Source organism: Mustela nigripes, chromosome 3, assembly GCF_022355385.1.
Source record: "Mustela nigripes isolate SB6536 chromosome 3, MUSNIG.SB6536, whole genome shotgun sequence".
In the NCBI taxonomy this organism is placed as follows: domain Eukaryota; kingdom Metazoa; phylum Chordata; class Mammalia; order Carnivora; family Mustelidae; genus Mustela; species Mustela nigripes.
The window spans coordinates 187,505,308-187,577,396 of record NC_081559.1 but is presented as its reverse complement, the minus strand read 5'-3'; the positions used below and the strand labels follow the sequence as shown (position 1 = coordinate 187,577,396).

The following is a 72,089-nucleotide window of genomic DNA, read 5'->3' as shown; positions in this document are numbered from 1 at the left end:
ATACCATATGAGTCAGACTCTCTGAAAGAGAAATTGTCCCTACATAGTTTCAGTATAACATTGTAATATATTCTCCAATTTACTCTCTATAGCTTTTTATGAAAGTCTGAAGAATGAAGTCTAAAGAATCTAAAATACCATCAATTGTAATTTGCAACATTAATTATGAATGTCCAACAAAGGAAAAACTAGATGATACTACAAGGTTTTTGTATCTCTTGAAATTTTCCTTTCGTATTTATTGGAACATTGTTTTATGCTTATAATACATATATTTTTATCTAATATCATCTATGTGTATACATGAAAAGGATAAAAGTGAAGTACATTGGTTAAGTTTCTCCTAAAATTTCTTCACTCTATCTGATTTTTCAAAATCACATTTGTACCAAGACATTGAAATCTTCTTCTTTGTCCCCCACTTTGGCAGAACATTATCTTCTGTGACTATGTTGGAATTGCAACATGTTATCAAAGATATTTCATTGTTGCTTCTGGAATTTCCTTCTAAACTATTTATGTTCCTTCTGCAAGGATGCACATTTTGATGCACATTCAGAGGCTGTAAAATCAAAGTCATAACTGTTGCCCTGCTGTTTTTAAGGTGAGATCCATTCTAATTTTAAAGAGATGTGTACCTTAGAGTTGATGTACAGGAGGAAAAGTCCACATGACCCTTTGGTGAGGAGACCTGGCTTATCTATAACCTTCCATAGTCACATCATGACCAGGATGTGTGACTTCATGCTTTAGAGATCCTAGTAACATCAGTTAAGATTTACTGAGTGCTGAGAATCTTCCAGACATTGTACTGACTGCTTTCATACTTCATATCCTTATCTTTACAAAACCTCCTACAGACTAAGTATTGATTGTCATTATTTTATAACACCAGAGTCAAGGTCCCAAAACTGGTAAATCAAGCAGATTGAAAATCTGCTAATCTAGCGTCATCATCTGAACTCTTAATCAAGAAGGTCTTTTGCCTCTTCAGGTGACTTAAATTTTGCCTATCTGTGAGATGCTTCTTATCTCCGACATATGGGAAGTAATAGATGCTTTCTGAACAATAAGATGGAACTTCAGAATGTATGACCATCAAAGCAATTGAAAATATCAGAGATTGCATGTAGGCAGGAAAAACATTTCTTGATACTTTTCGGCAAGTTGCTTACAATATTACTTTACTATTAAACATCCCTTTGACTAATAGTCTTAACATTGTATGTGTGTGTTCATGATATACACATTATTCACCAAATATTTTTGAGTGCCCCCTGTGAGTTGGGCCTTTGGACTTAGAACAGTGAAGTCTTGACCTCATGAAAATTATAATTTTATGGGTGGGTGAAAAAAGGGGGTACAGATAAAAGCAAACACATACTGTGACCACCAGGTGATAGACATTATGGAGAAAAACTAAGATACAGTGCAAAGAGTGACCATGGGAAGTAAAAGTGCTCTATTAGATTGGGCACTCCAGAAGGAGTTCTCTGATACATGACATAAATCAGACACCTAAAGAACCAAAGATCAAATCCTGCATTATTTAGGCCAGGAGATAGGTCACTGTCTACTCTCTCAAGGAAGTCTCTAGCAGAGAGTGCAGCCCACCAGGACTGAAGAGCAGGTGATTATGATGGTAGTAAACACATATTGACCACACACCCCAAACGAAACACTCTAAATATTTTATGTACATCTCCTTTAAAAATCAAAAGCCCTGTGTTGTATTTACTATTGTTTCTACTTTAAAAATGGAGGCATGAACATTGGCACAGGTCAAGTAGCTTGTTCACGGTCACCGTGGAACTGACCCATGTTATCCCCCAGGTCTACTCTCTAAGCCGTTGTAAATCCCCCATCCTATAATACATTGGTGGTGAATGATAATTCATAAAGATGAAGTATAAAAGGCACAGTTAGCAAGTTAAAATGTCATAATCTAGATGAGGAAACATTTTTGGTAAAAGAACTATGTTTTATCTTCTAAAGAACTCCCTTCTAAAACCCTCATCTCTGAGAACACAGATGTCTTAGCTCCTCTTGCCTTCTCTCCTCCTGGCATTCCCCTTTCTTCTCTTCTGGAGCATTTCTTACTCTATTTTCTGTGGTACCAGCCAAGTTATTCTTGTTTTCATTTTCCAACCCATTTTCATGGCAGACTAAGCAACTGCTTTCCTCTCTGCATATTTCCTTCTCCATGCTCAGAGTGAAGACAGACTTCATTGGAGTTGGTGTTGGCAATGGGTGTCTCTTATATTTCTTAATAGAATCAATGCTGAGTACAGAGCATTGACCCTTTTGGTGTATAAGCTAAAGCACTGTGCTAAACATAGAATTTTCAAATTGCAGCAGGTAAATGGTGAATATGGGTATAGGTTCTCCTAGGATGCTCTTCCCCTAAAAACAATGCTAACACTGAGCAAGTGGGATATCATACATGGTCTCCTTGATAGTGCCAGAAGTAGGGGGTCTGTTAGCAGACAATAGAGCTAGGATGAGCATGAGGTCAAAATGAGGACTCTAGCCTACTAGATGGAATAGACATAGGGGTGGAGGGCTTGGTCCTTGAGGTTTTGGAGTATTGGGCTGTTATTAAGGAGAAGCTCAGACATGGAAAAATAAGAAAGCTCTCATAAAAGGAACAAGGAATGAAGAAGTTGAACTAAGTTTTGAAAATGTTCCATAGAGATATTCATTCATCTATTTTCATTTATTTGACTCATCATGGATTTATGAGCACCTGCTACAATCCAGTCACACAGTTGTATCCTTTCATGAATATCATCTCTTTTAATAGATAAACCAATCCTGAGAAACAGGAGCTATTTTTTTCTCATCTTGCAGATGTTGAGAGAGGGGCAAAGAAAATTTGTGCAACATGCCCAGGGCCACACAGCTGCAGAGCCAGGATTTCAACAAATATCAATACTATAAAAAGGTGAGACTTTCTGGGAGTGAGGCTTGACACCCAGTTGGGGTGGGAGCCACTTACGTCTCTGGAGCAACATTGTACCACACGTAATCCAAGAATCACCTGTATTAGCTGGGGTCTTGTCAAGAATGTAGATTGGGGCCATGGTCTCAGACCTTCTTGTGGGAGAAGATATAGGCACAAGGGGGCTGAGGGTCTGTATATTTAGCAATCTGGGCTCCGGGGGACCAGGATGAACTTAACATAGAAGGTTGTGGAGAAATGCAGCAAAGGTCAGGCAAAATCAAGTGACTCAAATAAGGACAGCCTTGCAGAGCCAGTTCTACTCTCTCTGTGCACCTGACCTTGAGGACAAGAGAAAGAGGATGAAGTAGACACCTTTCCAGTCACTCACTGTCATAGTATTCCAGACCATTTACCAAAGTAAATGTAGCCTTTATTCTTTGGAGAAATCATCCCTGGTTGACTATTTACTTGTTTATATTATTTTGAACAGTTTTATTGATGTATAATTAATATACAAAAAGCTGTACAAATTTAATATACATAATTCGATGGGAGTGAATATATGCATATATGTCCATGAAAATAAGCATACCTATCACCTCCAAAAGATTCATCTCACATGACAGAAACTTTATACGCATGGGGAAACTCCACTTCTCTTCCCAGCCCCAGTAACCACCAATATACTGTTTCCTCCTATGATTTTGACTACTTTAGATTACCTCATATAAGTGGGATCATGTAATATTTGTCCTTTGACTTGTTTATTTCACTTAGTATGATGTCTTCCAAGTACGTCCATGATGTTTCACATGGGAAGGGTTCCTTCTTTCTTAAGGCAGAGTAATACTTCATTATATGTATGTACAACATTTTCTTTACCCATCACTGGACATTTAGGTTGCTTCCATATCTTGGCTATTGTGAATAATGTTGCCATGAACGTGGGAGTGCAGGTATCTCTTCAAGATACTGATTTCATTTGCTTTGGATAGATAGAAACCTAGCAATGGGATAACATGTTAGATTCTACAGCAGCTCTATATTTCATTTTTTTAAAGATTTTATTTATTTATTTGACAGACAGAGACCACAAGTAGGCAGAGAAGCACACAGAGAGAGACAGAGAGGGAAGCAGGCTCCCCGCCGAGCGGAGAGCCCGATGCGGGGCTGGATCCCAGGACCCCGAGACCATGACCCGGGCCAAAGGCAGAGGCCTCAACCCACTGAGCCACCCAGGCGCCCCTATATTTCATTTTTTGAGGAATCTTTATATTGTTTTCCTGGAGGATGACACCATTTTACACTCCCATCAACAGTGCACAAGGGTTAGAGTTTTTTCACATCTTCACCAGCCTGTGCTATCTTTCACTCTTTTGATAATAACCATCCTAATCTGGACTGGAAATTAATGACAATGAACTTAAGGACTACCACAGAATTGTTTGCCTGTATGCCACCAGGCCTGGCACAGAGGAAGTGTTGAATAAATACTAGTTGAATGGATGGATGAATGAATGAATGAATGACATACAGGCATGTCAGGATTTATTTCTTTCTCCCCAAACCTGATGTTTCTTGGAAAGACCTGAATCTCCAACAGTTGTAATGCACTCATCTTCTTATTCACTTTCCCCTGCAAGAGACAAAGGAACTGGAAATATGGGAAACATAAACTGACTAAATCAGCTCAGACCCTCCCTTCCTCTCCTTGCAAGTAAGCAGTCTGACACCACGTTCTTCTGTTCCTCCTCCAAGGGCAGGCTTTCCCTAACCTGAGGCTGTCTTCCCCCATTCAGAGTCACCTGTGACCTGTGGGAAATTAACTCTGTCCTAGATTTTGGGACTAGGCTCCTTAGGCTCTTAGTCCAAGCTATGGTCCAACTCTGCCTTCACAGTACGAAGAGGAAAGTTTGGTTCTCTATCTCCCAAGATATCTTTTTCACTACCCATTTGTCTAGAACCTGGGTTGGGAAGAGGGGTGCCATTTATCAGGCAGTTTCAGAAACGCCCCAGCATTCTGTGACTCTGAAATAATCTAAAAGAGTCCATGATCTTTAAAGAACCCAAGGAGTTGCAAAAGTAGTTTTTCTGGAAGCAGTGTGTGATAGTAGGGAAATCCCAGGAGTCAAAGTCCTTGTCACCATCCCCAGTGGGGGATGAGTGGCCCAACTGCTGAGTGGCCCAACCACAGCATTTGACCTCTGGGACCCTTAAATTCACTACTATTAAATTTGGGATATTAATTCCTACTGGCACTGTTCTGAAGATCCTATAAATCAAAGAGACCTACATTACTGAAAGCACTTTGTTAAATGAAGAGCAGCATATATGTTCAGGGGAATCATTATTATTATTGAAATAGAACAGTTCTGGAGAGTTTCATAATCATAATCAGCCCAAGTGCAGTGATTAAATTCTCTCTCCCTGAGCAGACACACATAAAATATTATACACATTTCTCTGGTGTTTCTCAAGCTCCATAAACTGATTCATTAAAATAAGAGAATTATTTCTGGTTTTAGATTTTAAAAAGTAGTATTTGTCCTCGATTGTCTATAAGACTACCATTTTCTTAACTATAGAATGAATATATTTTATCTCATAATTATAAGTGAATGTGATTTGCCTCTTATTACATTTTTCAGTATGTGGATTTCTTCCATAAAAAAGCTGCTCATTAACAAATATATCCAATTGTAATTCTTTTTTTTTTTTAGACTTTAATTTTTTATTTTTTATAAACATATATTTTTATCCCCAGGGGTACAGGTCTGTGAATCACCAGGTTTACACACTTCACATACCCTCCCCAATGTCCATAATCCCACCCCCTTCTCCCAAACCCCCTCCCCCCAGCAACCCTCAGTTTGTTTTGTGAGATTAAGAGTCACTTATGGTTTGTCTCCCTCCCAATCCCATCTTGTTTCATTTATTCTTCTCCTACCCACTTAAGCCCCCATGTTGCATCACCACTTCTTCATATCAGGGAGATCATATGATAGTTGTCTTTCTCTGCTTGACTTATTTTACTAAGTATGATACGCTCTAGTTCCATCCATGTTGTCGCAAATGGCAAGATTTCATTTCTTTTGATGGCTGCATAGTATTCCATTGTGTATATATACCACATCTTCTTGATCCATTCATCTGTTGATGGACATCTAGGTTCTTTCCATAGTTTGGCTATTGTGGACATTGCTGCTATAAACATTCGGGTACACGTGCCCCTTTGGATCACTACGTTTGTATCTTTAGGGTAAATACCCAATAGTGCAATTGCTGGGTCATAGGGCAGTTCTATTTTCAACATTTTGAGGAACCTCCGTGCTGTTTTCCAGAGTGGCTGCACCAGCTTGCATTCCCACCAACAGTGGAGGAGGGTTCCCCTTTTTCCGCATCCTTGCCAGCATCTGTCATTTCCTGACTTGTTGATTTTAGCCATTCTGACTGGTGTGAGGTGATATCTCATTGTGGTTTTGATTTGTATTTCCCTGATGCTGAGTGATGTGGAGCACTTTTTCATGTGTCTGTTGGCCATCTGGATGTCGTCTTTGCAGAAATGTCTGTTCATGTCCTCTGCCCATTTCTTGATTGGATTATTCCCACATGCAGAAAAATGAAATTGGACCATTTCCTTACACCACACACAAAAATAGACTCAAAATGGATAAAGGACCTCAATGTGCGAAAGGAATCCATCAAAATCCTTGAGGAGAACACGGGCAACAACCTCTTTGACCTCTGCCACAGCAACATCTTCCTAGGAACAATGCAAAAGGCAAGGGAAGCAAGGGAAAAAATGAACTATTGGGATTTCATCAAGATCAAAAGCTTTTGCATAGCAAAGGAAACAGTTCACAAAATCAAAAGACAACTGACAGAATGGGAGAAGATATTTGCAAACGACATATCAGATAAAGGACTAGTGTCCAGAATCTATAAAGAACTTTTTTTTTTTTTTTAAGATTTTATTTATTTGTCAGAGAGAGAGAAGAGCACACAGCAGGGGGAGCAGCAGGCAGAGGGGAAGCAGGTAAGGAGCCTGATGTCGGGCTTGATCCCAGGACCCCGGGATCATGACCTGAGCGGAAGGTACATAGTTAACCGACTGAGTCACCCAGGCATCCTTTTTTTTTTTTTTTTAAGATTATTTATTTGAGGGAGAAAGGGGTGCCTGTGGTGGGAGGGACAGAGGGAGAGAATCTCAAGCAGACTGCCCATTGAGCATGGGGGACTCAGTCTCAGAACCCAGAAGATCATGACCAGAGGCAAAACCAGGAGTTGGACGCTTAACTGACTGAGCCACCCAGGCGCCCCATTTCAGTGGACTCTTATATTGAATTGCCATAGCCTGGTGCTCAACATGAAGTTCTGTTCTTTATCCGGACTGTCTCATCGAAGACTCCTCGCACAGACTCTTCCAGCATCCTCCCCAGTCCAGAACCCCGCAGCCATCATGAATTTGTCCTCATCAGCAAAGTGCCAGCCCACGTGGCTCCTCTTTGCCTTCGCACATGCTGTTCTCACTCCCTGGATATCAGCCTTGTCACAGCCACTCCTTTATCTTTCTTTTTCTTTTTCTTTTTCTTTTTTTTTATTAATTATTTGACAGACACAGATCATAAGTAGCTGGAGAGGCAGACAGAGAGGGGGAAGCTGAGCAGAGAGCACGATGCGGGGCTTGATCCCAGGACCCCGAGATGATGACCCGAGCTGGAGGCAGAGGCTTTAACCCACTGAGCCACCCAGGTGCCCCCCACCTCCTTTTTCTAAATCCACCCCAGATATTGCTTCTTCCCACTCCTCCAGTTCTGCAATTCCTCATTCCTCCCACTATGCAACCCTGCTTTCCCCCAGAGCCATTTCAAGGCACTTGTTATGTGGGACTCTCAATTTGTGTCTACTAGCCTCTCCCCACTACCAAATCTTGAGCTTTATGAAGACAAGAATCACATCCTTTCTATGTTTATATTCCCAGCATCTAATACACAGCTCAATAATGCTTGAGGAATTGAATCAAATGGAATGTGTTTTCTGAAAAGTATGAGGCATGACTTCATTAAGCAGGTTTAGGGAGGGTTTCCATCAAGCCTGTACCATAAAGGGGAGAATTTTTTTCTTGCTTCCAAATGTGCTAGGGCTATAACCGACCGAATTATTGCTGTGCATGAAAACCTAAGTGCAAGACTTTAAATTCCACTCTGCGGATGTTGTCATATAATTCAAATGACTCCACATTTTGCACCATCTGTTAATAACCTTTCCTTGTTCTTATTGCTGCAAACAAAAGGAAAGAGACAGGTAGCGTGATGCAGAATGTCATAAAGAAGCAAATGCATGTCTTAACCTCCTGTCTTGGCAAGATTGAGTATACCAGATGCATGCTTCTATGCAGATTAAATTCACTGTCTTTTCAATGGCAGTTATGAACCCTTTGGGGTGGGAGCACCAAGCACTGGAGACCCAAAGCACTAATGAATTTTTCATGGAGCAATCTTCCTTGCTGTGAAGGGAAGAGGACATCTAGCTAACTCCGGCTTCTCTGAACTTCTACAGGAAAGAGGATAATGGGGACGCCATTTGAAAGCTTCCCTTTAGCTATGAATCGCTATACTGGATCTCAGCTAAAATTAAGTTCTCTGCTCAAGGACAAACCAAAAAAAAATGGAGGGAAGTGCAGCTGGGCAGCAAGAGATATTTTCACTCTATGTGACTATGTGACTGTAACAAATGTATCCACTTTAAACTCAGCACTGAACTGGGCATTAGGGAGACATCTTATGAGTGACTGAACTCAATCCATTTTGCATGTAGGGAAATTGAGACCAGAGAGAAGTGATAGGATAAGATACTGTCCAATTTAAAGTCTCATGATTCCTTCAGTTCTAGACTATTGCACATAACTTCTGTAGATGTGAATATTATTCTTATATTTTTCCCCAAATGGCAGAAATTCCAACTTCAACTTGAGCTTAAGAAAGATGTGAAAGGTGTTGGCTGAATAAATGTTCTGAAGAGTTCACAGGCATGACTTGATCCAAGCACAGAACTTTGGCAATCTATCCTTCTTGGCCCTGCTTTCTTCCGTGTTACCCTTGTTTTCAGACTCCACATGGTGACAATAAGACTGCCTGCAACACCAGACCTATATACTGCTTGAGTCAAACCCAGTAGGAAAAGTACCCACCTTGCTCAGCAGACTTGCTAGAAGTTTCGCTGCGTCTGATAGACTTTAAATGGTTCCTGTATCCGTCCGTGAAACAACCACTGTGGTCAAGAAAGTAGAATGCTCTGACTGGCTGGAGTCACATGCCCAGCAGTAAAGCTGGATATGAAGTCAGCTCCAAAAGAAGCAAACACATAGACTGCGTATGGGAGAGGAGGTGACTCTTCAGCATAGAGTTGGGGAATGCCTCTCCAAGGAAGTGGATACAGGAAGGAAAACTGCTGTCTGTCACACTGCCAGACAGCATTCCCATATCCATTCTTGTCCCTTGTACTCCACTCACTCCTGAAATTCCTAAAATCCATTACTCCAGATGCAGCCAGAATGATCTCTCAAGCATGAAAATCTGGCTTGAAACTGTCAGGGAGGGATAATGTTTTGTCTATCCTCTTAGGTTTAGCTTTTGAGGGCCTGCAAATTAAACTGACAGAAGACAAAATAGCAAGAGAATGATTTCATGTCATACATGTGGCAGTTCACAGAAAAATGGCACTCAAAGTGGTGGTTAGGATTTGGGATTTATATAATACCTTAAGAAGGAAAGGAGGTAGGAGAAAGGTACTTACAGGAAAACAAAGAACTTCTTCTTCTTCTTCTTCTTCCTCCTCCTCCTCCTCCTGCTCCTCCTTCTTCTTTTTTAATATAAATGAGCCCTGAGGAGAACAGATGGGAGATAGTTTTGAAACACTGTCTATTGAGGTGTGGTGTGGCAACTTTTCTCAGATGCCAAGAGACCACCTTCCCTTGTTGCTCTTTGGGAAAGGAACTCATGACAACTGAGTTCTTTTCAGGAAGCTCTGGTTTTAGGAAGATAAGGTATTTCAGGAACTCAAATGCCTTGTGCTTAAAATAATTTCTATGCCACCGTGGGAGATGGTGGACCCCTTCAAAACCCATCAAGGACTGCCCATTGCCAAAGAGAAAGAGAAAGTTACCAAAGAATTCTAGGCTCCCCATGACCTTGAACATTCAAATACCTGGCCTTGGACCCTTTTCCAACTCTCATCTCATCTCTTGCCACCCATTTTATGCCTTACCAACATTCTCACCAAATCCCACTGATCTAGAGACACTTACAGCATCATATTCCTCAGGAAATCTTTCTCAAACTCCAGCTTGAGTTCATGCCAAAGTACCCTCCTCATCACTTCTTTGCATTGAAATTCCTCTTATATCTGTTGCTCTTTCCATCTAACCTGCTTCCCAAGGACAGAAGGTGTTTCTTTATCTATAGAGTCCCAGAAAATTACAGAGGGCCTGACGCAGTGAGACTGTTTCATCCGTATTTGCTCAATTGATTGTATATTGAACTATTTTTTAAATTTAATTTCATATTAACGGGCAGGCTCCATAGCTCAGTGGTTAGAGCACTGGTCGTGTAAATTTAATTTAATTTTTTTCAGTGTTCCAAGATTCATTGTTTATGCACCACACCCAGTGCTCCATGCAATACATGCCCTCCTTAATACGCACCACCAGGCTCACCTAACCCCCCACACTCCTCCCCTCCAAGCAGAGAAAGTCAATTATCATATGGTTTCACTTACTTGTTGAGTGTAAGGAATAATACAGGGGACATTGGGAGTTGGAGAGGAGAAATGAGTTGGGGGAAAGCGGAGGGGGAGACAAACCTGTGGACTCTTTACTGAGCTATCGATAAAGCTAATATGGTGCACTGGAGAGTGTATGGAGTTTGGAGGCAGGCTTAGAGGAGAATTCTAGCCTTCACCGACTCCCAGTGTCCCCTTAGGAAAGTCATTTAATCTCTGAGACTCAGTTTCCCTACCTATGAAGAGAGAAAATTTACTCTTTACCCTGGAGGTTTATGGTGAGATCACACAAAGCTCTCAGCACTGTTTCAGGCATACAGCAGATGCTCAAGCAATGTTTGGAGATCAGACCTGCTGAGTCCATCCACTGTACCCAGCACCTCCCATCACTCCTCTCAGTGTCTGCTGATTCCGGTTATGATCCTTATCACGTTGCTATCTTGACTGTGCGGAAACATCATCGTCCATTGGCACCAAACAAAGTCCTAAGAAACCTCTTGATATGGTTTAACATCTCAAACACAGAACAAGTGGGAAGCAGAAGGGTGTATTTTTAAATTCTTGGCCATCTTTTCCTTGTTTTCAGAAGATTTCACCAGTAATGGGAACCCAGAAAGTTGTGGTAAACTATAGACGACTATCATAACTCTATACTGAAGTTTCCTGAAATTATATTACATTTCTTGGCTACAAATTCTTATTCTACTTTCTGCCTGCTATTATGTGTTCATTACAATTCTAATATACGAGCACATGTAGCACATGTGAGAACAGTGTTTGACCCACAGCGAGTGTCTAATAAATGTTCGCTATTCTAATTTGTTTAGAATCTTAAGACACATAAACCTAAATTTTGTCTTGGTATAAGAAATTATCCCAGAAACCTTAAGAGATGTGACCTTCGTCCTCAGATAATTATCTTTCCCAACGCCTAACACTTTATCACACAAAGGACACTTCTGTTTCCACTGCCAGGGGTATGAAAGGAGTGGCCAGTGGACTATGCCAAGCCTAATCACTATAAAATAACTCCTCATCGAGCTGAAACTGTTTATAGTGTTTCTGATGCTTAACAGTAAAATAACTTGATGAGGCGGACCTAGGATTGAAGTCTAGTCTACTGTTCCCAAGTCTGATACTGGTTTTACAATTGGTTATAAAAGAAGCAAATGAGAGAAGACTGGAGGGTGGGGAGAAAGGGAGAGAGACAGAGACAGAGACAAACAGAGAGAGAGAGACAGAGAGAGAGAGAGACAGAGAGAAAGAAAAGAGAGAAGGGGAGACAGGGAGAGAGTCAGAGAGAGAGACACAGATAAAGGGGGAGAGATAGAGGGAGACAAGGAAAAGAGACACCGAGAGAGACAGACAGACAGAAAGAGAGGAAGACAGAGGAAGAGAGGCAGAGAGAGAGAGAGAGAGAGAAAAGGAATGAAAATTCTATAACTCTGTCAGAGATCTTAGAATTAAATTTGCCTTCTCTGTCTGGTTCTGATAATATATATATATATTTTTCCCTTTCTGAAAACAGAAGGATATATTCCAAGCTGGGATGTTCGGAGACAGATTCTCTGCCACTTTTCACACACACAGTTCAGGGAAATAAAGGCAAGTTTTACAGACCTGCTTCTCCTTTCCCACCACCCTGCCTTTCCTCAGAGAAAAACTCAAGAACACAGATGCCTTCGTTAAAATAAGCCTGGGAACCTCTCCATGGTTTCGGAAGACCCAACTCTCTCCTAGACACTACTAGCAGCTCCTAGAGAACAGGGGGTCTCGCTTGCCCATGCTTTTATCTTCAGAGCCTCACACATTAATTAGGACATATTACATCAACAATTTTTACATGCATGAGAGTTATGTCAGTAGCCCCAAGTTCCTGGGTTTCCTCTTTCTCCCTCCACCTCTCTCTTCCTCACTGGTTCTGCCTTGTTCCACCCCTTCAGGTACACACCTGAGCTCCCTTCCTTGATTCTCTCCTCAGGGCAGCCGGGGAGGTCAGCATTCACTGAGAGCACCTCACTGAATGCCAGCAGATAATGGAATCCTGCAGAGATGACAAACAGTCCAATGTCTCTGGTTATGGTCCAGATGATCCCTCTCCAAGTCCAGATCCGAGAAGATAGAACCACTGCCCAGTCCCCGCCCACGCCACTACCTTCCCTGAAAGTCAGCCTGCTTTAGCATAAATGGTATTGCTGGGTCTTTTCCCTCCTCCTCCCTCCCTGACATGACCTTAGGTAGCTTGGCCTCCATCAAAAATAAATCCAAAGAAAACTGGCCGCAAATCTCCCTCACCTCCCTCTTCCTGTCTCAACTCTGTAACCTAATAGGAAGGAAAGTCACATTCGAGTCCTTTGGGGAATGTTCCAGTGAGTAAACCATCACCATGCACCAGCTTCTCACGTGCACCCGTACAAAAGAAGTCTGCGTGGCCATCGGGGGCGCCTCCCAGGTCCCCTCTCAAGAGAAACTGCCATGAGCAATGTAATTGGTTGAGAGCATTCTGCCATTCATTGCACCTTCCAATCTACCACCATGGGTTTGGTCTTCCAACCAAAGCCACAAGATATCTGGGTTGCTCCCAGTGTTTAGGCAATAACCCAGCAAGATGGGATTACTACAGTTGCGCCATTTCTGCCCAATAAGGGACTCCTTCAAAGGTCAGTTTGCCAAAAAATCTTGCCTTTGGTTAACCCAAGGCTCTCAGAACCGCCTGCCGCTTGAGCCCACTCCTGCCCAGTACTCCTTATTTCCCTCTCTCCTCCGACAGGTGTCACACCTACATCACATTTGGAAGGGTCCCCTGCCTTCCTCTTTCCTTCCCCTTTTGTCGTTCATGCACATTCCCCTCACTATACCGCTTACATCTCTAATTCAATTTTATTGTACATTTATCGGAGACCTGAACCTGACACCAAGTATGTTCTTCTTCTTCCTTTTCTTATGTAACTGGAATATTTGGTTTCAAACTCTCAGGGTGTCATGCCAACCCAAGATCAAATTCTGTCTTCTGCCCCTTATAAGCTGTGTGACTTTGAGAAATAGACTGAGTCTCTGAACATAAACTAATTCCCCAAATGGAGATGGGAGTAAAAGGGTTATCTTTTTCTCTGGCTCTAAATCAGCAAGCAGCTAGGAGAAAGATAGGGAAATGCGGGAGGATTAGGAAGTCAGGAAAAGCATCTGGAAGAGCAGATAACAAATTCGTATTTGTTCTCACTAAGGTTTATCACCAAGTGAGAGAGGTGCTGAATAAAACGGTGCCAAACGCAAAACATGTGGAAGGAAGCCCCAGAGGCAGGCTGCCTGAGTTCAAGTCCTGATTCTAGCATTTCCGGTTGGATGGTCCTAAGCAAGTTGTCAAACTTTTCTGTACCGTCTTTTCTTATCTGTAAAATGGGGATAATGGTGGAACTTGCCTCCTAGAATTGTCTTGGGGATTAAATGCATCTACAGATGGAAACACCCAGAGCCATGCAGGCACCTTCTCCTTCTCCTACCCACCCCACCTCGCAGGTAAGCAGGTGTCAGTGTTTGTTTCTGCAACTTGAAGGGCTTTTTGCCCTTCCCTAGTTGCTTCTCATTTTACCGTTCCTCACCCGTCCCACTCCTCCCCCAAAATACTGCACACCAGTAACACTGATCTTAGCCATGGGCCTGGATGGAACCCACCTCCTAACCTGAACACCAACACACACACTTTTTTTTTTTTTTAATTTTTTGCCCCGGTTTTTTTTTTTAATTTTAAAAAAAAAAAAAAAAGCAAAACTAAGTGCTAGAAGTCAACTCATTTTCTTGTGATTTTCCCTCTTCTCTGCAAATTAGAATCACGCTATCCTGCTAATGAAGGTAACTGGTTAGCTTGGTTTCAGTCTATTGAAGTTTTTATTAAACACTGCTCTCACATTTGGTTCTAGATAAAATAGGCTCACTTCTGAACATTTAGAGATGGTATTAAAATGTGAGCAGTCCTTAAAAGGTAGGGATGTTTATTTCCACTCCAGGAGTAATGGAGCAGCTATAATGACTGCCCCTGCACTAGTAGAAGAGACAGAGCCGGGGTACAGTCCTGACTGATTAAAGGCTTGGCCTCCTGGTTCCTCCCTGCGGTTCCTCCCAGTCCTGTGTGACTGTGTGTAACTTCCTTGACATCTCTGAACCTTTCAAATAGCTCCTTCCTTAGCAATTATTGAAATTGTAGGGGGAAAATTCATGTTATTGGGGGGCCCAGATGTATAAACTAAAACTAGCACTGCCCTTCTTACTCTCCTATGTATTAACCTCTTCTAGGGGACAGCCTAGATGTTCATGTTTTCTCTCATCAATATCTTCAATCAGAGTCAATCAATGACTTCACAGGAAGTCATCTAAGTGGAAATGAGGGAGAATGATTGCATATGTTATCAAGAATGTCTGTCACTCTGATGTGCTTAAAGCTGCCTCTTAGACATTATGCTTTATTTTCACCTAGAAACTGAAAGAAAAACAAAGTCCTGGACAGCTCTGTTCAGGAGCCTAATGAGGGGAGGGTGTGGGCATTGGGCACAGCTGGGCTCCATCCTTGAACCACGACATTGCAAATGGGCCATGACTGTAGAGAGCCAATTGCCGTTCCCTCTAGATAGGAAGAAACAAGGAGATAACAGGGATCACAGTTTAGAACCGTGCTTCCCTGAACAGTAATGTGTGTCTTGTTAGAATGCTGATTCCTCTTCGGTAGGTCTGGGCAAGACCTGAGAATCTGTTTCTAACAAGCTCCCAGGTGATGCTGACGTGGCTTGTCCGGACCCCACTGTTAACAGCAGAGGTTAAAGAAAATGTTCAAACCCCAGCTTTTTATTCACTCGTTTGGGACTTTGGGCAACTTACTTGAACACTATTCCACAGCTTTCTCAACCATCAAATGAGATAACAGTAACACCAGGGTGGCTCAGTCTGTTAAGCATCTGCCTTTGGCTCAGGTCATGATCCCAGAGTCCTGGGATTGAGCCCCACATTGGGCTCCCTGCTCAGTGGGGAGTCTGCTTCTCCTCCTCCCCCTCCCACTCCCCCTACTCATGCTCTCTCTCTCTCACTCTCTCAAATAAATAAATAAAATCTTAAAAAAATAGTAACACTGAAGTCAAAATATTCATAGAAATAACAGAATTATAATTGTGTCTGACAAATGATAAGACTTCAAATGTTAGCTGTAATTATTAATATCATTATTACTATGGTCAGAATCATGGTCAGTGTGAACCAATATCAGAGACAAAGCATTGGTCATTGGGAGAAAAGTCAAATAGCTTGGGTCTGACCTCAACTTTGGACAACAGCAACAACAAAACACAACTTGAAGTTTGTGAGTTTGTGCTTAAATGACGATATTCATAGATCAAGTTACTTTCTTCAAATGTAACGTTATTTGCCAAGACTGTCAAAACAAAATAGCACAGGCTGGGTGGAGGTAACAGAAGAATTTTATTTTCTCACAGTCCTGGTAGGTATAAGTCCAGGATCAAAGGGATAGCAAATTCAGCTTCTGATGAGAGCCTCCGTATGGTCATTCTTTTGTGCACTTTTAAAGACAGAGAAACATCTCCACTGTTTTTTCTCTTCTTATAAGGACCACACCCTTATGACCTCACTGAGTCTGAATTACCTCCTGAAAGTTCCATACCCAAACACAGTCACATTAGGAGTTAGGGTCTCAAGAGATGAAATGTAGGATGACACAATTCAGTTCATAACAAATGCAAGGAGAATTTATTCTATTTTCTGTGGTTTTATGATCCAATGTACAATATGTTTATAGGCTGACACAGTCAGTTTTTTTTCTCCCTTCCATTATTCACTGACAATGCATGAGGCTTAAATCCATAGTCTAGGTACATTCTGACCATTAGCAGAGGTACACAGGAAATATACGATAAAAATCTTCCCCCAAATCCTCACTTCTCTGCATCAAAAAGGATGAAGGTTTTGAAAATGCTCATTCTAACTCCTCTCCAGTTTTTGTGGGAAAGCAAGTTGGTGTACCTTTTTTAAAAGATTCTATTTATTTATTTATTTGAGAGAGAGAAAGACATGAGCAGGAAAGTGAGGGAGAGAGAATCTGAAGCAGACTCTGGGCTGAGCACAGAGCCTAACTCAGGGTTTGATCTCATGACTTTGAGATCATGACCTGAGTGGAAACTAAGAATGGGACACTTAACCAAATGCACCACCCAGGTGTTCCCAGTGTACCTTTTTTTGAAGGTCAGATGTTAAAGTATATCAAGATTAGAAATGTACAAGCCAGTTTTCCCAGAAATTCCCCTTCCAGGAATTTACTCTATAGACTGTTACACAAATATATAAAACATGAGGTTACGAGGTGATTCAATGCTGTGTTGCTCATTATTTGATTTTATCTTTTAAACCAACACAGTAAAATTGGCTTTTTCTTGAGTTCTGTAAGTTTTGATGCATCTACAGATTCATAGTAACCACCATTGGAGTTAGGATACTACTACCAAAAAGTAAAATGCAATTTTAAAAGTCTGAGTTTTTAAGGAAGAATGTCAATCAAAACAAGAATGTTTAATGTAAATACTTTGATTGCCATTCGTGTTGCCTCACTTTTCATATGCTTGGGAAGCTGTCTACAAATTCCTGGAAGAAATGTCAGAAACTAGGGAAGCAGCCCAAGTGTCTATCAACAGTGAATGCATAAAAAAGATGTCTTATATTATATTATATTATTATATTACGGAATATTATTCAGCCATGAAATCTTGCCATTTGCAGTGACATGCATGGATCTGGAGCATATAATGATAAGTGAAATAAACACATCAGAGAAAGATGAATACCTTACGATTTTACAATGAATGAATACCTTATGATTGTGGAATTTAAGAAACAAAACAAACAAAGGAAAAAAGAGAGAGAGAGAAACTAAGGAACAGACTCCTAACCTAGAGAACAAACGTGGTTACCAGAGGGGAGGTGAGTGGTGGGAGATGGATGAAATTGGTGAAGAGGACTAAGAGTAAACTTATATTTATTTCATTTCTTATATTTATTTTTAAATTATTTTAATTTTTTCAGTGTTCCAAGATTCATTGTTATGCACCGCACCCAGTGCTCCATGTGATACGTGCCCTCCATAATACCTGTCACTGGGCTAACCCATTCCCTTACCCCCATCCCTTTCAAAACCCTCAGTTTGTTTCTCAGAGTCCATAGTCTCTCATGCTTCATCTCCCCCTCCCATTTAGCCTCCATCTGAAAGGATGGATACCCAATTTTATATCAACATGGACGGGAATAGAGGAGATTATGCTGAGTAAATAAGTCAAGCAGAGAAAGTCAATTATCATATGGTTTCACTTACTTGTGGAGCATAAGAGTACACTTATTTTGATAAGTATTGAGTAGTGTTTAGAATTGTCAAATCAACATATTGTACACCTGAGACTAATATAACACTGTATGTTAACTACACTGAAATTAAAATAAAATTAAAAAACAAGAATGGTTGAAAGAGTCATTTTATAAATATATAATACTAGGCACATATAAAATATGAGAGGCACATATACACAATTCCATGTATCTATATGATGTATATACATGTGTGTTGTTATGAAAATACACATAAGAAGTGAAGGGGTGACTCCTGAATTACAAGACTGAAGGGCTGTTTTAAAGCACTTTCTTGTGGAGCATAACAAATAGCATGGAGGACATGGGGAGTTACAGAGGAGAAGGGAGTTGGGGGAAATTGGAAGGGGAGGTGAACCATGAGAGACTATGGACTCTGAAAAACAATCTGAAGGTTTTGAAGGGGCGGGGGGGGGGGGGACGGGGTACCAGGTGGTGGGTATTATAGAGGGCATGGAGCACTGGGTGTGGTGTAAAAATAATAAATACTGTTATGCTGAAAATAAAAAATAAATTTAAAAAAAATAAAGCACTTTCTTCTGATCTATTGTTTGCCTGTTTGCATTTATTATCAGCAAAGTTTAATTAAAGAAAAAAATAAATTGATAAAGTTTAAAGAGTATAGAAGTTTAGAGGCAAATGTGTGGGAGAGTATAATATGTTAGGCAATATTTTTAAATTAAACTTTTAATTTTGAGATTATTATAGATTAACATGCAGGTGTAAAAAATAATAAAGTCTGTGACCTTTTGGGATTGGCTTTCTTTCACTCGGTACAAGCTCCTAGAATTCACTCATATTTTTGCATCTGGAGTCTATTCCTTTTATTGCTGGGCAGTACTCCAGGGGACAGGGTACTGCCATTGGTTGAACCATTCGCCCACTGAAGGACATCTGGGTTGTTTCCGCATTCTTGGCTTTTAAGAACAAAGCTTCTAAAAACATCCATGGATGGGTTTTTCCACGATCATAAATTTTCATTTCTCTGGGATAAATGCCCATGAGTTCAGTTATTGAGCTATACAGTAGCTGCATGTTTAGTCTAATAAGAAACTGCAAAAATGTTCTCTAGAGTGGTTATGCCATTTGACATTCTCACCAGCCATCTGTGTGGGATCCAGTTTCTCCATACCCTCAGCATCTTCGGTGGTGTCACGAAGTCCGACTTTGTTCATTTTAATAGGTGAGTAGTAATATCATGTTGTGCTTTAATTTCCATTTTCCTAATGACTAATAATGGTGAATATCTTATTTGTCCCCCCCATGAACTGCATTTTCATATCATGGGTCCATGTTTTAATTGGACAGTTCGCTTTCTTTTATTGATGAGTTTTGAGAATTTGTCATACATTCTAGTCCCTAGGCGTTTTTTGGTTGTGTGATTTGTAAATACTTTCTCCCAGATTGTGTTTCCTTTCTTATCATGTAGGCTCTTGTTTCATTTTCATAAGAAATATTTTCTCCATCTTTATTTTTGTGGGTCATGCTTTTGATGTTGAGTCTGAAAATTCTTTGTTTAGTCATAAATTTCAAAGTTTCCCCTTATGTTTTTCCATTGTAAAAATTTTATAATTTTGGTTTTACATTTAATTCTGTGGTACATTTTGAGCTCATTTTCCTGTAAGGTGGGAGGTGCCAGTCTACATTAATTTTTTTTTCTTGTTGTATCCATGGAGGCACAATTGTCCCAGCACCTTTTCTTGAAATGGCTGTGTTTCTTTCTTTGAATTGTTTTTGTATCTTTGTCAAAAAATTGTTGTTGGGACACCTGGGTGCCTCAGTCAATTAAGTGTCTAACTCTTGATTTTGGCTTAGGTCATGATCTCAGGTTCCTGGCATAAGCCCCATGTGGAATCCTGGTTCAGGCTCCACACTCAGCATGGAGCCTGATTGAGATTCTTTCTCTCTGCCCCTCAGTCCTTACTCTTATGTTCACCAAATAAATAAAGAAATAAATAAACTCTTAAGAAAATAGTTGTTTATTTCTGGGTACTCTATTCTCTTCTGTAGATCATTGTGTCTATCCCTCTGCCAAAACTACACTGTCTTGATTACTGTAGTGATATAATTGGCCTTGGTAGTGAGTAGAGTGGTTCTTGCCAACTTAATTCTTTGTCGAGGTTGTTTAAAGCTATTCTGAGACCTGAGCCTTTTCACATGATTTTCAGAGTGACTACATCTTTGTTCATAATTACATTCAACCTACAGATAATTTGGGGGAGAATTGATGACTTTACTATGTATAGTTCCCCAATTCACGAACACAATATGTCTCCTTATGTAAGTCTTGATACTCCCAGAAGCATTTTGTAATGGCCAGCATAGAAACAAAACATGTACATGTTTTGTTAAGTTTGTACTAAGTGTTGGATATTCTTTGGAGCATGTGTAAATGATATTGTATTTGCAATTTCAGTTTCTAAGTGTTCGTTGTTAGTACACAGAAATGTGATTGATTTTTGTGTATATCCCCTGTTTTCAATTAAATTAATCAATAAAAACACCTGGCCCAAAAGTATTCTCTCACTTTACAGATACAGACTTCTTAACTTCTCTCAAGCAGGGAAACCTAAATCTTCACCACACGGGCTTGAACTTGAGCTTCCTTTTCTGTTGAGGTGATTTATGCAGGGAAAACAGTGTGGTGTGTGAGAGGGGATGAGCTTTGGAGTTCAAGAGGGTGGATGTGAATTCTAGTTGGCCATTTGCAAGCTCTGGGCCTGGAACACATTACGTTCTCCAAGCCCCATTGCTAAAATAATGATAAAGCAACAGCAGCTGTAAGAGCTATATCAATAAGGTACTTAAAGTAAGTTTGTGTTAAGAGCTTCACACTGGTCTCACTGAAACTTCGTATGAAGTAGGAAGTACATGCCTGTAGTTGCCTGTAGTACTTTCTCTGCAGTTTGAGTATTCCACAAGCTTAGACAGAGAATTATTTTTATATAAGCTTTCTTCTCCTTGTTTTAGCATGAACACTGGGTCTGAAGTGACATGAAGCCTTTCGCCATTTATCTTTATCTTGCCTGCCGTGAATAGTCGTATGCTTTTCCTGTGGACATATTTATGCTTTTAATTACAGGTGCTTTTTCTCACAAACATGTCTACATACCTGTTATGTTATACAGACTATTTCATATGTGTCATATTAGCTTCCAAACATCCAAACATGTTTTGAAATCTGGTACCATTTTTGGCCTGAAGATGGTCAGATAGTGGATAGGTGAGCTACATTATTATCCTCATTTTATGATTCAGAAAATGGAGACACAGAATGATGAGGTCCCCTGTCCCATGACACACACCTTCTGGGTGGTAGAGAAGGCCAGGCAGACTGACCTTTGATCTCTCACCCTTCTTCACCACATTCTGGGTATCCTTGGGTTACATGAACTTCAGGAAAAGATCCTAGGATGGAGTAGCCTTGAAGAAACATTTAACTCTACCTAGAGCTCTTTGGAATCTGCTTTTTGTGTCTTGAGAGGTGTATAATGCAGGCAAAGGCACCCACTTGTCCCTGACAGCAGGGGGTGGGGCAGCTACCTGGATAGGCACTTTCACCCATTTCCAGAGTCCCTTTGTGGCAGGTGGTATCCTGTCCCTTCATTGTTCCCAGCCCAAGATTATCCCTGAAGATGGAGCTGCATGATTCCTGTGACACGGCACTGTTCACCTTGGTTGTGTGTACTCACTGCTACTTTTATTCCACCCCTAGTAGACTAGATATCCTATTACCAGTTATCATCTCCCTCCCAATTATTCATTCTTTATGACAACTAGACATGATATGTTCACCCACAGCCCCCAACCCTGACAGAAGTAATACAAAGCCTTATCACTTAACCAGGATTTAATTGCTTTCGAATGGGTCTGATTATGAAAACACCCTGGGCTCATTATTTCCTGTGGCCAAGATAAATGATATGTCACATTGCCACCAACGAAGCTGGAAGCGGTCAGTGCTCAGCAGATACCAATGTCACACCAGCCACAGCACTGTACATGTTTAGATTCAGTGCTAACGAAACGGGCCAGAGGAGGAGCAGAACCCACTGGGGGCTGAAAGAGAGCTTTAAAATATGTAAGGAAAATATTTGGAAGTCAAGCATTAAGGAGTTGAAAGAAGCCTTAATAATCATTCAACTTTCTGATCTTCTAAATGTGGAAATTGAGACCCAAAGAAGGAAAGAGCCATAGCAAGGGCAAATAGCCAGTTTCTAAAAGAATTGCTTGGGCAGTTATCCAAGCCATGAGCCCCAAAGTCATCCAAGGTTCATCCTTTTTAAGGCATATTGCATATCTTTGCCAATTCCATTTTCTTAAGGATTCAATGGATAGCTCACTGTTTTATCAGATTTCATCTCAATTTCTTCTGATTACATACTCCAAATAAATCAAGATCAATAAGGTATGCTCACCTGGAACATACCTTACAAAGTTCCTCTTATAACCTATTGCTGCTTCCTTCCCTTTAATCCTCTCTACATAACTTTCCCTCCAGCTAGTTAGCTTTTGGGAGAAAAATGCATTTGTGGGGCCCTAAGGAGCCCACTGTGATTGTCTATGTTGTCACATTTGTATGTGTGACTGATTTTACATTTTATCGAGTGGTTTTAAATGAGAAGATGAAAAAAAATTTAGTTCCTCTTTACCGTGATGCCCAGCACATATTTTGTCCTCAACACATACATGTTGACTTTATTAAATCATTAGTTATAAATGTCTGTAGGGTTGAGGTTGTAAAAAACAAACAAAGAAACAAACAAATAAAAAAACCCAAAACCAAAGCAAAGCAAAGCAAAACACCACCACCTCCACCACCACCAACAACAACAACAAAAACCACTCAGTAAAGAAATTCTTTCCAGGGCAAATTGTTCTTTGACCAAAAAGATGACGGGTAGAATTGAGGAGAAGAGGACTGAACAAGAGAGAAGCTTCGTTATTTACTTACTTAAAAATTGACCTCTTGGGTGCCTGGGTGGCTCAGTGGGTTAAGCCACTGCCTTCGGCTCAGGTCATGATCTCAAGGTCCTGGGATCGAATCCCGCATCAGGCTCTCTGCTCAGCAGGGAGACTGCTTCCTCCTCTCTCTCTCTCTGCCTGCCTCTCTGCCTACTTGTGATCTCTCTCTGTCAAAATAAATAAATAAAATCTTAAAAAAAAATAAATTGACCTTTTAGGAATGCTACCAGCAAGACAATAAACATTCCCTGGGGTTACGCTACTATCCCCAATCCTCCCATATCACCCCACTTTCTTGGAGCAGGATTGTACATCTGCTCGTGTTGACACATAACGTGTAGTGCCCACCCTCACCATGGTAGGAGTATTTATCCCTGACACCCTGGTGTTGGGCTTGGCCTTCTGTCCTGCTTTGGACAATGGATATGAGTGGACGGTAGCTTTGTGAGTCCAACCTGAAGGGAGTGTCATTTCCCATTAGACATTTATTGCTTGCGTCCTCCAGGAAAATGGTATCCTTCAAAGAGGGACTGCTCATTCAGCCTAGGCTCCAAAATGAGAAAATAATAAGGAAGAGCAACAGCATCATCCCCTGCAGATGCTGACATGTAATCTGAGTGAGAAATGCAGGCCCCTTGTGATGCACGACTGACATTATGGCCTGGCTAGTACCATGGCAAAGAAGAGCAATTTGTATATGAAATTTAAACGGTTCAATTCATCAACAGTCACACATTATCTGCTTCCCAAGCAAAATCGGTTATCTGAGGAAGACTTTTTTGTATGAAGTACAGTTATTGAAAACCAGACTTTATTTATCCCTAATACTTCTGTATCCCAATTATTTTCTTTTCTTTTTTTTTTATTTTTTTTTAATTTTTTTTTTTTTTATTTGACAGACAGAGATCACAGGCAGGCAGAGAGGCAGCCAGAGAGAGGAAGGAAGCAAGCTCCCTGCTGAGCAGAGAGCCTAATGTGGGGCTCGATCCCAGGACCCTGGGATCATGACCTGAGCCGAAGGCAGAGGCTTTAACCCACTGAGCCACCCAGGCGCCCCTCCCAATTATTTTCTATATTATTTTTCTGTAAGCTATCTACTCTGTCAAATTATAGGCTGTATGACTAAGTGATGACTAACATTTCAGGTACCTTTAATAATATTTAAATTTTTTTTCTTTATGAAAACATATGAGTTTATTATAGGAAAACTACAGATTCATTATAGAAAATTACAGACTCATTATAGAAAAAAATCAGTGGGTATATTAACTTAGAAAGATCTGATATTATATGAACATTCAGGTTTTTGCCCCAAAATATAGTTTCTATGGCACTTACTCAAGTTATATTTCCTCTTTGAAAATTTCCACATATACATATTCTAACTTTTTTTTTGTTAAATACATTTCTTATTTTTTTATTTTCAGCATAACAGTATTCATTATTTTTTCACCACACCCAGTGTTCCATGCAATCTGTGCCCTCTGTAATACCCACCACCTGGTACCCCAACCTCCCACCCCGCGCCCCTTCAAACCCCTCAGATTGTTTTTCAGAGTCCATAGTCTCTCATGGTTCACCTCCCCTTCCAATTTCCCCCAACTCCCTTCTCCTCTCTAACTCTCCATGTCCTCCATGCTATTTGTTATGCTCCACAAATAAGTAAAACCATATGATAGTTGACTCTCTCTGCTTGACTTATTTCACTCAGCATAATCTCTATGTACTTGTTTAAATCAATGTTTTTGTTATGAAAATTTGGTTTTACTCATAAAATTTTTTATCTGGTTGTAGCTATAGTGTAAGAAGGTAACTGGGTCTGTCTTTCTCTCCTTTCTTTTTTTACAAAGCCACTACCTTGTGGTTTTTTATTGATTTTCATATTTTTTGATGGCTGTTGGGTTTTCTCATTTCATTGTCTATAAATAAGCATAATAATTTGTACCATGCTTTCAAATAGGTATAATCCTATATTTACTTCATGTGTGGCATAAAAGTACCAGGGAGGTATTAACTGAAAGTGGGAATACAGTTCTCTTTGTTTTTATCTTGTTTTGATAAGAATATTTCATCAGGATATTGATGTTCTTCAAAGCCACAGCAGTGGATGGGTTAATTTAGGGTTTATATAGAGACGGCAGAGGTCAGAGGGCTGAGTCCCATAGCACCCAAAGTCCTCCAGCAAGATGGAGAAGATGAGGCAAGGATAACAGAAAAGAAACTGTCATCAACTAAGAGGTGAATCCAAAAGTGGGTCCTAGAGGCCAAAGAAAGGAAATGTATCACATAGAAGCTGGGGCCATAGAGCTGTTCTCAGAAGAAGTTGAAGTATTGGAACGTGTTTCTTTCTTTTGTTATTATTTTCTTGAGTGCTTAATATGGTCAAGAAAATAAAAATCACTCATGATATCATTGAAAAACCACATTTTAATTTTTTAAAAAGGTTTTATTTATCTATTTGACAGTGAGAGAGAGAGCATAAGCAGGAGGAGCTGCAGGCAGAGGGAAAGGGAAAAGCAGCCTCCCTGCTGAGCACAGCCTGGATCCCAGGATCTTGAGATCATGACCTGAGCCAAAGGAAGATCCTTAACCAACGGAGAGCCACCCAGAAAAAAACACATTTTAAATGTTAAAGTGTAATTAAAACATACTCATGGGTGAGTCAGGAAACTAGGTTGCAGTTCAAGATTTGGACAAACCAGGTGTGACTTTGCACACAGCATCCCCCTTGAGGGTTCACAGTTTTGATTGTTCTGCATTGAAAGAATAAAGAAGTAGGCGTAGGTAACACTGAACTTCCTCGCTGGTAGCATCATGACTGGTCTCTGATGGTCAATGCTCAATAATGACTGAATAAATGAGTAAATCAATGTACAAATAAGGGTTCTCTCCAATGCCAAGATTTCACCACTGGCTCCCAGCTCCCTTTCCCCTTAAGGAACACGGGCAGAGTGGAGTCGAAATGCTATCCACACTTTGCAAGTCTCCTCTCTTGATTCCTACTGGTTTGACTGTAGAGATGCTTAATTATTTATACTGCCTTTAGGAAGAGCCACTGGGGTATGCTGCTTTGGATGCCATTTCTACTGTTCTTAGTCTCAGAGCTATTTCTTCTTTCCTCCAGCACAATGAAGGTGGTGAAATAAGGAGCTGCACTTTCCTTTTCCCAAGCCCTTGAAGTGCTCAGCTCAGCAGCGGTCAGACTCCCGGAGCATTTAATGAGAACTAGGGAAGACCTAATTTCCTTTGTTATCCTTGGCTTCCCTGACCTCAGCTAATCAGGTAAGGAGCAGTACAAGAGGGCTGGCGGGTTATTTCAATGGCTTCTCTCCATCACCACTCTGTTCCCACACAATCCCAGCATACCAGTGGAGTTGTTGTTTTTGTTTTTGTTGTTGTTAGCTTTTTCTCAAAACAGACTACAGTGAAACATCCTCTTTCTTTGCTGAAAAAAAAAAAAATCTTCCAATGCCAGATATTTGCTTGATAAATGGATGGAAAATCTTCATTTTTTATAATTTCTTCCTTCTTTCTTCTGTTTAATTTTTCAGGTTTTTAATTTACTTTTTGCTTTTAATCAGAATACTAATTTAAAATTATGGGGTATTCTAATCCCCCTGCCCCGAATGGATTAGTAATTGTTTACTGCATGGCCCAAAGCTATGCACTGTGCTTAAACGGTTTAGAAGCACATATTCCCCATGAGGGAGTTGAATGCACTACAGTTTAAAAGGAAACGTTGGGGCGCCTGGGTGTCTCAGTGGGTTGGGTGTCTGACTCCTGATTTCAGCCTGGGTCATGATCTCAGGGTGGTGAGACTGAGTCCCCCTTTGACCTCCACATTGAGTGCAGAGTCTGCCTGAGATTTTCTCTCTCTCTCTCTCTCTCTCTCTCTTCTCCTCCCCCTGCTCATTGACTCTAAATAAATTAATTTAATTTTTTTTTAAATGAAGAAAATGGCAACCTATCTGGTATTCAGGTTCAGAGATTATGTTTTGGTAATAAATTTAATCTACCCAATATACATTGGGAGCCTGCTTTGTCCAAAATACTACATCAGTACTGGTAGTAAATGCTTGGCAATTTCTGGGTTCACAATATGGTAGGAGAGGTTTACGTTTAAAAGGACTCCTACAGGGACGCCTGGGTGGCTCAGTTGGTTAAGCAGCTGCCTTCGGCTCAGGTCATGATCCCAGGGTCCTGGGATCGAGTCCCACATCGGGCTCCTTGCCCTCCGCAGGGATCCTGCTTCTCCCTCTGACTCTGCCTGCCATTCTGTCTGCCTATGCTCGCTCTCGCTCACTCTCTCGCTCTGACAAATAAATAAATAAAATCTTTAAAAAAAAAATAAATAAAAAAAATAAAAGGACTCCTACAACTGAATAACAGAAAGACACACAACCAAATTGAAAAGTAGGCAAAGGACTGAACAGGCATTTCTCCAAAGAAAATATACAAATGGCCAAATCCATAAAAAGATGTTCAACATCATTGGTCATTAAGAGAATGCAAATCAGAACTGCAATGAAATACTACTTCATACTCATAGGATGGCTATTTAGTTAATGTACCTATATTTTTTTATTATTTTTTTAAAACTTTTATTTAAATTCTAGTTAGTTAACATACAGTACAATACTGGTTTGAGGAGTAGCTACTACTAATAAGCCTGGAAATAAAAAAGACAAACATTGGCAGGGATGTAGAGAAATTAGAACCTTTGTGAATTGCTGGTGAGAATGTCAGATGATATAGCTCCTATTGACAATAGCTTGGTAGTTCCTTAAAATGTTAGACATGACTTACTACTTGACTTAACAATTCTACTCTTAGGGTAGCTACCCAAAGGAACTGAACACAAGCACTTCTCCAGATACTTATGTTCCAGTGTTCCTGGCAGCATTATTCACAACATCCAAGAGCTGGAAATAACCCAGGTGTCCATCAGCAAAAGCATGTATAAACCAAATGTGGTGCATACATGCCATCTAATATAATTCAGCCAAAAAATGGAATGGAGTGCTGACCCATCCTACATCGATGAACTTTGAAAACATTATACCAAGTGGAATAAGACACAAAAATCTAAATATTGTGTTATAATACTTGCACAAGGTTTCTAGAACAGGAAAATCTATAGAAACAGAAAGTAGAAGAGAGATTACTAAGACTAGGTAATCTGTGAACATTGCAGAATATCATGGATATGTTTCATGTCACTGACTTTTACAGTTAAATTGGTAAAATTTTACACTACATCCATTTACCACAATAAGAAAAAATAGCCCTACTCCCAACAGAAGACAAAACAGAATGAAGCAAAATGCAAGCCATATAAATAAATGAGGATCACTAATATTGTTCATGGTGGTGTTGGTTTCTTGGTTGGCTGTGTTTGCTCACTCATTCATCCATGGTTATGTGGCATTAGCTGGGCAATTGCTGGGTGTTGGTTGGCTGTCATCTGGGCAGTCAGGGAACTGGGTCCCTGTTTCTCATGTACTTCCATGTAACCATCACCGGAAGCTTAGCTCAGATTTGTTAGGTTTCCAAGGAGGGAAGCAGAGGTTGGCAAGGCCTCCAGGTGTGTAGGCTTAGGGCCTCTACAGTCACTTCCACCATATGCCATTGGTCACAGCAAGTCATGGAGACAGGTGTGGAAACAGACTTGACCTTTTTAGAGCAAAAGTTTCAAAGTTACGTTACAGGAATACAGAGAAAGCTAGACATTTGTGTTGATTTTTTAAATCTATCAGTTTATAAATGCCCCACAATAAGACACTGAATAAATGAATGATCCAAATGTTGAAATAGTAAAAAACGATTGCAACTTTAAAGAATACTTTATAAGATGGAGGAAAACACTATATGTAAAGTTATATAATATATAAAATATCAGTATATAAACACATGTATCTGGTGATATGGACATATATATGAATGTATATGTTTACTTTCCCTATATTTTAAGTTCTAAAGTCATGTATTTCTATGATAATTAGAAAAAATTATCTTCCTCAAATTATAATTTTTTTAAATGTGCTTGGATTTTTTAAAATTCATATATTCTTGAACTTGAACATTGGGAGCCAATTTATAAAGATCAAAAATTCTAATATGGCCTTTGTTTTATCTCTCATATGATTGACCATAAAATAATAGTAATCCAGGATTAATTTAGATCCTACTATACTGGCACTGTTCAAAAAGACAATCACAGATATTTTTAGCATTCTACAATCCACCTTTATCTCAACCTTTATCTTTTAATCTAGATATTCTCTGCTAGAAGCAAGAAGCTTAAATAACTGGGACAGCAAATCAGAACCAAAATACTTTCTTGAATTTGGCCAATAGGAAGAGAAGGAAAAGATTATATTCTACCTTAAAAATTCATTTGTTAGGGCTCGCTCTGGGTTAAAGTTCACTTCCTAAATCACGCTTTACTTCATTAATTTCATGAAGGTTCACCAAGCGGTTTGTACCATCCCTATATTTGAAGAGTGAGCATCCATCCGACAGGGAGATAAGCAAGTGAACAGTTGTATTTTTGTTGTGGTATCCGTTTCTTTGCTGTGACAGAAGGCAATAGATGGTGCTGGATGCAGCCCTCTGACTCAGACATAATTTTGGTTTTGTGAGAAAGGGAGATGCTGGAGGAAGTTTTAAAAAGTTGACCTTGAAGAATTAGAATTGTGCTTTTATTCTTCCACCCAATATTTATAGCCCGCCTACTTCGTGCTAGTGAAAATGTGCCCACACTGGGTTAGGTGCTCTGAGTAGAGCAGTGAAGAAAACAAAGCTCCTTGCCTCATTCTAGACACATTCTAAGTGAGGAAGCAGACAGTAGACCAATAAATACATAATGCATCAGGCAGTAATAAGAGCTATGAAGAGAAATGAGGGAGGGAAAGAGCTAAGAGGAGATCTGGAAGTGTCACAGAAAGAGGCAGAATCTGATATGACTCTGGGATGGATTTCGGCTTGCCTCCCTTCCTCCTTCAGTGCTTTGAAGGCACAGGCTTCCCTCCAGGAATGCCAACCCCATCAGGTATCTGAAGCTAGGATGGTCATTGCCAACCTCATGAGGTATCTGAAGCTGGGATGGTCATAGCAGTCTTCTCTTGAAATCAAAATTGACTAAACTAACCTGTCTTGCACATGCTTGGCAGCTCATCAGAGCCCCAGTTTCCATTTAAATAGCTCCAAGGACCAGGTGGTCACACAGACAAGTGATTTGGTGAAGTTTAAGATAATAGAGGTATTATGGGGCTTGAGGTATGCTGATATTATCCATTTCAAATAAAGCTATTCTAGTACAATTATTCATAAATCTCTCTGGGGAAACAGAAGTTTTTGATCCTTTCTACAAGAAGTTTTTGATTCTAAATTACTTAATTGAGGTATGCATTAAGTAGCCAAGAATTAATGGAATCTTAAGAGAAGCAGATACAAATTACATTCACCAGAACCAGTGGAATCACTCTTTCGTCATGCAGATGAGAATCTGGCAGATTAATAATTTGTGGATACAGAGAGTTAGACTCCCTTCTGATAACTCTGCAGTGAATATGATTTGCTTCAGCTTTCTCGGTTCCTTCCTGATTCTCCTTCAGGGAGACAGTCCTTCCCCTTTGTAGCAGTCCAGCTGGGGTCAACTACCAAGTTTCTTTTCTTTTTTCCCCTAAACCTTAGCCCCCAGATAGCAACCCCTCCTTCTAGCCAAGGAGATGGCATAGAACCCAAGGCTAGGCTAATAATGGCATGGCATTCTTTCTCTGGAGGTGATTCCCCACTTTTTTATTGTGATAAAATATACAAAGCATAATATTTATCACTGTAACATACATTATGTTTGTGAACATACATTATGGTGGTTTTAAGTACATTTATAATGTTGTGTGACTATCATCACCTAAAGCCAAAACCTTTCATCTTCCCAAACTGATCCTTTGTACCCACTGAAGTAATTCCACATTTCCCTTCCCTCCTGGACCTCTATTTAACTTTCAGTCTCTATGAATTAACCTATTTTAGGGAACTCATTTAAGTTCAGTCATACAGTATTTGGCCTTTTGTGTCTGGTTTATTCTACTTAGCATAGTGTTTCCAAAGTTCAACCATCTTATTGCCTATATAAAAATTTCATTCCTTTTTATGGGTGAATAATATTCCATGGTATGTATAAGCCACAATTTACTTATCTATTCCTTTGTTGATACTCATTTGCGTTTTTCCACCTTTGGCTTCTGTGAATAATTTTGCTATGAACATTGGTGTGCAGATATCTGCTTGAGTCTCTTACATTTAACCATAAGATATATGTCTTTTATATATATTATATATATTTATGTATTACACATAAAATATATAATTTATGTATATTTAATATATTATATTTATTTTTGAAATATATATCTCTATTCTTTTACTGCTGGGTCCTAGGATAGTTTTTTGTTGTTGTTGTTTTGGGGGTTTTTTTGGAGGGGTTGGTAGTTCCTTGATTTTTTGTTTAAGGAGCCAGTCCATTCTTCATAGGAACTGCATCATTTTACATTCCTGCCAGCAACACTGAAGGATTTCAATTTATCACACCCTAGTCCTCACCTACTTTCTGGGTTTTTTGCTTTGTTTTGTTTTTGTTTTTGTTTTGCATATTAGCCATCCAAGTAGATGTAATGTAAAGTGGTACCTCATTGGTGTTTTGACTTTCATTTCTCCAATGACCAATGATAGTAAGTATCTTTTCATCTTGGTACTGGCCATTTGTGTATCTTCTCTGGAGAAGTGACTATTCAAGTTACTTCTGCAGTTTTTAGTTGAATTGAATTTGGGGGGGGGGGTTGTGGTTGTTGAGTTTTAAGAGCTCTTTATATATTGTAGATATTAATCTTTTATCAGATATCTATTTTACAGATATTTTCTCCCATTCTGTAGATTGTGTTTTTGCTGTCTTGATGTGTACTTTGATGCATAAAAGTTCTTGATTTTCATGAAATCCAATTTATCTGTTTTTGCTTTTGTTGTCTGTGTGTGTGTGTGTGTGTGTGTGTGTGTGTGTGTTTAAGATGTTATTTATTATTTCCTTCAAGAGACAGTGGGAGGGGCACTTAGGTGGTTCAGTTGTTCAGCGTCTGCCTTCAGCTCAGGTCATGATCCCAGGGTCCTGGGATCAAGCCCCACATCCGGCTCCCTGCTGGGTGTGGGGGGGCCTGCTTCTCCCTCTCTCACTCCCCCTGCTTGTCTTGCCTCTTATGCTGAGTCTCTCTCTGTCAAATAAATAAATAAAATATTTTTAAAAAGAGAGAGAGACAGTGGGAGTGGGAGAGAGAACATGAGTAGTGGGAGGAGCAGAGAGAAAAGGAGAAGCAGCTCTGACTGAGAAGGGAGCATGACACAGGCTGCATTCCAGGACTCTGCAATCATCACCTGAGCCAAAGGCAGGTGCTTAACCATCTGAGCCACACAGGCACCCCTGTTGTCAGTGCTTTAGATGTCATATCTGTAAAATCATTGCCAAATCCAATGTCATGAAAATTTTCTCCAATGATTTTTTTCTAAGAGTTTGATAATTTAACTCTTAAGTTTAGGTCTTCGGTCGATTTTGAGTTTAGTTTTGTAATTGGTGTTAGATAAGGGTTCAGCTTCATGCTTTTGGATGTGAAGGTCTAGTTTTTAAAGCAACATTGTGCTCTTGGCACTCTTTTTGACCATAGATGTGAGAGAGTTTATTTCTAGGCTCTCTTTTCAATTCCATTTGTCTGTATGTCTGTCCTTAAGCCAGTACCATACCACTGTCATTACTATAGCTTTGTATTAAGTTTCAAAGTTGAGAAATGTGAGTACTCCAACTTCATTCTTTTTCAAGACTGTTTTGGATACTCAGAGCCTCTTGCAATTCCATGTGAATTTGAGAATTGGCTTTTCCATATCTGAAAAAAAAAAGTTGTTGCAATTTTGGTAGGAATTGTGTTGAATCTGTAGGTTTGCTTTGGTTGGTTGGTCTGTAGGTTGCTTTAAGCATTGACATCTTAATAATATTAAGTCTTCCTGTCCTTGAACATAGGGTGTCTTTTTCTTTGTTTAGGTCCTCCCTAATTTCTTTAACAACACCCTATAGTTTTCCATGTACAAGACTTTCACATGTTTGGTTATACTTATTCCTAATATTTGATTCTTCTAGATGCTATTATAAATGAAATTGCCTTCTGAATTTCCTTTTTGGCTTGTTCATTGTTGGTGTATAAAAACACAGCTGAGTTCTGTGTATCGATTCTGCCCTTACAACCCTACAACTTTGCTGAATTTATGTATTAGATTTAGTTTGTTTGTTTCTTTCTTTCAGTAGATTTTTACTTTATTTCCTAAGGACAACTTTGCTAGGTAAAGTAGGATTGTTTTTTTTTGTTTGTTTGTTTGTTTTGTTTTTTTTGTATTGTGTTATATTAGTTCTGGTAACTTTCATATGGATTAGGGAGGATGTTCTAGACATAAGATCATGTCATCTGGTAATAGAAATAATTTTACCTTTTCTTGTTCAAGTAGGGAGACTTTTCTCTTTAAGTTTTGAATCTTAATCTGGGAATCTGAAATTAACTGGAACTGAGTTATCATAGAAACAATGCTTTCAAGAAATAGCTTCTGTCCCTCAGGTTCACAAGACTGACTGTAGGTCACACACTTCCAAAGGCTGGATTTTGCACTGTTTTCTATTTAGTTCTGTGACAATTTTTAAAAGAATTTGTTTCTGTTGCTCATAACTCAAGAACCCTCATTGATGTAACACCCTACCTTTACTTCTTTCAAAGAAACAGAATTCTTTAAAGAAAACTGTAAAGAAGAAAGGAAATATAGCCTAAAGTTGGACATAATTATCATCATATCCAAGTCTCTTCTCTAAGATTTTCAGATTTTAGCCTTTATCAGAATTTCCTGCTAAATTATTTGAAATGTACAATCCTGAACTGTATTACCAGAGATTTTAGTGATTAGTTTTTAACCAATACCCCAGGTGAGTCTCAAGTATATGAACCATAGCCTGAATGTTTTACAGTATGATTTCTTTTTTTTAAAGATTTTATTTATTTATTTGACAGAGAGAGATCACAAGTAGGCAGAGAGGCAGGCAGAGAATGAGAGAGAGAGGGAAGCAGGCTCCCTGCTGAGCAGAGTGCCCGATGCGGGACTCCATCTCAGGACCCTGAGATTACGACCTGAGCCGAAGGCAGCAGCTTAACCCATTGAGCCACCCAGGTGCCCTACAGTGATTTCTATAATATTTTTGCCAAATAATGATATAGTTGGTGACTGAACACCTCTAGGGATGCTAAAGTCTCTACTCTACGTGGTGAATCCATCTCATTTGAGAACAGCACTTCCAAAAATTTTTTTTTCACATCTTGACTACCAATATATCCTGTATAAAATTGAATTATTGAGTCATAGAATTTGGTGGTTATAAAATAATAGAGGATTTTTCATTCGACTTCACTTAAAAGCAACAATTTTAAAGAATCAAATGAGCCTTATGAGATGCATATCTTCACAGAAACGCTTTCTTCTGAAAAACACATTTCCTTGCTCTCAATAATTTAATTTCACACAAGCATTTGTATAGGTACCTCCCATGATTTCATATCCATGGCCAAAGAGCAAAGGTGATTTGGGGATTGCTGGGCAGAACCCCAAGTCCCAAAATAGCCATCCTCCTTTCCTGCCAGAGGTTTATTTTCTGGTCTTAACAACTTCTCTGTCTTGAAGAGTGACATAATGCACACCCTTCACGAGGTGCTAAGCTTTACCAGCTAATGACTTAGAAACCAGTGACACCAAGAGAGGGTGTGGAGGGGAAAATGGAAGTGCTATCACTGTGACAACTGTGTCAGATTGTTTGACATTTCTTAATTTCCCCTTATTCCTGATTTTCATTCTGCCATCTGTTTCTCCACAGCAATTGGTATTTAAACTCTTAAAAGAAAAGAACCATGTGCTGGTGGAATAAGATGTTTCATTTAAATAAAAAGATAAATGTCTGATAATTTGCTTGTGAGATCCCCCAAGGTTATTAGCATTAAAGCAATCAAAGCCTTAAACTTGCAGGATAAAATTATTACACTGCAGTAAAATTGTTGGTATCAGCTAATATTTGAAATGGGCTTTCCAGTGGGGATGGTGAGGGTAAATGAGGGGTTGTCTGTGTGCAGCCTAAACCCCCTTGGGTTCACTAACTTGGCAGTGCTAAATAATAACTTTACAATAGAGAATGGTTCAGTGGAATGAAAGTAGATTGGGAAGCAGGCATATTTAGCTTCAAATCCTGACTGCATCTTTTTCTACTCTAGATATGACACTGATTCCATTGATTCCCACTTTCATTATGGGAGGATGGCAAACTTCAACAATCATTGAAGAAGTTGATTTAATTAATTTCATTGGATTAAACATATATTTGTTGAGCACTGTCAAATGGCAGGCACTGGAGCTGGAACAGGGTTTGAGAGATTCTCTTCATTCGTTCAGCTCAAAGTTCAGCAGGAGCTACAAACAAAAGGGCAGCAACAACAGCACCCGGAAGTCGTTACGATAAAATACGTGCATTATAGGTTAGGATAAGAATTTTGATACATATGTTACAGATTAAATAAGAAATCATGTTAGTAAAAAAAAGAAAGAAAGACATCATGTTCGTTTCCTTCTTTCTTTTTATTCTATTGAGCATGGCAATAATATACCAATTTAAGAAAAATTTTCCTTGAGTTCTGACATATTTGTTCTCAGAAGACATTCTCACTAAAAACTTCAAGGGGATGTGTGTGTGTGTGTGTGTGTGTGTGTGTTTACATTAGTCACTATTTTCCTCATCTGTTAAAATCCACAGTTGAATTAACAGTTCTTCCTCTGGAATTCTTATTTGAGATACATAAATTAGCTTCATGACTAGAAAACAAAATCAACCTCAAAAATAAAAATGTCAATAAACTTGTATTACAGAAGAAGGCATGAACTGAAATTCCTCAAGTCTTCCCACCTGATCTTACTCAAGTAATCTCAGCTTCGAAAGGGGAATGACTTACTAAGGCCAATGAATAGTAAGAAGCTAACATGAGTGGAACTCTGGTCTCTTTGATTCCCAGTCCAGTGCCAATAATATCAGTCAAAACTGTGTGGTCAGAAATGTCATCTATCCCCAGAGTGAACCCCTTGAAATAGAAGCATGACTTTCTCTGCAAATGCAAAATAGATGAATAGCTTATCTACAGCCTAATTGCCAGATGAGGCCAATAGATTCTTTCCAACAGGCCATTTGCCTGGTAAGACCATCCCCGCTCCAGAGAAAGCACAGGTGGGAGGCATCATGCAAGCAGGGTACATGGAGATCTTGGAAAACATTACTAAATAAAAAATCCCAAGTTCTACCTCTAGTGATGGTTTAGATAAAATGGAAGCTTAAGAGCTGATTGATCCTGAAAGGATGATATTTTCACATTTCCTAACCATTTACCTAAGACCTTCGGGTGCTCTCTTTTCCAAACCAATGAACTCCCTTACTAGCTTCATACCTATTTGTGGTTCATTTCAGGAAGGAAGAGGAAATCCCAGAGTCCCCACATGTCAAAGTAGATAAATCTTGTTAATGGAGAGGTAAGGTCTTTAGGAATGAAATCTCCTGCAACTGGTTCATGAATACTCAAAAACTTCCCTTCCCTTTACAGAGCTGCTAACTGGGGAAATCAATAGATGCAGACTTGAGTAAGTCTAGATATTTTTGAATCTTATTAAACATATATAAGAAGACTTTGGACATAAACAGGATACAATAATAACCTACATGAAGTCAAGGAAAGTGAGAAAGGACCAAATGTGAAAATGCATTGTGATTTGGAGCTCCAGCTCTGAGAATAAGCAGTTGAAAGGCAAGTAAACAATGTTCTCTTTGGCTCTCCATAAACCACTCACGAAACACAAGGCCCTTAGCAAGGATCACAAAGCACCTTCCTCCAACATTTGTCCATCACTGTTTCATTGTGGATATTCCATACTTCAGCTTTGATGAGCATTATGACAACGTACAACAGGACTTCTTTTTTTTTTTTCTCCTAACTTGATATGATGAGAATCTGTAACCACATAAAAGTTAGAAGAGTAGCACAGGGATTGGTCAACTGTACCCAAGGCTTGCCCATACCTGGATGTGTCATCTGTGACTGCAGTGTTGAGGGGCTGGGACAGAGACCTTATAGCCCACAAAGCAGAAGGTATCTATTATTTACTACAGTCACTCTTCTAAGGAAATATCACTACCTAGAAAGGTAGTCTTTACTTTTTACAAAAAAAAAAAAAAATTGCTGACCTCTGAGCTAGTACAATGAACACTTGTATACCTTCTAACAATTGCCAAGATTTCGAAATGGTTGCTCTCTCTATATACCCATGTACACAAATACAAATTTTTTTTCCTGATCCATATGGAAGTAAGATGCAGAAAATGATCTTTCCAATTTCCCCCAACTCCCTTCTCCTCTCTAACTCCCCATGTCCTCCATGCCATTTGTTATAAAATGAAAAATACAATACATCAAAACCCTGAAGTTCTATTACTATCACTGGGATGAAGATTCAGAAAAGACCAATCTCATTTGTTCCTCATATTCAATAACTCCTAGTGAAAATTCTCCACCTGATTTTAGTATTCTCCCGCATTGTTTCATCGGATTGGTCTGGCTCTGATTCACTATTTTTCTTCCACACGAATTTCTCTATAACTGTTCTCTATCCCGTAGGCTCTGTCCCTGTTTCCCTTACCTATAAACCTATGAGCAGGTCACGTCAACGCTGCAGGCACATCCACTGCTTTTTGCTGACATCTCTCTTGGAAATCTTTAATTTCTAAATCTGCTTCTGCTTTAATTACTGTGTCCCTGAGGATCTGCCAGTATTCTTCCATTCGCGGCCTGCTCAGCGATGCTCAGTTGATTTCTTAATTCCCCCAAATCTCCTGTCAAAAAGCTCTTTCCCATCCAAAGCTATAGAGTGTGACTCTTTCTCAACAAACTCTGTCTACCCAGCTAAACTTAGAATATAATATTAGCTCTGAAAGGCCCTGAGGGATCATTCAATCTATTCCCCAAAGTACACCATTTTACCTTGAGGGAGGGAGGGAAGAAGCAGCTTAAGATCAAACGGTGAATGCTTAGTAATCATAGCTCTAATTCAGGACTCCTAAGTCTTCCTCAGTTTATGTCCTGGAAATGATACTACACAGACCAGTAGTCCAAGTGGCTGTACTCCGTATCCTCCTGAGAGGACGGCTTATGGAAAGCAGTGAAGAAGGTCCGAGGATGTGCAGGGAGACCCCAGTTCTACTGTGGTCTATGGCTCAGCTGGTTCTGCAGCTTTTGACCATATAACATGACTTTGTCCATGGAAGGAAATTAATGATCTCCAGCTCATTTGCTGTGAGAACATGTCTGCCTGAGAAGCCTTATTACCAGAGCGGTGACGTGATTTTCCCCATTACCACCGTCACCAGCTCCGTGATCAATATGATCAGAAGCCAGACAGTCCTAGATTAAACCCCATCTCTCTCACTTACAGCTCTGTGAGTTTAAGCACTTACTTCATCTATTTCTATCTCAACTCCTTATTTACCAAACAGAAATTTCTGTTTTATCAGTAGAGTGGTATGGCTGTGGAAGATACAATCTTAGCCTTTTTTTCTTCAGTCTTTCTCTTTCCATACCTCAGTTTCCTTGTCTCTAAAATGGGGATAATAATGGTAGCTCATCCATAAGGAGGGATTAAATGAGATAATACATGTCAAATGCTTCAATTGGTGTCTGATACCTAGTAAGGAGAGAGCAACCTCTTATTATTGTCTTTCACACTGTTGTTGTTTTTGTTGAGGTACAGGTTTTGCCAACTATAATGTGCTGAAATTATCTGCTTATGAGTCATCTCCACTCCCAGACTGTGGGCTCCTCCAGGGCAGGGACTCTATCTCACCCCCAATATGCTTAGAGTCTAGCATAAGGTCAAGTACACAAAGTTCTTGCTCAACAGGGGCTACCTATTACTGTTACTGCAGAGTTGTCACAGGATTAAAGGACGCTGTATATGAACATGCTTAGCATGCTTAGCACGCAGGTGGGCACATCGTAAGTACTGCCATCAGCAACAAAACTGGCAGAGGTCAAAGTGAAAACATGCCTTTCTGGTAAAACTGCTCTCCAGATGGTGATACCCACTCAGGCAGGTGAAGGAGTTGACCTTTCCCTCCAAATATCTAAAGACTCCCGATATGACTATGTTGAAGAAGAAACCTTGGCACCATTGAAAGGGTTCAAATCCTCTCTCTGCCTTAAAGCACTTGGTAAAAGCAGAACAAGTCATTACCCCCCTCAACCTCTCCCAATGCCCCCAGTGTGTGCTTCCTATCCTGCATAGAGACATGCATGATGAACTCAGCCCACTGCTACTGCAGGTTGAGCAGGAGGGGAGGAGAGGGTGGGCACCAGGTTTATAGCAGTGACGGACAAACAGAATACTGAAGTCCTCAGTCCAGGAATGTTCTTAAAAATCCTGATTGGTATCTTTTGCTAATTTCCATGATATAAGTACTTTCACCATAGCCAACTGCAAGTTGTTAACATGAACCTGATTGGTTCACGTCTTCTTCATAATTTCAGCAGTCAGTCCTCATAAGCTGGTATGAGCCTATTCCAGCACATCAGAAGAGAGTTAGGAATGACTGTATTTAGGAGTTATGTAGGAGTTAGAGCCCAGCCTTCGTGCCCCACCTCCTGGGGCTCCATAATCTTAATGAAAGGGTCCTATCCTTTCTTTAGTTCTCTTTTGAAATTGCTTTTGCACTTTAGGCCTCCAAGACCCATATTCATTCAATAAGCATTTGTTGAGCACTGGCTGCATGTCAGGACTCAACGTAAGTACTATGGAATTGAAATGCTGTCTTCCCTCAAGAAGACACATGTAAACAAATGCTTTATTAGGGTGAGAGATATGTGTAATAGTTCTCAGAGATGAGAGTATCTAATTCTCCTGAGGGAAGCTAGAGAAAAGAAAACAAATTGCAAAGACAGCAGTTATGAAGATACATAACCTTTAGTTATCCTCTCTCAATGCTCTTGCCACACCATTTCTCAGCCCAGAGGATGTCTTGGTAAGTCACTCAATGTCTCTGAATCTCATTTTATCGACCTAAATATGGAAAAAGCAACTTCTGAATTTCTTCTTTATACAGATGGTGCTTGGGTTGAAAGAAAAAAATCAGAGAGAAAGACCTCAGCTGTTAAGAGGCTATCCATATACATTGGATCATGGTAGCAGAGACTGGGGTCAATCAGAAATCACACCTTGCCACATGTGGACATGACAACAGATACATTAGAGCTGGGGTTTGTGGTAACCTCATCCAGCACTTGTTTCATTTGAAGCAGCTTTGCTAGTTTCACCTAATCCCAGGCTTTTCTTATAATACTGAAATCCTGACTTACAAAGGACCAAACATATATAAGAGATTTTTCTTTCCAAAATGGAAATAACTAAATTGTTTTATTTGTTTGTACAAGTGAATCATAGGAGTTGCTTCAAAGAAAAAGATAATTCAGAACAGAAAAACAAAAAGAAAGGTGATTCTGTCATGCAAAGTCAGCATTATTTACATGGATATATATACCTTTGGGAATTCAGGAAAACAGACACACATATATGTGTGCATGCATGCAACAGATTTTACCAAAATGCAACCATGCTTAACATACCTGTGTATGTGTCTATAATTTTTACACTTAATATGCAATGGAGTTATTCCATGCACAAGGTCAAACATCATCGATTATGTAAGTTATTTTTGATACCAGATAGCTAAGAAATGGACTAATAGGTCCATTGATCAAAAAAGAAGATATTAAAAGACATAATTAATTTGGCTTAAATTTAATATGCTGATTGAGATAAAGTGGCATCATGGAAAATACAGGGGCTTTAGAATGTGGGACTCTAAGATTTAGACACAAATACCAACACTTACCCTATCTCAGAGGGGTCTGACCTCTCTGGGTCTTTATTCATCTGAGTGGTGAAGAAAGTATCAACTTCACAGGCCAGTATGTTGTCTCCATTTCCTCCCCTATATGCAGGGTCCACGTGAAAGCCTGGCAGCTCAAGATGCCAAAACCTTAGCTATTCTTCAAACAGCACATGATCAGCAACAACAAGGAGAGCTCCAAATGGTAAGAGGCTGGTTTCCCATGACACAGAATTTAAAAGTATAGAAGAGTTATATTAAAGAGTTACCCTAGAAAGTATCCCAGAGAGCACATCCATTCACACACATCCTTAGCCATGGTGCACAGACTGCCCCTTAGTCCATAGTAGGAAAACACATTTCTATAGGATATTTTCCAGAATCACGTTTATTCATACACCCTGGGCTGTATAACCTTATGCACCTTCCCAGCTGGCTTCTCTCTGTGGCTGGATTGTGGGATTCCTTTGGATGAGACAAGTGTTTTACTTTCCTCCACTGGAATAAGCAGATAACAAACTCAACCTTTCCTTTGGTTGAAAGTTTATCTGAGAGCAAGTTAACTTCATAACCTCCCTCTGAGGTCCCCAAATGTGCCATAGAAATGATGTTTCCCTTTCCAGGTTTTAAGTGACACTTAAAGGTTTGAATTGTTAAAGGTTTGAATATGCCCTGTCATAGGTATTTCTCTAACAACACCCACACTCACCCCACCCACACAGGTCTCAATTGTGCATCCATTCTCTCTGCTCCCACAGTCCCCAGAGCATCCTGTCATCATTACATGTATTTACTACAATTGTCTGCTTCTTGTTGGTTCTTTTCATAGGACAACCCCCCCTCAGTGGCCGAACAGACAAGATTCAGATTTTCTTTATATAACCAGCCCCCAGCACCATGACTTGCTCATAAAAGCTACTTGATGGTGTTTCTTGATCTAAACCAATAAAACAGAGGTGCTTGGTGATCCTTGTATTTATAAATGATGTTCTGGCATCCAAAAGACTTGAAAAGTAATTGAAATATTTACAATAGTCACTCTTTAAAAAGAAATCAAGAAGAGCTTCCATTTCATGAACCATGGTACAATGGCCTAAAATCCGCTCACTATTCCACTCAATCTGATGGCACCAAGACATATCTTGATATGGGCCCAATATGGAAGAAAATTGGAAATACCAAGGTTATTAGTCAGCTCTGTATAAAATAGTGTTGTTTAGCAAACCCTCACAGCACTCAGTGGAATACAATAATTGTTTTCTTGCTCTTATTTTTTGCTTTTGTATCTGTAAATCACCTGGGTTTGGCTGTTCTAAGCCAGACTTATGTAAATGTTGCTCCAATTTCCATGTTGGGACTCCATCTATTCCATGTGCCTCTAATCCTCCTTGGATTTGCAAACCACAGAACAGAGATAAAGCCCAAATACAAATACATAAGTTTACTCCTTTGCTTTTGTCATGCTCACTAAGACCCTATTGGTCAGAGCAAGATACTTGGCTAAGTACAATAGAATAAAGATGTCTATTCCTTCCAAGTAATGAGGAAGGAGTGATCATTTGCTGAAAAATATGTAATCTGCTACTGTTGCCCTTTTATTTCTATGGAAAAAAATGTCTGATACATAGATTTGTACATGATTTGTTTGTTGGGAGTGCTCTCAGTGTTGTAAGTGTGTTTGAATTATTTTCAGTTCCTATGAGAAAGGTGGGATGCAGGATTTGACAGAAAGATGTGATGAAATTCCAGAAAAGTCCTCAGTCCATAAATGAGGAGCTCTTAGGCTGGGATGCCCCCAACTGAAACATGGAGGCTTGGCTTTTGACCCACGAAATTGACCAGCCATTTAAATTACAGCCATCCCTGGGCAGATGATAATATGCTTAGTTGAGGCAGCTTCCTCAGGCTGAGGGACATTCCCAGGGAGGGACATGGCTGTGAGTTATAAGCAGAGAAAATTCCAAGAATTTGCAGGAATGCATGTCTCAGGCCTGATTGGGAATTCTGGGCAGCACAGAACAGAACAGTACCCACTCCTCACTCCTTATACCATTCATATCTCTTTGCTTCCAATAAGTTCACTCACCTGGAAAAAGGTCTTTGAAATTTTTAGTTTTTCTCTCTCCCTGAGGAAACTTACAGAAGAAACTCAGGAGGATGAACCCTAGCGCCCACTGCTACAGCTGACCTAAGAGCAACAGCGGCCATTTTATATTCCCTTCCTCTACTACCCACGCTGGATTCTGTACTAGTACTCTGCTAGTAGCTCAGCTAGTATTTCTTCTGGCCTAAGTAGCTTACCAGCACAATAGTGACCCAGTGCCTCATTCTTGAAGGTCATTCTATCCTTATCAAGCCATGGCTGCTACACTTCCTCATTTACAGTCAAAGTTCAGCCCGGGATAGACGTGGGAATCAGTTTGGTGATAAATGTATTTCTCTCCATCCCCTTGTTTAGCAATACCACTGCCCTATCCCAGTGTTCAGCATCAGTTACTTCAGCCAGGATGGCGACTCTTTACCCAATGGAATCATGCCAGAAGAGTTTATAGTTTCTGAGCAGCAGCTGCTGCAAAATATCTGTTGGGACTCTTACTTGCCCTTGATGGATGCATTCATGCAAGAGGAATGAGAGTCCTTGCTCTTATGGAGCCTAGAGTTGCTGGGGTTAGAGCACAAATTCCCAAAGTACTAACATTGGCCAAAGAGCTGGGCCACTCCTATTTTATCCTTTGATTTATGAATATATGTATATTCTACTTGTGGGGGTCAAAGTACCATGCAATGGTTATTGACTTAGAGTTTGCTTCCTAGAGAATGTCCTCCCTCCTTCCAGGGTAGTGTCATCTCCAGAATAGTGACCCTATCAGAAATGCTATCACTCTCACATCCCAGCAGCTCTTGGGTGTGAAGGTCAGAGAGTGATGCAGAATCTGGGAAAGCCAGGGTGGGGTGTGCCAACTTTTTCTTCTTTGTCTTGAAGGGGGTTCTTTGGTTCTTTGAGCCAATGTGATATTATGCAGTCTCTCACACCAGTGAATCAGATATTGTGTAAGTCCTTGGAAAATGCTCCTGACTAAGACCCTTGAGGGAGAAAAGAAAAACTAATACTCAGAATATGTGTAAGAGTAAGTCAAGATTACTCACCTGCTTATCCAGGTAAAAGGGGTCCAATTTAACAAACTTACTACCAATTATCCAACTGATCACCTTGAGAGATGGTACTGTGTGGTATCTCGGCACTGGTGTCTTACTGGCTAGTTGGACATTGGGAAGCAGCAGAAGCTAAATGAGCCTTGGCAAAAGGCAGCTCTGCTATTGGTCCATGGCATGGCCTCCATTCCTGCCATCATCTCCATTGTGCTGGTTGATGTCAACTAACCAAGTGATCTCTCTACTTGTTCATTTAGTACTTCTCACATGATGAGCACTCTCTCATATGCATCAGCAGATGAGACAAAGATTTTACCCAATTTGTGCCCACTCACACAGGTCCATCCACATGTTGCTTCCTCAGTCCTTATCCCTAATCATTCAACCTTTCCCCATCCAGAAACTTGGTGAACAGCCAAATAATTCACCACTGTTCATGAGTGTGAATATACTTTTGCCTACTTCTTTTTCCACTCAAGTAGTGTTGCTTTCACTGAACTTTTCAGATGCCTGAGATATTATGTATTGCTTCCCACTGCTTTCCTATATCAAACAATGTTTGTAAACATTTTAAAAGTTGCACTGCCACAGCATGGTGGGGGATATCCACACTCCCAACTGTCACCACTTATTGGGTCTTCATTGTTAGTCATCTGATGAGTGATTTAGGTCCCAAATCCCATTTTAGATTCTACTTTCTTAGGCCTCTCCTGGCTCCAACTCTCTTGGTTCTATTTCTATAAGACAGATATTTCTTTAGAGGACAGTCTTCTCTGAAACAACACCTGCAAGAATGAAGTAAGTAGGATGAATTGTGAGACGGTTGAACAGAGACTTCACTTGGATCATCCCTCAGAGCTGTCCCCAGCTGAATCAACATGAGCTGTCTCAGTGGAGGGTGTAAGTATACTTGGTGAGGCAGCTTCCCTAGGCCAGTGGTAATTCCTTGGAAAAGCCTCAATTTTAGCCATCAGCAGGCAAATGTCCCAACAACTGGGGAAATGAGTATTTTGATCCTGCATAGGGAGATCCAGGTAGGGTAAAATGATATCTACTAAAATCTCAAATATTCACACCTCTCTGAACTACAAAATACATGGACCTAACCCAAAGATCTCAAAAGCCTATCCAGTCAAGACATCAGTATTCAAGCCCAGAATTTTATATCTACATTTAGTCCAATTTTAGCTTCTCTTTATACAGTGACTATTGATGAAAATGACAAGTTATTTGCCCTGCTCACACCCAACATCCAGCAGTGGAACATGTCTAGGATAATCACAGTAAACATTTTTGAATGGGAGAAACTAAAGGTATGTGGTGGTATATGGCTTTTAGCAATTCTGACAACTTATTGGGAAAATATCGTTCAATTAGGTTCTCATTGTGCTTTCTCAAAGTGGATCCTCAGTTCATAGTTCTACACTGTTCATGGTTCAACTTTGTGAGAGATTTTCCTCCTTGGCCACTTCTGAAGAAGCTATTGAAGGATATACCCTTTGGTTTCTGAGCAGATTTCTGAGCCTGTTTCCTCCCTATAGAAACTGGAGGAGCAGAGGTATTTTTACATCTTTAACAGTCTCTGCCTCTTTTAGTCCAGTGTGTGCATACATACGTGTGTCTGTGTGTGTGTGTGTTTTCCAATATAACTTTCTAAAACCTTCATGGATTTTCTGTATGTTCCATTGTAGGGAATTCCATGTACTAAAACCTTCTTCCACAATTCTTCCAAAACTCTGAGACCTTTATCTTCTCCCCCAGTGCCTTCTCCTCCTTTCTCTCTTTCCTCCCTCTCTCCAGCTAAAAAGATCTACAGACCACTACATTAATTCCTTGAGAGGACTTGGCAAAAAACATGCAACCACACCTTGATTTGGTATTTGTAGACTGTGACACAGAGTAGGATCATTTGTTCTAATGCTGTGTTTGGAAAAAAAAAAAAAAAACACGAATTTCTAACCATTCAACCCCCTCTTATTTTCCCTTTAAATTATGTGAGCAATCTAGCCTATACTTTGCAGAGATTCTCTTTCCTTAACACTTGATAAAAATGTAGCTATCAAGTCAGTTCACAGAATCAACATTTTTGTCTGAAATTTATTTGCCTACTGCTAATATAAATCAGGTACATTTTCCTGTCTTCCAGTTACCTCAAGTGACAATTTTACCTAATGGTTTTCCCTACGTCACATAAGTTGACATTTTTCCAGCCTCCTTTCCTATTACTCAGTTCCAAGGTCAATTTCTTATTGTTTAGGTTTTTGTTATTTACTGATTTTATTCTCAGTTCACAATACCCACAGTAAAATGCTGCCTCATCAACCAACCCCCAAATTCAGTGACATTCAACAATAAGAATTTATTTCATATTCCCATGTCTGTAGATCAGATTGGTCAATATGGCAGGGTAGGATGAGGATTTGCTTCAAATTACTGATTAGATATGGATCTGCTGTATATATTTCTCTTTCTCCTTGGAACTAATGATTACCTAAGCCATGTCTTTCCATGGCAGGAGGCAGGAATGCAAGATAAGGGCCAGATCACACAAGTGCATGTTCCCATCTCTGCTTATACCATCCCCACTGATATCTGAAGTGTGTTCTTTTTTTTAATTTATTTTTTTTTTATTTTCAGCATAACAGTATTCATTATTTTTGCACCACACCCAGTGCTCCACGCAATCCGTGCCTTCTATAATACCCACCACCTGGTACCCCAACCTCCCACCCACCCTCCATTTCAAACCTCTCAGATTGTTTTTCAGAGTCCATAGTCTCTCATGATCCATCTCCCCTTCCAATTTCCCCCAACTCCCTTCTTCTCTCTATCTCCCCATGTCCTCCATGCTATTTGTTATGCTCCACAAATAAGTGAAACCATATAATAATTGACTCTCTCTGCTTGACTTATTTCACTCAGCATAATCTCTTCCAGTCCCAGCCATGTTGCTACAAAAGTTGGGTCTTCATTCTTTCTGATGGAGGCATAATACTCCATAGTGTATATGGACCACATCTTCCTTATCCATTCGTCCGTTGAAGGGCATCTTGGTTCTTTCCACAGTTTGGCGACCAGGGTCATTGCTGCTATAAACATTGGGGTACAGATGGCCCTTCTTTTCACTCCATCTGTATCTTTGGGGTAAATATCCAGGAGTCCAATTGCAGGGTCATAGGGAAGTTCTATTTTTAATTTCTTGAGGAATTTCCACACTGTTCTCCAAAGAGGCTGCACCAACTTGCATTCCCACCAACAGCGTAAGAGGGTTCCCCTTTCTCCAGAGAAGTGTGTTCTATTACCAAACCTACTATAACTGAGGCAAGGAAATACATTTCTCCCTTGAATATGAGGGAATGGAAGTGAATATTTCCTGAGCAATAATCTAATATGCCACAACTGTCAGATAACACTAATGACTACTATGTTCATTTATGTACTTGTTATTGAGTTGATATTAAGTGCCAGATACTGTACTAAATGATGAGGCTACAGAAATAAAATAATAATTCTAATTTGTTTATATGGAAGGTTAAGTAACATATATTATTATTATAATAATATAACTTATATATTATTATATATTATATAATATATATTAAGTTTAAGTTATATATATAAAACTTAAATATATATATAATATATAAATATGACATATATATATATTCAAAATCTAAGAAAATGATGGAAAATTTTGAGATGCTAGCAAGAGTTTGGTCATGCTTATGTTCCAAGCTAGGAAATAATTTTGATAGATTGGGGCATCAATAAAATAGCTTTGAGTACCCATGGTAGTTACCTTTTTCCCTAGAGGCTAGCAATGGAAATGATTAACAAATGCTCAGTGGATTTCAGGAGATGCATTCTCTCCATCCGGGCACTGATGCACTATTTATTGCTCTTTCAAGCCATGTAGACCTTTAATATATTTACCAGTTATATAACCTAATTTCGTTTAGATATTCAAGCACAATTCAGTCAGTCTGATTATGTCATCCTCTCCATGGTCTTCATCTTCACCATCAATTAGCATTTCATTTTATCTTTATGACAGCTCTCTGAAATGGGAATCATTATTCACCCCATTTTATAGGTGAGAAAATCAAGGCTTTAGGAAGTTATATCTCTCCACGATATATAGGTAATGAGTAGAGGAAAAGATAGGATTCACAGCAGTTCTGTATGACTTCAATGCTATTCATTAAGTGTGAAAGGAAAGACTCAAACTATGAGATCAAACATTTGAGAATAATCTCTAACATTGCCTAAAGTTGGGACCAATAGATCAACCTAATAAGGCCATCAGAGAAGTAGAAATGGTTTGGTTAATCCAGTAAGAGAGTCTGTGATTTCTCATCAGGTCTTTGAGGGAAAACTTGGGAGAACAGAGAATGGAACATTTCAACAGGACTTTGAAAAATGTATAGACTCCATAAACAAAGTTGGAATGGAAGAATCTTCCAATAAGAGGGTGGTAATGCAGGTTGGTGCAGCCTCTTTGGAGAACAGTGTGGAAATTCCTCAAGAAATTGAAAATAGAGCTTCCCTATAACCCTGCCATTGCACTACTGGGTATTTACCCCAAAGATACAGATGGAGTGAAAAGAAGGGCCATCTGTACCCCAATGTTTATAGCAGCAATGGCCCCGGTCGCCAAACTGTGGAAAGAACCAAGATGCCCTTCAACGGACGAATGGATAAGGAAGATGTGGTCCATATACACTATGGAGTATTGTGCCTCCATCAGAAAGAATGAAGACCCAACTTTTGTAGCAACATGGCTGGGACTGGAAGAGATTATGCTGAGTGAAATAAGTCAAGCAGAGAGAGTCAATTATTATATGGTTTCACTTATTTGTGGAGCATAACAAATAGCATGGAGGACATGGGGAGATAGAGAGAAGGGAGTTGGGGGAAATTGGAAGGGGAGATGGATCATGAGAGACTATGGACTCTGAAAAACAATCTGAGAGGTTTGAAATGGAGGGTGGGTGGGAGGTTGGGGTACCAGGTGGTGGGTATTATAGAGTGCACGGATTGCATGGAGCACTGGGTGTGGTGAAAAATAATGAATACTGTTATGCTGAAAATAAATTTATTTTTTTTAAAAAAGAGGGTACAACTTAATGAAAGCCTTAGAGAAAGAAAAGCAAAGAACATTCTTTTAAAAAATATTTATTTATTTGAGAGTACAAGCAAGGGGAGGGCAGAGGGAAAGGAGAGGGAGTCTTCAAGCAGACTCCCTGCTAAGCATGGAGCATGATCCCAGGACCCTGAGATGAAATAAAGAATTAGTTTCTCAACCAACTGAACCATCCAGGCATCCCTGAAGCAAAGAACATTTTTTAAAAGATTTATTTGTTTATTTTAGAGATAAAGAACACAAGTTGGAGGGGCAGAGGGAGAGGGAGAAAGAATCCCAAGTAGATGCCATAGCGAGCACAGAACCCAACCTGGGGTTCAAGGCAGGATTCTATCTCACAAACTCAAGACCATGACTCTAGCAGAAATCAAGAGCCAGAAGCCCACCTGACTGCTCCACCCAGGCACACCAAAGCAAAGAACATTCTTTAAGAGATTTGAATAACTCTATTTGGGTGTAAGGAATTGAATAGTGAGATGTCAGACCCCCAAGAGTCTTTTGATTGTTAGGTCCAGAAAATATTTCAGTGGCAGACATTCATATGCTCACAGACTTATTCCTCTTTTTGGAGCTTTTTCTGGTTTTCAAAGTGCAAGGCAAATATCCATAACTGATATGTATTCAGCTATGTAGAAGTAAAGGAATATGAATAGATACAAAACCATATAGCTAGAGCTCTGGGAGCAATTCTTTACAAAATAAAATGACTTAAAAGATTCACTGCTCTAGAGTGTATATCAGAGACACTAATTCATGCACCACGTTACTGATGTGTTATATTACATATGTAATGTAATAAAAATAAACATGTGCCACCTAATGAAACACTATTTTAATATTCCACTCGATTCTTGAGAGCAATATGTTGCCATGGAAACCTAAGTCTGTCTAGTCATTAACATCTTTTTTTCTCACACAGGAATTTGAGTATAATGTTCTTCTCCTAGCAAAAATTAAATTAGCAATTATTCACCTGAAAATAAAATCAAGGAAATCTAAGCAAACACATGGCACTAATGGTTTGTTAAGTTCACATAAATTGTCTTTGAATTATGCACTCATCATGGTAAACTAGTATGGTTTTTATATACATTGAATTCCTGAAGAAGAGTCACCAGGAAAACAGACTTCGCTTTCTTGGGTCATGAGAATGCATTGGGAGAATAAGAACCATCTTCTTCCATAAACTTTTCTATGATTTTCCTTAATAAATAAAATCTTTCACTCTGCAGGCTTCCCTAAGCAATTTTTTCTGAACTTCTCTTATTTATTGATTACCTTCTCTGAAGTGTATCTAATAATCTTGTCTGCCCACAATCCATCCCGCTTCATCCAGCAACAGCATGTTGAATTTTTGTGAAGAACTAATCCTGGTGGATTCATGCAGTCTCAGTGGGATTCTTAAAGGGAGGTGTGCAACCCTCCCCATGGCCCTTGCAAGTTCCCTACCATGGGAGCTCACTTGTTTGTTCCCTATCTCACTATCCCTGTTACTCCCTTAATGTTCAATTCCTGGCACCATCCCCTAAATATACTACAAGCACACAACTCTTTGACTCTGGATCTGCTATTGGAGAGATCCATACTGAGACACCTCATATAGTAGGGGTGTTAGCACGTGAACCAAATTCCTCCAGTTTAAATCCTCTCTCACAAAATTAAATCTGGAGCAATGACAAAATCATGGTAAATGGTTGAAGTTGGTTGGCCAACAATATTTCCTCTCAGATCCTGCCCAGTGGCCTAGATAGCTCTTCCAAGTCTCAATGATCCAACTTTTCGTCAAGTATGTGAGATCAAAGAGATTTTTTTCCAAAAAAAATTCCTTCTTAGCTTACATTAGGTAAACCTAGTTTCAATCAGGAGTTCTAACTTGTACCACCCCTACTATTTGATTCAACAAACATTATTTAGAGCTTCAACTATGAGCCAAAAAGTTGTGTGTGTGTTTGTGTGTGTGTGTGTGTGTGTGTGTGTACACTGAGGTAGTAAAGAGATTTTTCTTCATGAGATGATACACCTTGTCTCTAAACCAGGATGCTACCTGTCCTTGTGCATGGCTGAGGCATTAGTATAATTGGGTAAGTGGTAAGCTGTGAGGATGTAGACACTTGAGTATGTAATGGAAAGTCTGGTCAGCAGGGACTAGGGGTCCATGCTCTATCTGGTGCCAAACCTGAGAACTATTGGAATGGTGAGGAAAGACAAAGACGAAGTTCATTTGGACAGCCTCTATGTTCTCAGGTTGATAAATGATCAAGACTTCTGACAGGAGAGAGGGAGTATGGAGAGGAGCTCAGTACTTGAAGAGGATAGTAATGTTCAGGTCAGTCTCTGAAGAGTTTTGAAAGGAACCAACAATGGGAAATAGCAGTCTTCAGTAAGATGAACGACTGTTTCTATTTGATGGTTTTTAATGCTGACAAGGCAGCAGTGAATGATATATATGGCTGTAGTTCTCAAACTTGAGTGTACACTGGAGCACACTAGAATCACCAAGAGGACTTGTCAAAGCACAGAACACTAGCTCTCACATCCAGTTTCTGATTCAATCAGCTTAGCTGAGGGCTGAGTATTTGCATTTCTTCCAAGTTCCAGGTGATTCTGATCTTATTAGTTTGACACCCACAGTTTGAGGATCACTTATACATGGACTCTACCTAAATTATGATAAGGGGATAGAAATAAAGTAGTATAATTCAGAGAGGTATCAAGAATTTCATCAATGACTCAAGAAGAGATTAAATGCCTGGAGGACACTATTCAGACCCTGTCTTGGTTGCCATGGATGAAGTCCTTATTGTTCAATCATTCACTTACCCATTCGTGTAACAAATGCCCGGTGGTTCTGCTATGAGGTAGACAATATGATTAAATGTACAAAGCACAAATACAAACAAGACACACCTCCAGCCTGCAAAAATTTCAGAGTAGATAAGGAGGCAGATATGTGTGGTAAAATGTTCTAAGTACTATGTAGACTACAGTGCAGGTATATGGTGGGTAGAAACCAATTCTCTGCAGGAGGGAAAATAATTGTCAGGAAGAATACTAAAAGGAAGTGACCCTTGAGCTGAATTATGAAAAGTGAGTGTGTTGTCAGATGATGAATCAGTTTTCCACAGAAAGAAGGAGAAAAGGCACAGAAGTCTGAATTTTCTAGCTATATTTGTAAAATGCAAATAATCAGTAGTCCAGATGTTTAAGGGTTCAGGGAGGGATGAGGGTTGGGCTGCAGGCTCTGCTTCCGGAGATCATCTGAATGCCACACAAGTACATCTGTGGTAATTGCTCCCACTTTTCTGCTAACCACCTCCCCCTGCCATCACCACCTTAATCAAAATTCTACCAGCAACACCTCCATCATTGCCATTATCATCATCATAATCAAGAATAACATCAGCGGTTATTTCAGGTTGCCTTAGTTTTTACTACATGCTATTTTTCTGCTATAGGACCTCCATTCAAGTTCTAGGTCACATTTAGTTGTCACATCTCCCAGGGCTCCTCTTGGCTGTGACATTTTTCACACTTTCTTTGTTTTTGATGACCTTGATGCTTTTTAGGAGTTCTGGTCAGGTATTTTGTAGAAGGTCTCTATTAGAATTAACCTGATGTTTTTCTTATGATTAGATTGGCGTTATAGGTTTGAGAAGGAAGACCATAGAAGTAAGGTGCCATTTCCATCATGTAATATCAAAGGTACATATTAACAATATGATGTATGACTATTGATGCTCCCCTTGATTACCTGGTTAAAATGTGTCTGTCGAGTTTCTCCACAGTCAAGTCATATTTTTTTTCCATTTTCCATAATGTACTCCTTGAAAGGAAGTCACCATCCCACACTAAAAGAATGGGGAGTTATGCCTCCCTTTTTTCAGGGTGGAGTGTCAATATATTATTACCTTTATTTGCCATGGCACTTGTTATATTTGGATCCTATAACAAAACATTGCCTCTTGATTTTTAATTCTCTATAATCTAATTTATAGGATCATGCAATTTAAGGTAATCAGGGTTAAGTAGGCTCTCAGCAGTTAAGGTGGAATCTGATGTCCTAATTTGTGCTGACCTCTAGAGAAATTTCATCAATTTAGAATTCTGTTAAACTAACCCTCTCTTAGGAGAAGAAGCAAATCAGACTGGTATCCACCTGAATGTCATTTTAGGTATTTTGTCTGGGTATCCAGGGTGCCTTGGGAAACACACATGATCCATGTAGTTATGGAAATTCTGCTTTGTTCAGCTCTAGAAACTGGCTAGATCTGGAGATGCTGGGTATGAAGTTATCTGCAGATAAGTAAATTAATTTCACATGGACCACACTTAATGACCAAAATAACTTGTATACAAATGGCCAGCCCAATTACTTTTTTCATTTAATGCTCCTAACAACCATTTAAAAATCTAATTGTTAGCTCACTATTAAGGCCATTAAAAAAACAGATTCAATCCTTATAAGGTTGCCTCAATTTGCCTTAGTTGCTCTTCTGATGCTAATCAACTTTTACAACCCACTGTTAATTTTTTCAAGCTAAAAATCTCCAAACTTAGAGAACTTACAATATAAATTCAAGGGCACAAGGCTTGGTGTCAGAAAACCTAAGTCAAGTCCCTGTTCTTCCCCTTGCCAGCTATGTGGCTCTGAATAAGTCATAGAACCCTTTTGAGTCTTGGTCTCTTCATTGTAAGAATAAAAATTCTTGTTTATGAAATGCTTTATTGTCAATTTATAAATGGGAATCTAGTATTACAGTGGTGTTAATAAAAACAGATGTGCTATTTTTAGAAACAGTGCTCTGTGAGAAACATTATCATTGATGATGATGATAATGGTGGTGGTGATGATAAAACTATGATGTTTAAGGTAATGATGGGGGCTGGCTAGCATAAAAGTGGGTATAATTAAATGTGCTTGTGTGGTATTCAGACAATATCCAGAATCAGAGGAATAGGGCAAGTATGGGAGGGCTAGTAATCAAGGAATTATGGCTCTCACCCCCAGCTTCCATTGAGATCAACCAAAGCTTGAGAACCACAGATTGTGGACAAGTCCTGCAGTGTTCTTTGGAAATAAGGGGTTAAGTCAAAGAGGAAATAGCCACACTGGAATCATCACCATGTCTAGTTTGAAATATATGACTCAAACACAAAATTAATTACTGTATTTTAGATTTTTTCTTTTCTTGTTTTTTTAAATTATGTTGTGTTAGTCACCATACAGTACATTCTTAGTTTTTGCTGTAGTGTTCCATGATTCATTGTTTGTGTGTAACACCCAGTGTTCCATGCAATATGTGCCCTCCTTAATACCCATCACTAGGCTCACCTATCCGCCTACCCCTTCCCCTCTAAAACACTCAGTTTGTTTCCTAGAGTCCATAGTCTCTCATGGGTCATCTCCCACCCCAATTTCTCCACATTCATTTTTCCCTTCCTTCTCCTAATGTCCTCCATGCTATTCCTTATGTTCCACAAATAACTGAAACCATACGATAATTGACTTTCTCCGATTGACTTATTTCACTTAGCATAATCTCCACCAGTTCCATCTACACTGATGCAATTTTGGGTAATCATCCTTTCTGATGGCTTGCTAATATTCCATTGTGTATATGTACCACTTCTTATTTATCCATTAGTCTGTTGAAGGGCATCTTGGCTCTTTCCACAGTTTAGCTATTGTGAACATTGCTGCTATAAGCATTGGAATGCACATGCCCTTCTTTTCACTACACCTGTATCTTTGGGGTAAATACCTAGTAGTGAAATTGCTGGGTCATAGGGTAGTTCTATCTTTAAGTTTTTGAGGAAACTCCAGACTGTTTTCCAAAGTGGCTACACCAACTTGCATTCCCACCAACAGTGTAAGAGGGTTCCCCTTTCTCCACAATTTCTCCAACATTTTTTACTTCTTGTCTTGTTGAATTTTGCCATTCTAACTAGTGTAAAGTGGTGTCTCAATGTGGTTTTTATTTGAATATCTCTGATGGATAGTTATGATGAACACTTTTTCATGTGTCTGTTAGCCATTTGTATGTCTTCTTTGGAGAAGGGTCTGCTCATGTCTTCTGCCCATTTTTTTTACTTGATTGTTTTGGGGGTGTTGAGTTTGAGAAGTTATTCATAGATCTTGGATATCAGCTCTTTGTAGTGTCATTTGCAAATATCTTCCCCCATTTTGTGAGTTGCCTCTTTGTTTTGTTTACTGTTTCCTTTGCTGTGCAGAAGTTTTCTATGTTGATAAAGTCCCCAAAATTCATTTTCCCTTTTGTTTCCCTCAACTTTGGAGATGTGTCTTGAAAGAAGTTCTTGTAGCTAATGTCTGAGAGGTTACTACCTATGTTCTTTTATGGGAATTTGATGGATTCCTGTCTGACATTGAGGTCTTTCAACCATCTTGAGCTTATCTTTGTGTATGGTGTAAGAGAAGAGTAGAATTTCATTCTTCTTTATATAGTTGTCCAATTTTCCCAACACCATTTATTGAAGAAACTGTCTTTTTTCCATTGGATATTTTTCCTGCTTGGTCAAAGATTAGTTGACCATAGAGTTTAGAGTCCTTATCTGGGCTCTCTATTCTGTTCCATTGGCCTGCTTCCTCCTCTCTCTCTCTCTCTCTCTCTCTCTCTCTCTGCCTGCCTCTCTGCTTACTTGTGATCTCTGTCTGTCAAATAAATAAATAAAATAAAATCTTAAAAAAAAAAAGAGCTCCATATAAACTCACAATCTTGGCATGGAGGTGTGGAGATCTACTTGTCTTCTACTTGTCTATGGCAACCTTCATATGTAAGTTCTTTCGCTTATTAAACCTGCTGCCTTCCAATGTAGAGTGGTGCTCCTCTTTCTTCAGTTTCTCCTTGCCCTCCATTTACAAAGTCCAGTTTGCAAATGAACAGAGAAAAGAAAAACTCACACATTGTAATTTGGTGCTGAATCTTAATCATTTGCCATGAGGATGGAACATATGCCCCTGAGAACATGCATGAGCATAAAGAAGGGATGAGATGGTACAACAAAAGTAATAATCACCAAATAGTTGACACACTCTCCTCCAATTCCCAGACACCTGTACTAAAGTTGGAGCCATGTGACTAGTTCTGGCCAATAGATTGTAACTATCAGTTTTTGTCCAAGAAAGGAAAGAGACATGTGTCTTCCCATCTCCCATCAGATGTCATGCTGCCCTTGAGGCCCACTGTAATCTATAGTAGAGTTAGAAGATGACAGAGTGTCACCTAGTTCACACTAGACTTCATGCAATGAGAAAAAAAAAAAAAAAACTTATTCTTTTATGCCCCCGTCTTACTCCACTTGGGCTTCTAAAAGAGAATAGTATAGACTGAGTGGCTTATAAATATCAAACATTTATTTGTCACACTTATGGAGGCTGGAAAGTCCAAATCAAGGTGCTGGCAGATTTGGTTTCTGGGAAAAGCCTCTTCCTAGTTCATAGATGGCTCTCCTCTCACTGTCTCCTCAATGGCAGAAGGAGGAAGGCATCCTTCTGGGATCTATTTTATATGCACTAATCATTCATGAGGGCTTCCCACTCATAACCTAATCTCCTTGTAAAGGTCCCACCTCCAAATGCCATCAGGTTTCAATGCCTACGTTTAGGGGAGCCAAGGACACAAATATTCAGTACACCACAGCCTCGAAAATTTGGGGTTTCTCTCTCTTGCATTAGCGCATTCTACTAATACAAGGCAAAGAATAATTTCATAAGCTAACAGATCATCTTCTCTATTGTAAAGTAGAGCCACATCTACTTAATTGCCCAAATATATGTAGGTATTGAAATGGTTTCTTTTTACCTCACTCCCTTCCACATTCTTTGCATTATGAAAGAATAAAAGGGGTTCTTGGTTACCTGCAACCTCTACAAGCATTGCATTCCCATTAAGTCAGCAACAATACCTCAGCCATGACAGTAATGGGAACACCTGCTAAGGCCTTCAAAGGCAATTATCCTAAAGTAGGTGACAGTCATTTTCCCAACACAGTGGATTTACAGAAGACTACATGTTCTTCTATAATTCAACCTTAAATCTGATGTGCTATTTCTCAGTCCCCAAAGGCCAAATTCTATTTATGTCCACCTCCACCCTCTGTCATTGTCACCATAGAACCTGCTGAATCCCCACTCCTAGGAGAGCTCTACCATGCTGGCCCTGATGGCCAATAGGAAGATATCAAGTGGCAATTTCTTTCCTTTCATTATCATCTTCTTCTTTTTTCTTTCTTTCTTTCTTTTTTTTTTAAATAAACTGAGGATTCCATGCTCTTGGATTGGAAGAATAAACATTGTTAAAATGTCTATACTGCCTAGAGCAATCTATACTTTTAATGCCATTCTGATCAAAATTCCACCGGTATTTTTCAAAGAGCTGGAGCAAATAATCCAGAAATTTGAATGGAATCATAAGAGACCCTGAATTGCTAAGGAAATGTTGAAAAACAAAAATAAAACTGGGGGCATCACGTTACCTGATTTCAAGCTTTACTACAAAGCTGCGATCACCAAGACAGCATGGTACTGGCATAAAAACAGGCACATAGACCAGTGGAACAGAGTAGAGAGCCCAGATATGGACCCTCAACTCTATGGTCAAATAATCTTCGACAAAACAGGAAAAAATATACAGTGGAAAAAAGACAGTCTCTTCAATAAATGGTGCTGGGAAAACTGGACAGCTATATGTAGAAGAATGAAACTTGACCATTCTCTTACACCGTACACAAAGATAAACTCAAAATGGATAAAAGACCTCAATATGAGACAGGAATCCATCAGAATCCTAGAGGAGAACATAGGCAGTAATCTCTTCAATATCAGCCACAGCAACTTCTTTCAAGATATGTCTCCAAAGGCAAAGGAAACAAAAGCAAAAATGGACTTTTGGGACTTCATCAAAATCAAAAGCTTCTGCACAGCAAAGGAAACAGTCAAGAAAACAAAGAGGCAACCCACGGAATGGGAGAAGATATTTGCAAATGACAGTACAGACAAAAGGTTGATATCCAGGATCTATAAAGAACTCCTCAAATTCAACACACACAAAACAGAAAATCATATCAAAAAATGGGCAGAAGATATGAACAGACACTTCTCCAAAGAAGACATACAAATGGCTATCAGACACATGAAAAAAATGTTCATCATCACTAGCCATCAGGGAGATTCAAATTAAAACCACATTGAGATATCACCTTACACCAGTGAGAATGGCCAAAACTAGCAAGACAGGAAACAACATGTGTTGGAGGGGATGTGGAGAAAGGGGAACCCTGTTCCACTGTTGGTGGGAATGCAAGTTGGTGCAGCCTCTTTGGAGAATAGTGTGGACATTCCTCAAGAAATTAAAAATAATGCTTCCCTATTACCCTGCATTGCACTACTGGGTATTTGCCCCAATGATACAGATGGAGTGAAAAGAAGGGTCATCTGTACCCCCAATGTTTATAGCAGCAATGGCCACGGTCACCAAACTGTGGAAAGAACCACGGTGCCCTACAATGGATGAAAGGATAAGAAAGATGTGGTGCATATACACTATGGAGTATTATGCCTCCATCAGAAAGGATGAATACCCAACTTTTGTATCAACATGGACAGGACTGGAAGAGATTATGCTGAGTGAAATAAGTCAAGCAGAGAGAGTCAATTATCCTATGGTTTCACTTATTTGTGGAGCATAACTAATAGCATGGACGACAAGAGGAGTTAGAGAGAAGGGAGTTGGGGGAAATTGGAAGGGGGGGTGAAGCATGAGAGACTATGGACTTTGAAAAACAATCTGAGGGTTTTGAAGGGGCAGGGGGTGGGAGATTGGGGGAACCAGGTGGTGGATATTATAGAGGGGACGGATTGCATGGAGCACTGGGTGTGGTGCAAAAACAAGGAATACTGTTATGCTGAAAATAAAAAAATAAATAAATAAAAAATAAAAAATAAACCAAGGAAATAGAGCCTGGATAAGTTTGTGGGAACTTGCTACCCCCAAAGGAGTCCAGTTAGACAAAAGAGTGTCCTAAATAGTATTAAAAATGTAGAGTGAGTCAGTTATATGTTTCAAAAGCAAAAGCTTCAAAAATAATAATGTCTTAAATGCAAGAGATTTTCTTGACCATACATTGACTTGTTGATAATTTTTGGTCTACAAGTACTTGCATTGACATCACACTGCATGGCTCAAAATACAATGGAGATAGAGGTTTCCTCTGAAGTTTCCCAAATATCTTGCCTAAATTAGGGATGAAGAGTCTCAGCAGAGAAGAGGAGCCTCTCCTTGTGTTACAGCTGCAACAGTTGGCAGCAGAGAGCACCATCTATTGGATCTTTGCTGACCTGGGAAGAAAGGACCATTGGATGCAAATTGACCAGAAAGAAAATGGAACCTAAAGAATGGTTTTGTCCATCTTCGCATCTTCACTCTTCATTCACCTGGTCCCTACTTTTCCCATCCTCAACCAGGACCATAAGGTGCCTGTGCTATGAGTTCCCATCCTAGGTAAAAATAGCAACAGTCTGGCTGTGGGTCACTGGCATCCTTTAATAACATTGCTGTTTGCAATCATAAATGGTAATAGTAAAGTTTAGAGCATTCACTTTTAGATTCTTGGCTGAGACCTCCCCTGTAATAACAGATAAAGAAGAAACAAACAAAAAGGAGTTTAATAAAATGCATACCTCCTGCATGTATGAGACATATCCAGGAAAATTGAGTACCTTCTTGAAATAGCCCAAGATTTCACCTTAAATACCATCTTCAACTAAAAACAAAAGAAAGATATTGAGGAGAATAAGCTGGAGAAGGAGAAATGGTAAATAAAAAGATGCTTTATAGAATGGGTCATTGCCAAAGGCAGCTCACGATCTCTCCCTAAAGGTCATTCTGAGGATTTATAAAATGCTTCTCAAAATTTTTCTCCCAGAGCAGCACAGAATAATTTCTTCCCAGGAGCCCCATCCCTAGTGACTGAGGTTTCCACAAAGGGATGTCATATCTCTCACTCATCAGACCTACACAAGCTGTCTCTATTTATTTTTTTAATTGTGTTATGTAAGTCACCATACAGTACATCATTAGTTTTTGATGTAGTGTTCCATGATTCATTGTTTGCATGTAATACTCAGTGCTCCATGCACTCTGTGCCATCCTTAATACCCATCACCAGCCTCATCCATTCCCCCACCCCTCCCCTCTAAAACCTTCAGTTTGTTTCTCAGAGTCCATAGTCTCTTGTGGTTCATCTTCCACTCTGATTTCTTCCCCTTCATTTTTCCCTTCCTTCTCCTAATGTCCTCCATGCTCTTCCTTATGTTCCACAAATAATTGAAACCATGTGATAATTAAACAAGCTGTCTCTACTAAGACTCCCACTGGAGTTCCATACCACACACTCTGTAAAGCCCTGGATTAAAAAAAAAAAAAAAAAGTACATTAGAAAACCACAAGTCCCAAATGGCGTCACTTAGACCAAGTCACAGAAGGAGGCCTTAAAACATACCCTTTTGCAGTTCCAACCTCCCCCAGAAATTTAGTCTTAACCTGTCAGTCAGGAATTTTCTGATCAGCTCTGATGAGGTCATATGTCACATGGGGCCCTCTCCATCCCCCAAAGGAAGATGTGGTAATCCATCTAATAAGACCCTATCTAATAAGACCTTAACTGGAACAATTCTTTCTTTCTTTTGCTAATGACTTCCTTGCCCCACCTTCCTTCCTGTAGAACTCCTTGGACCTCTCCCCTACTTCCTGGTTGAGATGTGTTGGTTCATGAATCACTTAATAAAGCAAACCAGATCATCAAATTTAATTCAGTTGAATTATTCTTTAACAAGTGGAAGGCATGGAGCTCATGCTTGAGGAAAGATGCAATGAAGTGAGTCAAGGTTGGCACAGACTATTTGAAGAAAGTACTCAGATTCCCTGGGTATGTCCCATGTATGCAGGAAATATACATGTTATTAAGCTTCTGTTAAGTTTTTCATTTATAAATCTGTTATTGCTAGCAGCTCTCAACCAAGAACCTAGGAGAGTAGAGGGGAAATTATTTTTCCTCCCCTACATATTCTACAGAAAAGAGACTCTGTATAAACTTATCAATATCTGAGCAGGCTACGGATGAGTTCTGATGAACAGAGTGAACACAAAAAGTACAGGAAGGGAAAAGTAGACAGGCAAAATAATAATTTCCTCTGGAGAAATGCACTGCTCGGGTTACAGATTACAAAGTTGGAAGGAAGCAGGCAGAACTCTAGAGACAAAGGAGGAAATCCTCAGACTTCTTTGAGAATTGTAGGCTAATAAGTTAGGGGAGGGAGAAATATTTCCTTCAAGGATCTAAGAAGAGTGAGTGAGGGGCATGGTGGAGGAGAGAAATGTCAGAAAATGGGGAGTAAGAAAGTGTGTCAGTGCCTGTCCCTCTCAGCTAGGAATGGGCTGTGTCAGATGATACTGCATTAATCAATCACAGTTGGTTTGGGGTTCTCATTAGATGCCTGTCACCATCAGGTTGCATGCAAAATAATATTTAGTATCAGCTTTATATGTGCAAGACAATATAATATGCAACGTTGTGCATGTTACTTCCTTAAATTATAACAGCCCTTTGAGTTGAATTCTGTAATTATTCCCATTTTGTGAATGATGTTCTTGAAATTCAGCATGTGTGTACCATCTTGCCCTGAATCTGTACATTTAAGCACCATGAGACAGAATTTGAAGTCAGTGCTGTCATACTAGATGCCATGCACATAACCACTTGAAAGTCACACTTGAGAAAGAGACTTTCTTTCATAAATCTGGAATCCACCATGCCTGGAGTAACTCTTCATACCTGACCTAGTCAACTGACCTACTATTTGCCCAATGTACATATCTGGGATACTGCCTTGGTTTCCCTTGGGATATTTCACTTTCTCCCAACCCTGAGCACATGGATTCCCCCTGTTTTTCTTGGGATTGGGATGATACAGGTAATATACAATATCATAGAAGGTAAACTACCTGTGACTGGCTTTCTTCTGGTGAATTTCTTTGTAAGAGTGGACCGTAAACCTTCATTTAGTTTAATCTATGCCCTCTCCAAATTCATCTTAAGGGAAACAGAGCAACTTCAATATGTACCTTTGAGAAGGACTTGAGAATACGCTTTTGTCCCAAATCCATATCACCCTCCATGCACTTCAGGGAGACAGTTCTCAAGTGTCCAAGTGCTCTGACCACAATGCTAGCCAGACCGGATTTAAATTCAAGCTCTCACATACTTTCTCTTAGTGGCAACTCTCTTAATTTCTGTGAGCTTCATTTTTTTGTCTAATAAAATACAGGTGAGAATATTTAACTGATAATTTTTATAGAGGCTGTAGACAAAATACACACAATAACACATAGTAAGTTTTTTTTTTTTTTTTTTTTTTTTTTTTTTTTTTTTTTTTTTTTTTTTGCTGTGTCGCTTTCTCCTAATTATCATTCCAGTTCATCCACTTTCATGAGACCCTTGGAAAAACCCTTGTGGGATTCTATGAATCATGCCCATTTTTGAACAAATATAAAAATTTCCCAGAAGAGGAAAAATGAACTCCCCTCTTTTTTACCCTAGCAGAGATTACAATCAAGTTTTAGTATATGTCCTTGGGCCCACACAAATTTACAAGGTTTTCTAAAAGTAAGTAAATCTGATTAACAAACTTGTAATCTTTTCATGATTTATAATGAAAAGCATTTTTATGTGTTTTACTATTTCTTTTTTTTTTTTTTAAGATTTTACTTATTTATTTGACAGACAGAGATCACAAGCAGGCAGAGAGGCAGGCAGAGAGAGAGGAAGAAGCAGGCTTCCCGCTGAGTAGAAAGCCCCATGGGGGTCTCTATCCCAGGACCCTGGGATCATGACCTGAGCTGAAGGCAGAGGCTTTAACCCACTGAGCCACCCAGGCTCCTCTGTTTCAGTATTTCTGATAGTTTCAAACCTAGAGGATCTAGTCTGGGAAATGCTTCATAGTTAATAAAAAATAACACTGATGAGCCTCTTCTCGTTAAAAAAACACAAAAATTACAAAAGATCACTTCTGAGAAAATTTGGTGCTCAATAGCTCCACCTACTGGAAAAAGAAGCAGCGAAAAGGCTTTTCTGTCACTGTAGCTTTAGAAAAAAGATAACAATTGGAAGGAAGGTGAACCCTGAGAAACTATGGACTCTGAAAAACAATCTGAGGGTTTTGAAGGGGCGGGGGTGAGAGGTTGGGGGAACCAGGTGGTGGGTATTGGAGAGGGCATGAATTGCATGGAGCACTGGGTGTGGTGCAAAAACAATGAATAGTGTTATGCTGAAAATAAACTAAAAAAAAAAATTTAAAAAAAGATAACAATTGGAGGGAAACTTAGGGATAAATGAGTCCCATTCTTCCTAATTTATGGATAAAGTTACTGAGCTTGGCTCAGACGGATGGGATTTCCCCAAACTTGCAGGTTCAGTCGGTGATTGTAGAGGAAGATTTATATGGCTACTGTGAGGGTATTTCCTTTAGCTGCTGGCTGGCCAGGTCAGAGGGCATCAAACAATAGAGTGATTGTCTCTGATCCTATCTTATGTTTACCTAGCATGCTAGAGTTTAGAAGGCATTTTCATAGATACTGCTCCAATTACACCTTATAATCACTCTGTGATCGTATGTCATTCCCCAACGTTCCACAGCTGGTAGGAGACACACCTGAAACAGAAACTCAGAACTCCGAGCTCTGGCTTTCATGGGAGGCTACAGCCTTGTTTTCTTTGTGCTTCTTCCTGTGGGGGCCTGTGAAGAACAACCTCCAGGCAACCATGGGAAGCTGCATGTTAATTTGTCCTTTAGCCATTTTGATTCATTGTCCTACTGCCAAATGTCTACTCTGATGGTGTCTTGTTGGAGGCAAATTAGGTTCAGAGACTGAGATTATCTTTGCTAATAATTCACTCAACCCAGGGTCACTGTGGGAATTATAATTTATAATAATAATAATATCTCTCAAGCCAATAGTATTTGTGATAATATCTCTTAATAAGCCAATAAAGAAATAATATACAATTAAACAATAATAGATCTATTACACTGTTGTTCCAGCCAAAGGGGAGATAAAAGAAATAAAATCCAAATTTAGTTGAGATGTATCTTTCTATGAGATGGTTTTCTGTAGAGTCAGTCCTTCCAAAGTAAAAGTTGGGTATCAGTTGCCGGCTTACATCTCTTTCTTCTGAGACACGGGGCTCAGGCAGGGTGGGCTGCCCCAGAAGTTAGTGCCCCAGGGACTGTTACATGGCTTGTGCCTCTGCCCAGAAAGAGAAGGTTTGCCAAGAAAAAGAGGTCCTTTATCCTGGGACTGCTGCATGGTTTCACACCACTGCCAGCTGGGAAAGGCCTGGTGGAAGCAGGGTAAGTGTTTCAGGATCTCCAGAGAGTGATTTAAGTCAACAAAGAGGTGCCTTGCCTGGGCCAAACTCTCTCAAGCTGCTGGTCACACCTCTTGATTTTAAAGGTTTAAAAGCCCATCACATGATGGACACTACTGCCATAACTGTGGGTGCCAATGATGTGATGGTCGTCTCCATTCCAGGCACGAGAGTATGATAAGAAAGTACTAATATTCAGCTTTGAAACAATTTTGTGAAAACAAGTTATTCAAAACGGGTTCAAACCACAAATATTCAAACCACAAATAACTTTGTCCAAAATGAGCTTTCAAACCATGGATTTTATTTTATTCTTATTTAAATTCTTTTAGCCAACACATAGTACATCATTAGTCTCAGATGTAGTGTTCAACAATTTATCAGTTTTATATACAAACCATGGGTTTTAAAGCATAAGGAGTTGGTGCACAAAGTGACAGAACCAATTGACACTTATCTCTAAGTGGTTATCAACACTGCTGGTAGAAGTTGCTATTTCTTGAATACATTTATAGTGAAATAAATTGAGGAACAAAAAGAAAGAATGGGGCACCTGGGTGGCTCAGTGGGTTAAGCCTCTGCCTTCTGCTCATGTCATGATCTCAGGGCCCTGGGATTGAGCCCCGCATCAGGCTTTCTGCTCAGCAGGCATTCTGCTTCTCCCTCTCTCTCTCTCTGCCTGCCTCTCTGCCTACTTGTGTTCTTTGTCTGTCAAATAAGTAAATAAAATCCTTAAAAAAAGAAAGAAAGAAAGAAAAAATAGGAGACAATGTAGGTAATGCATCTGGGACTCAGATACTTTTTTTTTTTTTCATATGCAGGGATTTTCCCCTCAAATCAAGGAAAAGATCCTTGCTGATAAAGGAGATTAGCAATATGAAGATTGACTGACATTTGATTTTGTCATTGTAATCAGTCTCTACACTTTCCCTGACCTCCCTCAACCCGGTCTAAGGAGCTGTGAGAATTTTCCTAATTTATTCCCCATCTGGGAGAATACAAACAGGAGAATAAAAGCAAACAATGCTATATGTTTCTGAAGCATTTAACAGAAATGAGCACCTTCCTGTGCATTGTCTCTTTATTCCTAGCAACAGATCATCAAGGAAGGCAAGCCCAGTATAATTATTAGCCCTATTTTGCAGACTGGTAAACTGAGTTTCCCAAAAGTTAAACAATTTAGACACAGAAAAGTAAGGAACAGCTACATAATCTAACCACAATGTCTTCCTTTCTAAAATTAAAAAAAAAAAAAAACTGGCATGCTCTTATGCATGTTTTTTCTTATTATACACAGAAGTTTATTTTTAATTAAAAATAGACAAAAAAATACTGAAAGGTTCATTTGGAAGGGAATCCCATAATTATGCAACATGTATTCATTGAGCACCTACTCTACTATGTGTCAGGCACTGATCTAGATGTTGAGAATATAGAGATGATTAAAAGTTAAGGTTTCTGATCTATACAGCTTCCGCTCTTGAGAAATAATATAAAGACAATAAGCAACTCAACAAATCCACCAATAACTGCAAAGAACAAGATCAGACACATTCAGGGTGGTATGGTGGTAGACAGAATTAGATTTAAATGAATTGATAATAAGCAATCTGGTGGGGGAAAAAATGGACCAGAGGAGTTCAGGAAAGGCATGCTGGAGAAGCAATATTTACCTGAACCATAGATGACAGGAAGTCTGGTGTCATCAGTACTTAGGAGTAAAATGTCCTAGGTAGAAGAAGAGCAATGCGAAGACTCTACAGTTTGAATGAGTTCCATCTGAAAGAAGTTAGGGAGTCTGAAGCAACGTGATTTCAAGGGGAAAATGGCCGAGAGAGGCATTCAGACAAAGACACCCCTGTCTTGAACTTTGGATTCTATCCCAAGGCCAGTGGAAGGTTGTTGGAGAAACTCAAATGGAAGTGATATGATCTGTTTCATGCCTTAGAAGATTATGCCAGCTGTTTGTGAAGAATAAATAGTGGGAGGTATGGGGAAAAGTAGAAGCACAGAGTACACGTAGGTGCTACAGCACTGGTTCTGGAGGAAAGTTTCAAGGGTAGGGATTAAGGTAATGCCCACAGACACAAAGATAGTTATACTGGTTCAGAAAGGAAAGCTTATAAGATATGCTGATGGATCAGGCTCAAGGAGTGCAAGAATACTCTTAGGTCTTCAACTTGAGCAACCAGGTTGACAGAGGCACCATAGTCAGGTGGCAAGATTGGGATTAATACATCTTGGGGCCGGGGAAAGTGAGAGTCCCTGTTTTGGTTTGGCCCTGTTGTGTTTAAGATGCACACTAACTATGCAAGTAGAAATGACAAATCAGTAGTTAGATGCCTGAGCCGAGAGCTCAGGGAGAGGTCAGGACTGGACTGGAAAGGCAAATTTAGGAATCATCATCGTATGGGTATTCCCTAAAGCTATGATACTAGGAGAGCTAATTTTAGGAGAAATGGAAGAAAGAGAGAACAATAGGGTCTAGAAACCAATGTCTGGATCACTCTAATATTCAGAAGTCAAGGGAAAGAGGAAGAGGTAGCCAGGAGTTTGAGAAAGAGTGGCCAGAAGGGCTGGAGGAGTATCAGGGAATGTGGCATCAAGGAAGCCCAAGGAAGAGAGTTCAAAAAGCAGTTGATTGTCAACTCCGTCAAAGGCTGACAAGAAGCCAACTACTAGGAGAAAAGTTGCCCAAGAGTAAGCTAGCACAGAGGCCTTGAGAAGAACCACAAGGAAGGCAACCATGGGATATGGAAGCTCTCCTGGGAGAAGAGCCAACATATGGGCCAGAAGTTTTTCAGGGAGGAAAGCAACAGGGAAACTGCTTTTAGCTAGAAGATTCCACCACACCAATAATGATGATCAGATTTTGGTATACTTTTTTCTCATTTTTAGATATGCCCAAGTCTTAGAGACAACACTGGATCTTTTCCCTTGACATTATGATGGCACCAGTTTACCAATCTACTATAGATTCTAGATACAGAGAATTTGTAATAGATACATAGTGTCCCACTAAACCGATCTGCTATATTGTGTATATTCTTTGAGCATGTGTGTTGCCTTTAACTTTTTGCTATTAGAAATGGACATTTTTCCGCAGAGGGCTTTACTCTGGACTCTTTCTTTGGGTCAATTTCCTATGTTGGCAAATTTCCAAAAGGCTTTTCCTAACAACTGTACCAATTTAAAATGTCATTCACAATGCATGAGGTTATTTTATTCATTGTCCTGTCCTCACCACCTAGCCTGATTATCAGGGGAAAGGTGATATTAATAGGTGAATCAAGCACTATGGTGCTTTATTTCATGTATCTCATGATTATTTGCAACAATATTTTGTTTGTTTGTTTTCTAGCTTGGACACACCTGTTTATGTTCGGGGCTTGTGTATCTATTAGGCTCTTGGCATTTTGTTTTATTTAAATTGTCAGTCAGAATAACCCCAACTTTTTATTGAATATAATTTCTTGAGCTTGTCATTTATCTTACTGTGTTTGCTTTTTTTGTCACTTATGGAAGCTTTTAATTTTGATGTAATTAAATATGCTGATCTCATGAATGCTTAATTATCTTAATGTTCTTTTTCTCCTTCACAGATTGTCTGTGATAAAATCTTAACCCTGGACTTCAAGACTGTCTTCCCCTTCTACTCCGTCGCATATGTTTGAGGAAAGCAAACTCATTTAATGATGTTGTTAATTTAGAGTGCTCATATATATATCAGTCAAGAACCAGCTGTGCTACCAAAATAACCATATAATAAAATCCCTTATAAGAGGCAAATATAGTAAAGTTTTTTTTAATCTATACTCAAAATAATGTGAGAGATCTCTTGGTTTATTGAGATCAGGAAGTCCCACAGAAGGAAGATGGTGTATTAAAGATAAACCAGATAAAAAAGATACACCAAGTAGAAGAGGAGAAGATGTGTAACTCTGGGCTCTATTAGTACAGTCCGGCCAAGCTCCTGCTGCAGATTCTTAATAATACGAGCCACCGTTGACTGAGCACATACCATGGGTTAAATACTTGGCATACATTATCTCAGTGCTGTCAACAGCCCTTCTAGGTAAGTGTTACTACCTTCATTTTTCAAAGAGTGGCACAGACAGGATTCTAAGGCCACGTGTGTTTGCCTGCCAAACTCATGCCTTTAACCCCTAAGCTTTCTTTTTAATGTTGGCCCTGCCACGGTTTCTGGATCTTGGCCCTAAGACCTTCCCTCAGACCACAAGTAGGGGGAGTGGCAGGCAGAGGGAAAGGAAGAAGTAGACTGCTATTGAGCAGGAAGCCCTGATAAGGGACTCAATCCCAGGACCCTGGGAACATGAGCTGAACCAAAGGCAGACTCTTCACTAACTGAGCCACCCAAGTGTCCCAGACTTTCCTTCTTTCATGAGGGTCACTGCAGGGATCAGTCTGAGCTCTCTGCTGCAGAACTTACCACAACCGCTTTGGACTTCCGACATTCCCATCTCTCATGACTCACTCTCTGACACTGTCCCTTCATAGGGGACAATAGACAACCAGAACCCTTACAAACACAGTTTGCTTTTGTGAAACACAGTTAGAGATGTAGAAAATACTACTCTGTGAACTAGAAGTATCCTATTATGTTCAATATTGTTTTTATGGCAAATATGTGTGGTAAATGCCTCCAAACTCTTTGAAAATTGTTAAACTATATTAAAATGCTAGTAGTTTTAAGATTTTATATTTTAAGAGTTGTTCACAACCCTAGCAGTCAACTTCATATCTATTCCCAGCTCTTTAATGTTGAACATGTTACAGGAATCATCCATTTAATCCTCTAAATATTAGTTTTCTTATTTCCACAGTACAGATGAAACAGATGAAGCAGAAAATCAAATCACTTGCTCTATCAATAGGTGACAGAGCCAGGATTTGAATCCATGTTTGTGTAACTCTATGCAGTACACATTGGCATCCCAACCCTATCTGGGGTTAATAGCAGCCAGGAAGTTCAAATAGAGACTTGGCCACACAGCCCATTCTCACCAGAAGACAATTACTGGTGCAGTGCTGATGTTCCTCCTTCCAGTATTTCAGGGATGAACTGTCCTTGACAAACATTGGAGGGCCAATGGTCAGTGGCCAGAGTAGACCCCACATTCTGAAGAGGGGAAGCTAAAACAGTCTGGAAGATAGTGGCCCCAAAGGTGCTCAGAGGAAAGGCTGAAGTAATTGGGCATGTTTAGTCTGAAGAGAGACAAAGAGATTGAGTTATGGCAGTTTTCAGACATATCAGATGTTATTATGCTGAAGATTGACCAGCTGTTTCTTTTCATCTCTAAGAATACCATCAGCAAAATCTGTATTAAGTGGTAGAAACAGACAAAAGGCATAACTTGTTCTCTCTGGAGAGAAGGTGGACAGATCATGGGGAGGTGACGAAGTCTTGTTTGGAGAAGCACATTCAAAATCCTGGAAAGAACTTGTTCTGTCTCAAAATGTGTAGAATGAGTGATGTGACAATGTCTCTGCTAAGGGACCTTCTAAGAATTTAGAGATACTAAAAACTTCATCAGAAATGTAATAATGATGATAAATATAAACAAATGATGATTAAAGTGGGCAACTATTATTTTCTACCCAGCAACCGAGCTTCTGATGAGGACGTCTCTACCTCTGCTGGTTCTTTTGAGATCACCTCCCCTCCCGTTTTCTTCATATGCCTGCAGTGGGAGCAGCTCCCATAATGAGCTTAGCCTCTAGACAGATATGGTTGGTCCTGAAGTTGGGCTAACAAGTCCCTTCCCTGAGATTATTGGGTTTGGAGAGGAGGGATTTGCACCAGAAACACTGACCTTGGGAAATGTATAAAAAGTTTCGGAGCTTCCATTTGCCATTAAGCGCACATACTAAACCTGGAAAATGGAGAGGGATGAGAATGGAGGCCACATTGCTTCAAAAGAGAGAAAAAAGTAGATAAATCAGATTCAAAAAGAGGAATAAAAATTATTGATCAAAAGTCTTAGGACTCTTCAAGTGCCCGGCTTTAATTTCTGTTGAGGTGCAGGCACATTCCTATCTCATGCAATCCTAAAACCATTTGTAATGAATCGTTCTTTTGCTTATGCCTGTCTGAGTTGGTTTTATGGCACATAAATCCTCAGAGCATTTACTAATACTATAATAACAATGATGGTGAGAATCACTGAGACCGTAACCAGCACCAGTGATGTGATCAAAGTTTACATTATAATTTCTTACTTTGGGGCTCTGCCTTTTTATAAATATCCCTTTGTTCTTTCTATACTGAAGATGTCATGTTGGAATAGGGAAGACTAAATTCAGTCAAAGATCTCACCAGGAGATGTGTCAGCAGAACTAGAAACAAAAAATTAACTCTGATTCTACCTGACAGAGGATTCAATCGTTTTTGTGGAATAGAACACAAAATGATCCTTGGCTTTTACTTTGACTTTGACTTTTACTTGAAGCCCAACACAACCCAGCCCCATATCTTCTTATTTTGTGTGTTGCTTAGGCTGTTGACTCTTCAAATATTCCAAGGTTTACCTGACCTCAGGGTGTTTGCACTGACTACTCCCTCTGTGTGGTACTTTCTTCTCTTCATACTCATATGGCTCATCAGCTCCTGTGTCTTCAAGTCTTTGCTCAAATGTCTATTTGTCTAAGGTCTATTTCTAACCCCCAGATAAATGAGTTACTAGAACTGATATATTGGAGAAAGTTTGACACGTCATAAATGCTGGGTATTTCAAGACTATGGGGATTGGGGCATTGCTGTTGGAGGGAGGGAGGGATACAATGGGGTTGCAACAAAATAATAATCATAGCAACAAAAGGATAAATTAATTTCCAGCCTTCAACAGTCAAATGCTATGCCCCAGCCACTATAAATCTTAAATGAACAAATTTACAGGTCAAACCCACTAAGAGTATCTCCCATGTGCTCCCCCAGGCAGTCCTCCTGGCCAGCACACATTTGTTATCCTTCCCTCTGACACCCCCAGCTTGGGATGAGTGCTTAACAGGTTCTTGCAAAGACATTTCCTGCATCCCAGACATGGGCTTCTGGCTGCGTTTTCAAAAACGTCTAACAAGTTAAGTTGGGGGAATTCTTCACTTGCTTGGGTGATTCCTTGGAAATTCCTCACCTGTTATAAGCCTGCATGGCTGATCACTGCCCTCTAAACCCTGGGTTGATATATTTTCAT

At 39.6% G+C, this 72,089-nt stretch overlaps 1 long non-coding RNA gene across 3 annotated transcripts; it reads left to right on the top strand.

Moving 5' to 3' along the window:
* Nucleotides 1-19,226: 19,226 nt before the first annotated feature.
* LOC132013281 (uncharacterized) lies at nucleotides 19,227-68,647 on the top strand. 3 transcript variants are annotated; one of them, XR_009402959.1, is made up of 3 exons: nucleotides 19,227-19,316; nucleotides 26,223-26,380; nucleotides 68,481-68,647. It is a non-coding gene; the product is annotated as an uncharacterized LOC132013281 (long non-coding RNA). The 3 variants fall into 3 exon arrangements; XR_009402960.1 differs by lacking the exon at nucleotides 68,481-68,647 and adding an exon at nucleotides 41,254-41,340; XR_009402961.1 differs by lacking the exon at nucleotides 68,481-68,647 and adding an exon at nucleotides 36,678-36,740.
* Nucleotides 68,648-72,089: the final 3,442 nt, after the last annotated feature.